A 55,683-nucleotide genomic window follows, 5' to 3' on the forward strand; every position below is an offset into this window, starting at 1 on the left:
TCCATATCAACCCAGATTGGCGAAACTGATAAAAAAAAAAAACCATCACGCCGATCACAACAGAACAGCCATCACAACGCCGATCACATACCAGCAAACCCAAAAAAAAAAAAAAAACCCATCGTCAAACCAAAACCCATCGGAACTGGCAACGCCAATCACAACACCGATCACATACCAGCAAACCCAGAGAAAAAAAAAAAAAACCCATCGTTAAACTAAAACCCATCGGAACCAGCAACGCCGATCACATACCAGCAAACCAAAATCCATCATCAAACCAAAACCCATCAGAACCAAAATCCAAATCAAAATCAAAATCCAAAACCAAAATCCATCATCAAACTGAGCAAAGCCATGGAAACAAATCCCCCAAACGCCAACCCACAACCCAAATCCGACCCAAACGCCACCCAAATCCCACCCAAACGCTGGAAATTCATGAACAAACTCACGATCTCCACGCCTCCACCACAGAAGCTGATCGAGCCTCCACGCCGTTGCCTCCATGCCGTTGAATAAGAGAGAGCAGGAAGAAGAGATATTAGAAAGAAAGAGAGAAAGAGAGAAAGATAGAAATAAAGAAAGAAGAGAGAGCAAGTTCTTGGAAAGAAGACACGGACCGAATAAAAATTTTTTTTTTTTTATACCATTGAGCTATAGTGCGATTCTAAATGTAGAATCGCACTGTAGCTCAATGGTATTTTTTTTACCATTATTGTATTTTACAACTTTCATTGTAGACATTTTTTGGGCCTCAATTGTAAAAAAATTTGGAATTTGGCATGCATTTAGGATTTCCCACATTCAATGCTGATGCTCTTATGCCACTCAATAGGAAATTTCCGCTAACGGCACCAAGCTGAGACACTGGAAAGATGACTCCCTCCACGGGAATCCCAAATAGGTCAGTGATCAGGCTGTACATTAGCTGGACCTTGAAGCCCGATGTAAGAGCATCCACTGATGCTGAAAGGAAAAAAAATATTCTTTGCCCTTCAAAGCGAGGACCAAATATCCGAGTGAACACAGAATCACTTTACTCCTCTCTACTACCCCTCCTTCCCCCTCAATCCAAACGACCAAGTTTTAAGATCTATGGTTTACATTAATTTGTTTAAAGATTTCTGTCTATTTGAGTTTATAAAATAATTTTTTCTATTATATACAACCACTTTTACGAAACACACGCCAAAGCATTTATTATACACCCAATTTTATATAAATAATCATTTTTTATTTATTTTTTTATTATCATTTTTACCTTTATTTATTATTGTATTCTCTATCATCTCTCATCTCTCTTAACCATCACGTTTTCTCTCATTTATTAGCTCTCTTCTCTCCTAACCATGGCAGGACCTCTATGGCCATGGTCGAAGCTAACATGACCACTACAGAGGCGAACCTATGCTTTTTTCTTTTGTTGCTGTCATTGCTTCTTCTTCTCCTCTTTGATGATTCACATGAATTTGTATATGGGTTTGATGATCCATATGGATTTGTAAATGAGTTTGATGAGTTTGAGATATAGATTTAGGAAAACCATATGGGTTTAATGAGTATGAGCTCTAGATTTCGGATGTGTTTGATGAATTTGCATAGTATTTTGTGGAGATTTAAAAGGAGATAGAGAAGGAAGAGAGTTAGGGGAGAAGAGAGGATTTGATGTGAGAAGTGAGAGAAAATGTATTTAAAAAATAATATACAAAGCTACTGTAAAAGCATCCACCTAAGTGTTTGTACAATCTTCTAACTATTTTAGCTTAAGATCCCACTTTTTATATTTTACACAATCACTTCTCAAAAACACTCATATCAAATTATCTATTATATACTCTATTTTATTAAAATAATCATTTTTATACTTTTTTTTTCATTTACTCTCTCTCTCAAATCATAACTCTTGCCTCTCACCTCTCTCTCATCCCCACCTCTCACTTATCATCACTCTCTCAATTGCCACAACCACTGCTGCCGCTCTTCTTCTTCTTCATCCCAATGCTCGCTGGCCTCTCACCTCCCTCTCAGCCATTGCCACTACTCTTCTTCTTCTTAGCAGCATCTTAAACTCGGTCAACCTCATTGCCACCAACATCACACCGCTTCCAACAACCCAAGCAAGCCCTAGTTGTAGTGACCCACCACCAACATCACCGATCCCTTCCTTCTTGATGTCCTATTGCCATGGTCTTAACTTGATTTCATCTGGGTTTTGGTTAATTTTGGGTTTTGATTTCATATGGGTTCTTTCTTGTTCTATAATGAGTTATTGCTAATTTTAGTTTTGGGGAATTTGTATTTGACCAGTGGTTGAGGCTGGGCCAGGTGATGGTTTTATTGTTGGGTTGGACTAGTAGTTTTGTACGAAGACAGGAAGAAGATAAAGGGGAAGAGGAAATTGAGGAAGAAAATGAATATGTTTGTTAAAAAAAGTGTGAAAAAGTATTAAAAATCCATTTACACATGAATTGTGATAGTGAATATATACATAGTTATCGTAGCAGGATTGTTTATTTGCACATCTATACACCTATTGAAGTGGCCAATTTTTGGGCCAAAATGTGTATATTTTACCACTTTCTCTATTTTAGACTCACTAGTGTGAGTGCTCTAATTTGTACATTTACACAATTACTGTGGCCAAATCGGCCATTTACCACTTTTCGCATAAATTATTAGTAACATACTATTGTTTGCAAAATAAGTAGCAATACACCACTTTTTTGAAATTTGAGTTCATGAAACTCAAGTTTGTTGTGCAAGTCGAGAATTAAACGCTTGAGTTTCAATAAAAAAAAACCTTGTGCTGACATGTATTTTTTTATTGAAAAAATGCCACACGGAACTCGAGCTTGGTAAACTCGAGTTCCATACTCAAGCTTACCAAGCTCGAGTTCTTTGTAAATACAAAACTCAAGCTTAAATGCTCTTTTTTTTTTTATCTTTAATGGAACTCGTGCTTACCGAGCTCGAGTTCCTTGTAATATGGAACTCGAGTTTGATAAGCTCAAGTTTCTTATACTTTTTTTTGACAATCGACAAATAAACATAAACATAAAAATAAGTAGTTTTTTTTTTTTTTTCATTTGAACGCACAAACATATGTTTTTATTTATTTAATTAGAAGCATTGTAAAACATATAAATTTGAATTTGAAAATATGAATTTTTAGGCCACTCATACCCCTTGTTCATTCATTTTTGACACATTCATTAATTTCTAACTTCTCAGAAGCGTTATGGTCAAATTGGTTAAAATATTTAGGATTACAATGAGAAATTCAAACAACATTGTGTACAAAGAAAAATTTGCTGTCTACACATCATGTTTTTAAGTATATTCAAATCTGCGTACTGCATTCATAAAATATATTTTCTACATTAATTAAAATTGTTCATTGTTTTCTCATTTAAATTGTTCACTGTTTTCTGCATAAACTATTTCTAGCATTCTGCATAAAATTATTTTCTATTCAGCATTATTTTAAAAATTGTTCACTATTTTTCTCCCTCTTTTTGGGCTAGGAGAGGGGATTCAATTTTGATTTTTCTTATTTTCAGAGTTGGACTTTTTTACTATATTTTTTAGAGATTTATTAGGTATGGCAACAAATTAAAAACTAGCTTTTTGTTTTCATTATTCACTGTTCACATGTCCCACACAACTTTTAATCTTGGCTTTATTTCAAATAATCTTATTTTCAATTTTTTAGAAATAAGCTAACTTTTAACTTTTTTTTCTCACATTATGTGAATTAACTACAAAAAATAAACAATTCTGAAACAGAAACTAGATATTAAAAAAAGCACTCAGGTGTGAAATTTGGTACGTGGAGACCAATGTTTGCTTGTGCACCTGCCCAATCAAGCGTCATAATTTCCAAAAGGGAGATTTGTGAGTAATTTAATGGACATCAGCGCGCAACCAAACATTGGTCTCCACATACCAAATTTCACATTTGAAAGTGCTCTTTTTAATATCTAGTTTTTGTTTGAGAATTGTTTATTTTTGGTAGATAATTCGCTTAATGTGAGAAAAAAAAAAGGTTAAAAGTTAGCTTATTTTTTAAAAACTGAAAGTAAGATTATTTGAAATAAAGCTAAGGTTAAATGTTGTGTGGGACACGTGAACAATGAATAATTAAAACAAAAAGCTAGTTTTTAATCTGTTGCCATTCACATACCTAGTAAATCTCTCTAAAAAATATAGAAAAAAAGTCAAACTCTGAAAATATGAAAAATCAAAATTGAATCCCCTCTCCTAGCCCAAAAATAGGGAGAAAAAATAGTGAACAATTTTTTAAATAATGCTGAACATAAAATAATTTTATGCAGAATGCTAGAAACAATTTATGCAAAAAACAGTGAACAATTTTAATGAGAAAATAGTGAACAAATTTAATTAATGCAGAAAACAAATTTTATGAATGCATTAAGTAGATTTGAATATACTATAAACATGATGTGCAGATAGCAAATTTTTCTTTGCACACAATGTTGTTCGAATTTCTCATTGTAACCCCCAATATTTTAACCAATTTAACCATAATGCTTCTGAGAAGTTAGAAATTGATGAGTGTGTTAAAATTGAATAAGGGGTATGAGTGGCCTAAAAATTCATATTTTGAAATTAAAATTTTTATATTTTACAATGCTTCTAACTAAATAAATAAAAACATATGTTTGTGTGTTCAAATGAAAAAAAAAAACTACTTATTTTTATGTTTATGTTTATTTGTTGATTATTAAAAAAAGAAGTATAAGGAACTCGAGCTTAGCAAACTCGAGTTCTATATTACAAGGAACTCGAGCTTGGTAAGCTCGAGTACCATTAAAGAAAAAAAAGAGTATTTAAGCTCAAGTTTTGTATTTACAAAGAACTCGAGCTTGGTAAGCTCGAGTATGGAACTCGAGTTTACCAAGCTCGAGTTCCATGTGACATTTTCTCAATAAAAAAAAATCCATTTCAGCACAAGTTTTTTTTATGAAACTCGAGTGTTTAATTCTCGATTTACACAACAAACTTGAGTTTCATGAACTCGAGTTTAAAAAAATGGTATATTGCTACTTATTTTGCAAATGGTGGTATGTTGCTAATAATTTATGCAAAAGTGGAAAATGGCCGATTTGGCCCAATTATTGTGGCAAAAATGAAAATCTACAGTGTTTTAGATAGATTTATATGGAGTGTTTTTATTTATTTATTTATTTTTAAAGAAAACTATGTAAATTTGACACATATTTTTATTATGCACCCATTGATGTAAATGCTCTAACTAAACACAAAACTAAAGTACACTTTTTAAGTTCGATTGGTGGGGAAAGATCTTTTATGTCTCGTTTGGTAGGGAATGGAAAAGTGAGAATAGAAAATGTTGGGGATGGAAAAATAGGGGATGAAAAATTTGTAGCTTTTCCTCATATGTGTTTGGTTAGGGTGAAATGGTGAAAAACTCATTTGTTTGGTTAAAAATAAAAATGAGAGGATAAAAAATAGTGTTTGTATAAATTTACTCTTATGCCTCTATTACATAAAAAAAAAGTTTAAAAAGAAAAAAAAAACCCTAGACATTAAGCTAGAAAAAAAAAATCAAAACGTTTAAGGGGGGAGAGAGGTAGATGGGTAATTTCTTATCTTAAGCCCACCTCCCGCCATCCCCCCCAATTTTCTCTCCAATTTGGAGAGGAAATTCCCTCTTGTTTTCACCTCAACCAAACGGACTCTTAATGTTGAAAGAGTTTGAAGTTGTCTTTATTCAGATTCTTGGTGTATTAAAATGTTTATTTTGTCATTTTCACTCTATCTGGAATGAGGAAAATAAATGAATATAAAGAAAATATTCATTTTATTCCTTTGTTTAAGAGTTTTAATGAAGAGAATATAATAACTATTCTATTATTTAGGAGTTTAAGCGTGAGAAGTTTCTAAAAAAAAAAAAAAGTGTGAGAGAATGGTTCCTCCATCTTCCCTTAAAACCTTGAGTTTTCATCCCCAAAATTGGGAGGACTCGAAGAGAATAAACTTAAGTTTAATTAATTTTTCACTAAAACTCTCAAAGCATCCCTAAACATTCGGCATTTTATTTTAAAATACGAGTATGATAGTAATATTGTTATAAAATAATTCCATTATAATCTTTTTATTTTACTCTCTAAGAATATTATTTAAATTTTATTCGTTTATTTTAAAATATCCAAATAAAATTACTTCATTCCATTTCAATTATTTATAAACTCCCAAATGAGGTGTTCATGTTTGACTAGTTGCATCGACAATTTATCTTAGTAATCAAATCGTTGAGTACCCTTCACGTTTTTTCTCAACCAAAATGTCTCTTAACGTTTAAAGAGTTCAATGTTGTTTTCACTCCGATTAAACAGACTTTTAACATTATGTTTGACAACATATATAAGGAAAAAAAAGAAAAAGAAAATGAGAAAGGGGAATGAGAGAAAATAAAAATGGAGAAATATTCTATCATTTGTGTTGTTTGGTTAGTAAGGAAAAGTAGAAGGATATAGTTTCCATTTATTATTGAAAATTAAAAATTAAAAAACTTTTTTTAATTTATTTATTTCAATCTCTTTCAATTTGAAGGAAAGGAAATAGTGGACTCGAAGGAAAACAAAATCCTTCAATTTCCTTTTTCCCTCACCCCTTTTCCCTTCCACCTCTCTTTCCTTGAACCAAACAGATCACCCGTCTTCTCAATGGAAGGCAATGCTTGTTTTCCAACCGTATGATAAGATAACAGCAGCCCATATCATAAACTCTGCCACCTCAACTACACAAGAATCAGATAAACTTACAAGTAAATTCTCTGCAGGAAGATCCTATACTTACAAAAACAACACACCTGATCCAAATCATCATCAACTCACAAGGCACCAACCTTGGAATTTCCTATGGAAACTCAAAATTCCCTTTAAGTTAGTCATTTTCTCTGGAAACTGCTCAGCAACTCCTTTCCAGTAAAGTAAGATTTATTGAATAAGTCCATTAGTGTAGTCTGTAGAACAACTTCTTTGTGCTTTCTGTGCAAAGAAAATAGAAACAACTAAGCTTGTATTCCTCAAATGTGAATTTGCTAGGCTAGCATGCTTTGGATCTCCATTTACTCCAAGAATAGACATATTATAGAGTTTTCAAAGCTTGGATTAATGGATTTGGCAATGGCTACAAAAAAGTCAGTTGCAAGAAAAAGAATGGATGAATCATTTTATCAGGGTGATTTGCTTACTCAAGTCACTATGGACACACAAAAATGAAATACACCCCCAAAACTCATTGACAACATCAATAAAAGGCTAATAACTTGTTTAACTTATGCGTCACAGCCTGGGATAATGTAAAACATGAACTACAGTGGCACCAGAGTCCATCATGGGAGTGGCAAACTCATAATAATGTGAAGTGATCAAGATCAAATAAAGGAAGATGGAGAGGAGGGCGATGTCATGAACTTGTGATAGTGTGGAATTGCTTTTCTCAGTGGATGTCAGAGTTAGTGCACAACAGCAAATACTATTTGACAACTCAAGCAGGGTCATGAATAGATTGATGAGCTTCAGACAATAATGACTTGTGATGACAATTATATCAAGGAATTCTGTTTGTTGGGAAAAAAAAAAAAAAAACCACATTGAAAGAATGAGATGGCCTACAAGAATTTGATGCAACTAATGGAAATACTACATTTAATTATACTTCATACTGAGTTACTTTCAATGGTGTAATGAATATATATTTTTTCTGTATTAAAAAAAAAACAATGCATATATAAATAAAACTCATTTTAATTTAACATAAATTTGAATTTTAAATGTTGAATTGAGTAATGACGAAATTTTAATGTTATATTAATAAATTGTTCCATGAAATCCTAAAACTCCTCATCTTTTTACCTAAAACAAGTAACCAAAAAAAAAAAAAAAATCATTTTCATTTTACCCTTCAAGATTGGAATGAACTTTGTGAGCTAGTATCCTAATCAACCAAAGAACTCAAAGATTAGTGAAGAAATAGAGTTTACTTGAGAGTTTTGAAAAGATAATCATCAGTAATGCACAAATATTTTCTGGAAATCAATTTCAAGAGAAACAAATGTAGCCTAACATTTACAAAATTGTTGAAGGGAGGGATCCTCAAATGTAAACATAGTATTACAAAAGAAAAAAAAGAAAGGAAAATAGGAAGATAATCTAAAATGATGATGTCACTTTTGATAAAATTATTGTGTATGCTAGACTACCTTGTTTTGTTTTTGTTTTTGTTTTTTTAGTTTAAAGAGTACCTTAAAAAAAAAGTTGTGTTTATTAGTTATTACACATTGTTTTACACATGGTTAAAAAAACTGATTCCATGACTAAAAAAAACAAGAGTCGTAGTGATAATTTGTGGCCTGTTTGGTTGTCGTTTAAACAACAGTTTTTGTTGTTTAAATAACACAACACGTATTTTCATAACATTTTTTCACCCACACGTATTTTCACAATACTTAAAGTATTCTCATCAAACGTCAAAAAATATAGCATTTAGCATATCAAAACACTACTTTATTTATTTTAACACTCTACTTTATAATACACCCAACATCAAAGGTTTATTTTTTTTACCACTTCATTCAAATATTATATATTTTAATCAAGTGTAAGAGAGAAAGTAATGGACAGAGGCACATCACAAGAGAAAGTGAGAGAGAGAAAAAGAAAAGAAAAGAAAAACTCTAGTAAATTGCTACAGTGGAATATTGGTGTCAAAGATGACACTCCACTCCACTATAGCAAAGATGTCAAAAATTTTAAGAATAACATGCTTGATGTGGATGATATTTTAAGAAAATGAGAGCTAAAATTAAGATTTAGCATTTTTTATATTTTTGATGTGAATACTCTTAAACAACATTAGTAGAAAAATATTAACAAACGAATGCTAAAACTCCACCAACATAGCTTTTTAAACCATTTACGATAGTTTGAAAATGTTATAAGAATATTGAGAGCCACTATTTATAGTTTATCCCCAAAAAGTTATACACATAAAAAAAGAGAATGAAAAGAAAAAAGAATTATGTAGAAATAGGACGATACAAAAAGAATACAGAAAAGGCCATAAAAAGTCGATTTCAACTTTCTAGAAAAAGTCAATTTTATCCATGAGGACAGGAAGGGCATATTCTGAATATTAATGTTTACGCAAAAGACCATCCATTCGTTACAAAAACACAAAAAAGGAAAAAAACACAAACCAGCCAACCATAAATTGAAGTTGTCTCTTATTCTCAGTCAAACAGTTACAGACACAGAAAAACAAACACACACACACAGAGCACTGAAAATTAGGTCAGAGAATGGGACATGGAAGCTCGAAAGGCATTTCAGAGCAAGACCTTGCGAAAGAAGAAGAGCCGTCGCGTATTACGCGGCTGAAGAATAAGCTTCATCTTCACCGTCATCGTCGTCATGCCAACATTGGCTCCGCTTATAAAGCCCTCATCGATGCTGACGATTTCGCCGGAATCGCTATTCTCACTCTCAAGCGTGTACGTTGTTGTTGTTGTTGTTGTTGTTGTTGTTGTTGTTATATATGTATTTATTGCTTTGCTGTTTCATTGAATTGTGTGTTTGCTTAATTTGTTTGAAATGTTTATTTTTTTTTGGAGTTGGTTTAGGCGGAGATGGAATTCAAGGACAAGTGGATGGCGTGCGTTTCTCTTGGAGAGCAGACCTTTCGTACTGAGATTTCTGATCAGTTAAGCTCTGTCAAAACTCTTCTTTTACTGTTTTTCCTTTTTTTTTATTAAATATTTTGTAATAAAGTATGAAAGGTTAATATTAGGCAGTTATGGTATGCATATAAAAGTGTGTACAGTAGAATTCTCAACACTAGAGGGTGATTTAAAAAAGTTATTGCAAAGATTGATACACAAAAGCGAAGTGAATCTTGGAACTCAGAGAGAGAATTGAGTTGATGGAAGAAAATTATTAAGTATATCTGAAGGACGGTAATATGGTGCTTTCTACTCTTACTTTATGGTGGATTTCATCGTGACTTTAATTAGTGGGGTCCGCCGTGAATGGAAAAGTACGGAGAAACTTGTTTTCATATTTTGGGAGTACCGTTTGTTATAGGTGTTTAAATAACAGTTTTCAGTGATTAAACAACATTTCACACATTTTTACTCACTTTTTTATCTACACATATTTTCGAAAAGTACAAACACCGTTACTATAACAACATTACCAAATGGGCCCTTGATGAGAGGAAAACCCCAAGGATTGACATATCATAGACATAGTTCACATGCTCTCTCTCTCTCTCTCTCTCTCTCAGACACACATAACAAACATGTTGTAAAAATTGCAAAGAGCTTTATGAATTCCTAACATGAAATTAAATTTGTGTCAAGGAGCTCTATCTCAAATGACATTTCCTCCCTTTGTAAAAGAGTAAGTTGGAAGTTGAGGACATGGACTCAAGACTCACTGTGTACGTGCGTAACTTACCAACCTTAAAAAAAGAAAAGAAAAGCTTTGTGATATCATAATGAGCAAGTAATTATGTTATTAAGATTTAAATGAGTGATTGATGGAGGAAAATTATTGGGTATTTCCGAAGGACAAAGGATGGTGACATGGTGCTTTCTTCTCTTACTTTATGGTGGATTTCATCATGACTTTAATTAGTGGGGTCTGCCATGAATGTGAAAGGATGGAACAACTTGTTTCCATATTTCGGGAGTGCTTAATAATTACTTGGGGCCGTTTGTTATAGGTGTTTAAACAACAATTTTCAGTGTTTAATTGGGAAGCACGGGTGTGGTGTTTGGGCCGCCGCACCTGCGTCCGATGTGGCCCGACGTGGGGACGCGTAGGTGACGCCACTGCTTGTGCGTCCGTGCCGCGTCAGGCATTAAAAAAATAATTTTTTCGACGCGGTTCGCGCCGATTCGGACCGACGCGCGCGAAATCGGGCCAATTCGCATCGATTCGGTCCGTATCGGGCGCAAACCGATACCGGCGAAATCGGCTGATACCGGCTGAAATCTGCCGATATCGGCCGAAATCGGCAGATATCGGCCGATACCGGCCGAAAATTCAAAAAAAAAAAAAAAAAAAAAGGGGTGCAAATGCACCGTTTGGAAAAAAAACCAAGACCTAGCCCTCTCCCTCTTCATTTTTCTTGCGCCTCTCTCCCACTCTCTGCCTTCACTCTTCAGCTAGGCTCTCTCCCATTCTCTGTATTCTAGTTATTATTTACTATTGCTCTTAAATTTGGTATATATTTATATAATGTGAAAAAATATGTTTAGCAATATATTAAAAATATAAATAAAAATATTTTTAATAATTTTTTAATTGCCGCACCCCGCCACACCCACACCCTACTTTTTCAAAAATTGCCGAGTCCTGCACCCGCACCCGAATCCCGAAACGCACCCGTGCTTCATAGGTGTTTAAACAACATTACACGTATTTTCACACACTTTTTTCCCTATACATATTTCCAAAAATTACGAACACTATTACTAGAACAACGTTACCAAATGGGCCCTTGATGAAAGTAACTCTCTCTCTCTCAGACACACATAACAAACATGTCGTAAAAACTGCAAAGAGCTTTATGAATTCCTAACATGAAATTAAATTTGTGTCAATGAGGTCTATCTCAAATGGCATTTCCTCCCTTTGTAAAAGAGTAAGTTGTAAGTTGAGGACACGGACTCAAGACTGACTGTGTACGTGTGTAAAAAAAAGAAAAGAAAAGCTTTGTGATATCATAATGAGCAAGTAATTATGTTATTAAGATTTGAATGAGTGATTGTAGGAAATTTCTACAAACTTATTCATTTTCGTTGGGTTGTTGAAGCTTTGTCTATCATCAAACATTGAGTGGAGAGTAGAGACCCTGTATCTACACTTGGTTTTATTTTTTCTGCTTTCTTTGAGAGAATTTCAGTCAAGTTTTGTAAGTTGACTCCAGATCATGACTAGCCTTAGTGGACCAAGATCAACTTGATTTGATGAAATTGGAAGAAACTCTCACTTAGGAATGGTGCTAGCACCATGGTTCATAAAAACATGCTTTCTAGTCAATTACTTACTTTATAGTCTCTGTTCACTTTTCCGGATCAATGGCTAAATACTTGGAGAAGCTTTAGGGGGGGATATTTATGCTTATGGAAAGGTTTGGAAGGAGTTAGTTACTATATTCTTAGGTGAAAGAAAGTGTGGTTACCTCTTTAGTATGGCAGCAAGCCAGCAATGCACTATTGCTATAATACACCTGTTCTATTACTTGGGGTAAGCTAGAGGGAATAAGTGAAACACGGATGCATCTATTAGAATTCATTTTTGTATTTTCACCTTATATAATGCAAGGTTAATTGTTTTGGTATGTGAAATATTCATCTCAATTGGTAATACTCTTTGGATAGCAATGTAATTAGAGAAAATGGTCACCAGTCATATATTTTACTTATTAATTGAAAAAGTGTTCATTATTTACCATCTTTGTAAACTTGTTCAAAATTAATGTGATGTAAAGTTGTATTATCTTTTTGCAGCTTGAGAAACCTTTTACTTTGTTTTTGACTTTTATGTGTGTTGTTTTTGTTGTATTGGTGTTGCAGCACAGACAAGCCCGTTTGGAACTCAGTGAGTATATATCCTAAACAATATCTTTTTGTAGCAATTACCCAAGCATCCCACTTCTTGTCTCCTATTTAATCATGCCATTACCTAGCATATTTTAGTGGAAATTTACTGGGTATGCCATCATGTTACCCGTATAATTTTCCAAAGCAATGTAACATACGTCTTTCGTTGTGGTTGTTTTGACATTTGCAGCTTGATAGCCTTAGATTCTTGTTGCTATATTTTTTCTTTTCTTTCTTTTTTTTCTTTTTCTTTTTTTTGGAATTGGGCTACTTAAGTAATAAAATTACAAAGGTGAGATTTCCTTATTAGAAAAATTGAATGCATCTAGTGTGTAATTTTCTCCTAGTCTCTCAAAAAGTTCACTTTTATATATATTTTTTAATATATTTTTTCTTGTCCAAGTTTAGTAGATGTAAGCCAGCTTTGAAATGTGTCATGTAAAGTGGGTGTGTGGTTTATGACGATATTGCAGTGCTTTTAGAACAATAGTTGTATCAATTCTGGCAACATTTTTATTTAAAATACATTTAATAAGCTATATTCATCTTCTGGTCTAATTTCCTAGCTGTGGGAGAAAGTAAGCAATGTGAGGCTATATCATCAAAGGCTAGGATTCTAATAGTGATCAGATATGGGTGTGTGTAGAGCCTTGCCTGTGTGCTATGCATAGGTAATGCATGCCTTTTTAAGGATTCATCACAAAATTGGTAATTAGGGAAATGGTTTGCCATTCATGGGTTTATGGGTGATTAGGAATGGATACAAGAGTTTGAAGTGATCACACACTAGAAAGCAGTAGGGAGAATCTTTGATTATTTGTGTCCCTTGCTTAATGCTAACATGTTCTGCTTTTAAGTTTTAAAGGGGTATGGTCTAGCGATAACTAATGCTCTTTGATGATATCATCATTGTGAAAGTCTGTTGCAATATTTTGTATGCTCTTCAAAATACTGGAAATTCAATCCATTTTGATTTTTTTTTTTGGATAAATAATTTCCTTTTTATTTTTTTTTTCAATTGTTTCTTAGTATGATCAAGCTGCATTGGAACTTACCCTTTTTTATGACTCTTCTGCAGGAAAAAAAACTTCTTTTGGAGAAAAATGGACCTCATATTGCAAGGATCTCTGTGTTTGAGGTGTGGAATACATTTTTGATCTCACAATATGCCTTGTTGTTGCAATGTTATGCACCTTGAAGTGGGTGAGGTAGTTGGTCTATGAAGAATTTCTGATTATAAAATTTAGTTCAAAAGAAGAACAGAAGTTAATTTATTAATGCAGTTTTTGTAGTAATTACTGTAAGAGGAAGAAGTTCGGTGCCCTGTGAAACAAGAATGGGGACATACTGCACTTTTTTATTTTTTCTTGACATAAATGAATGGAGCCTACAAAGTATTCATAAAATTTGCATGCATACAGTGCCTTACACATAAATAGGGTGTTATTGTATGTCATGGGGGAAACCGGGAATGGCATAAACCAAGTAGTTTTGTTATTACACAGTTTGCTGCAGCTATGGTAAGTGTATGAGCACGTAATATCATCCAAGTTCTCATATTTTTGGGTTGACGTGTTCAAATTCATATATGATGAGGTTAGGTAATTTTTTCTTTAATATAAAATTGACTTCCATCATTATAATTTTGTTTCATTTTCTAGGTCTGGGACAGGGTTAAGCTATTTAAACACTCAGTTTGCTGTCTAAGCGCAATGGGCATTTATAAATAGGAGTTTGTTTTTGAAAAATTACTGCATGTCCCAAAAGCTTAAGTTTGATTGCAAATGATGGATTTAATCAATTTACCATTATTCTAACACTCATCTTGATGTGTGGGCCTAGATTGGCCCTTATAAGTGGGGTCCAACATGTGAGATATTTGTTTATAATGAGAAGTAGAATGTAGACAAGATTTGAAATCAAGATTACTTGCTCTGATATCGTGATAAATTACCACTTGTCCTAAAAGCTGAAGCTAATGGTAAAGAAATAAATTTAATTACTTAACCATTATTCTAACATTTTTGTTGGACTTGTGTTGATCTCTTCTTATGCTTACTATGGGCATGTGACACTTTAGGTGTTCCCATAATTTATGAGTATAATTGTTTGCTGCAGATATAGTTGTTTGATTATTACCGTCCGACTTAAAGTATTGTTTTCTTTTTCTCTTTATTTTGTATATTTTTGATACGTAGATATAACTAAGGCCCCCACAAGGGATAAAACTTGTGAATGTACCTCTCTACCTATAGAGGGGGGGAAGAGATGCTATTTGGTCCAAGGACCATTGACCATTGACCATTTTTTGATAATTAAAGCTTAACTCATAGTTTTCCTTAAGATGATTAACTTTCTTCCATCCCCTCCCTCTCCTATATTAAAATATTAAAAAAATTGATTTAAGTATTGGTATTATGTTTGTATATTGTGATTCATTTCACCATTTTTTCCCCATATTATGCAGACCAATAGATTGTCCAGCAGCAATATTGTAGGATATCGTGAGATTGATCTCCTTGAATTTATAACACGGGTGAGTAACCTTCATCATTAAACTAACTTTCATATTTCATTATCTACAATCATTAATTCCATAAAACTTTGAACCTGAAGTGTGCTGCATCAGTGAAACATCATATTTTGTTTTTGGTGAAAAAGGAAAATTAAATGAAATAAAAATTAAGTACTACAAAGTCTAAGGTAACTAACGCCCAAGCATTTGTCAAATGCTGGCTTACAACAAAAGGAGGTGAGTATGAGCACTATTTTAAAAACCAGGCCAGACTGGCCGGTTCAACCAGTTGAACTAGGACTGGGCACCAATCCGGTCTGGTAAAAAGCTCCAAAATTGGCCAAAACCTGGAAATTGGGGCCAAAACCGGTTCTTTGACTGTACCGGTTTTTAAAACCATGGGTATGAGTACATCACAAAAGCTTCCTTACAGCAATTTCCTTTTGTTTCCCTTACAGAAAAAGTGATTTAATTTAAGTGGAGGGATGCAAAAGTAGAGGAGGCCTAAAATTATTATGTAGAGGTTTACAATTGTGTTTTTCAAATATGGTTTGGGTACGTTGTCTGCTTGATGCTTTTGTTTCACATTCACATGCTTTGTATCAAAACTATTGGTGAGATTTTATCACTAAAATGTGTCATATTGCAGGATTCAGATTCAGACTTCGAGGCGTTTGACCTGTTAGATCCATCGTCATCTGGCAGATCGGTCGGAAGCATTTTTCTTTCATGTTCAGTTGAGGTGTGTAGCATGTAACAATAATTTTAGTGTATTGTAGATTCTTTGATAAAGATTTGTGACATTTTGTTGAATAAATTGACAGGATCCAAGTGAAACAGAGAAAAGACTTGCAAGACGCATCTTATCTATAGTGGTATGCTATATATAATATTCTAGTGTCTATATCATAAGATCTTCATGTAAATTCATTTGTGTTTCTGGGCCTTTAAAGTTGCCGAGAAGTATCTTTTCATTTGTTTTTGTTTTTGATGCAAAAGTCAAATGGCCATTGAAAGAGCAAAATTAAGGTGAAGTTCATGGGATGGTGCTGTGATCTCAAGAATTGGGAAGCTTGGAATTTTTATTGCTAAGATTGACAGCGATGAGGAATACTAGTATGTGGTATAAAATGTTCGGGTGTGAAGAATCAACACATTCATCAAATGAATAGCCAAATGAGAGAGTTAGCTATAGACTCTTTATTTACCTAGCAAAAAAATAAAATAAAATGAGGAAATAAGGAAAGATAAGATAAGGGATAAAGTTATCCATTCAAAGGTATAATGGTATAGGTGGCTTCTATTGAGCCAAAGATGAGGGAGAGTGTAACCTATACCCCAAAGGACTAGTCTAATACAATTGAGGCTTCTTGTAGTTGTTTATAAAACCCTCAAAAAGACTAGTCTAATAACAATTGAGGCTCCATAGTTTTTTTTAAAGTCCATATCAACCTAGTTTATACTTGATGTGAGACGGATAACACACCCATACAACACACACCCAATTGATATCTTATCAATTTAGGACGTCATGAACTCCCCTACTTAAATCCCTAACGTCCTTGTTAGGGCCACTTTGTGGGGTAGTGTGTCTGAGCCATGGGAACTAAGTTGGCTTTGATACCATAACTAATAATGCAAGTAAAAGTGATATCTACATCTGTGCTATATGCCAAAAGGATTAGTCTAGTCACAATCGAGGGTCCTTTTAGTGTTTATAAAGCCCAGATCAACATAGTATAGGCCTTATGTGGGCATCCAAAACCCCCCACACAATACACACTCAATCAATATCCAATTAATTTTGGGTATCACAGAATGTCACTTAAGATGGTTTGGTAATGTGCAATGGAGATCAATTAATGCATTGATAAGAAGAAGTGATTTAATTCAAGTTGTAGGAGTAAAAAGAGGTAGAGGGATGTTATTTTATGGTGATATTTCTACTATAAAAAAGAGGTAAGATAGACTGTTCTATCAAAAAAAGTATGACCTTTACATTTTTATCTGTATATTTATAGAATTCGAGCTTTTCTCTCATTCAATGCTGTTTGATTCTCCAGACAGATTATAGATACCATCTCAATATCCTAGGTATCAAGTCAAAAGTACAGTTAAAATGTTGATTAACATAAAGTTTACACCTAGTCCTGAAACTTAGATGTAAAGATTACAACTTGCTGAACCACGTAGGTATATTTATCAGGCCTGGAAATATAAGAGCAGCTTGCTGGATTCTCCATTAGTTAACATTGCAAATTCTTATCCCTTGTACTCTTTGCAGGACTACAATGAAGATGGGAAGCTCTCATTCTCTGAATTTTCAGACTTAATTAATGCTTTTGGCAATCAACAAGCAGCTACCAAGGTTTGGACATTATTTGATTTTGGAAGCAATTCTTTTCATATGTTTTCCTTATAGTTGTTGTTATAAAGTTCGAGCTTACTATATTTCCTGAGTTTGGATTGTGATTTGGAATCCTGATTTTAAAACAGTACATTTTAATACCTTGTATTGTTTAATTCCTTGAATTAGGGGTAGAAAATGAGCTGTTTGGATTTGTTTTAATCCTAATCCTCATTCTTAAGTGCTTGGTAGATCTTATTGGGAACTCAACTGACCTAGATTGTTGTGTTCTCCAAGTCCTCAAATTCAAATTGCCACCTTATGATATTTGTTTTTTTTTTTTTTTGGTTTGTAAATCTTATTCGTCTTAACAATATTTTCTTGCTTACTAACTTATAATTTTTTTTTCTTACTTACTAGAAAGAGGAGCTCTTTAAAGCGGCTGACAAGAATGGTGATGATGTTGTTAGCATGGATGAGTTGGCTGACCTACTTGCTATTCAACAAGAAAAGTAATTACTCAATTAGGAGGAATGAGTTTGAATCATGAATTTTAGCTCTAATATTTTTCTGTATTTATAGCTTCCATCTCTGTCTATAAGCTGTTTCTTTTACCTCTTATGTGGGATATGCAAGGTAGAATTCATATTTTTAATAATGTAAGTCAATGATCATGATTTTCTTTATTCAATAATCATCATTTCATAAGAGATAATGTGACTATCTTCTCTCTCCCACTCTTCAATCTTTTATATCACGTGGACCGGTTTCCCATCTAGACTATAGGGAGGGCTAGCTTTTCATATCTGTTATTGTTGGTTGTTGACTTGTTGCCACTTGAAGTTGAATTGGTAATCTCTTGTTCCCATAATTATTTTTGTTTTGAGGAATACACATAGTTTTAGAAAAAAGCATTTATTACAACTAATCATTTTGTATGTTTTGTCAAAATACCCCTTATATTATTGATATTTTTATAAATTTTTCTTGTTGACCCCAATCTCCTCTTTGACCTCCACAATATTGGATCTTATAAGGTTTTGATACACCCTCCTGCTGCCCATTTTTACCCATTGCATATGTATGAAACATGCAGTCTTCTTGAACTCTGACACTTAATTAGTAGGTAATTGACTATCCTGTAACTTAGTCATAAATTCTAAATTGCTTGCATTGCAGGGAACCACTAATAAATTGCTGCCCTGTTTGTGGTGAGATCCTGGAAGTTTCTGATACCTTAAACACTATGATTCATTTGACCCTCTGTTTTGATGAGGGAACTGGAAACCAGGTCATGACTGGAGGATTTTTGACTGATAAACAGGCTTCATCTGGGTGAGAACCTTGTTATTTATACTTCATTGTTGACCCTTCTGTAAAATTTGAGTTTTATTTTTTTAGAGAGAGAGAGAGAGAGAGAGAGAGAGAAAGCACTGGGGGGGGGGTGCCAATGTTGGCCTTTTGAATATACAGTCTAATTATGCTTTATTTCAGTATGATGTTCATTATTATAATCCTGTGGCAAGGTTGAAATTGCAAGGCCAAATTATATCTTTGTAGGTGGATGTTTAAACTAAGTGAATGGGCTCATTTTTCGTCATATGACATTGGGTTAAACTCTGGAGCAAGTGCTTCCCATATTGTGGTATGCTTTCTTTCCTGGTTTTTCTTTTTCTTCATACACATTAGGTTGCTCTATTAGAGTAAAATTGGTTAATTATAAAAGTGTTGAGAGATGAAACTCTTTGTGGCGACATCGCCTCATTTTTCTGCCTTGTTTGTGAACCCTTATTGCAACAAGAAAAGATAATCTTAGTGATTAATTTCCTGTCTTAGCAGTTCGCATGGTTACTACATATTCTAAAAGTTCACATATACATTGAACTGCAATGGTTTCTTCCTCATCATAATGTGCTTGGAATATAACTATCTACCTGAAGAGACCAACCTTTGACATGTTAGCTTACATGATTGCTTATGCTTATAGAAGCCACATTTTATACTTGTATCAATGTTGTTACTATTGTTCAAAAATGAAATCTGTCAGACAAGGAACCAAAGAAGCATTCAATGGAGAAATATTCACTCAATGAAGTAGGAAACTGCATTTTGAATTGTGAACAAAGAAAATATGAAAAACTGCTTACATGTAGCTTTGCAAATAATGAGAATCAAACTAGATTGGTGAGAAGCCTCCCAAAACGTTCTGGTGAGAATCTCAACATTCTCCTGGGTGTTTAGGGATATTGCTGGTGATGAGGTGGGAGTTGCATTGTGGTGCAGTCAATGGCTGACACTTGACTTAAACTTTTTATTTTAGCACAAATGCCAGACATGGTACGGTACTTTATATTTTCCATTTACAACATTAGGTTTCTTTGGAAAAAATGTAAGCATTGTAGTCAACAACTTGATTTCTTGTTGATGAAGTATTAGACTTGAAAATTTGTTCAATCTAATTTTACCTGGCAGCTTTGCCACAGATGTTGATCAATCTATTTTATAGGCTAAACTCCCCTCCCCCTCAAAATTTTCATCATCTTTCTTGTCCCCTACACTTTCTTTTTAGTTCTTTCTATTTATTTTAATGCTTGAATTGATTGGCAAGCAGTGGGAACAGTAGGAGAAAAAGCCAAAAGTTCTTGAGAAAAATCCTTGTCAGTTGGACGGATGCACATCATGAAACTTAAAATCAGAAATGTATGGACTCTCAAGCCAGGTATTTTTGCTGCTAGGCTTGGAGAAAGTTTATGAGATGCTTGTTTAAGTTGAAGAATCTATTTGGTGGCAGTTGAAATTTCTATGGCATGATACATCGGTTGCCTGTTATGAGTATATAGGCCTTCTAGGTGCAGCTCATGTCTGAGAGATTATTAGAAATGGAAGGTGGATGTCACCAAGAACCTTATAGCTCAACTGACACTTGTGTTTCAATAGAGACGGCTAGGGTTCAAATCCCCCCTGTCCAATTAGCTATCAAAATATCAAAAAAAGAAATAGAAGGTGGATGTCATATTTGGGGCATATTGGGTGAAGTTCTCAGCTAAGGTTTGACGTGTGGCAATCTAATTTGGAACTTTTATCGGTCATGGAATAACTGTAGATAGTTTTCTGTTGTCCAATTTGATTAATGTATCCCAAGTTATGCTCACTCCTCTCCTTTGGGTCAGGAGTTTCTGAGATTGCATTCTGTCTAGTGCTTTATGTACTGGGTGTAGGAAGTTTAATGGATGGTGATTAAGCAGAAAGCTATGGGTCATATGGTATGAATTGCTGAAAGTAGATTGAATGATAAATGTTTTTTTTTTTTGATAAGTAAGATGTTTATTGATATAAAAAATGTAACACCCTAGTACACAGGGAGTGTACAAGGGTTAAACAGTCAAGAACAAAAATTACAAGAATCTAAGAAATCAAGAAATGATAAAAATGTTTGGTTCTGCAAAGCAGTCAACCAATCTCTAAGGGTTCTAAAGAAAAATAGCTTCAAGTCTGAAATTGATCTCTCCTTATCTTCAAAGCACACCGCTTTATTTCTCTCTCTCCAAAGACACCACAATAAGCAATGTGGAACAATCATCCATATATGCCCATTTCGATGACTACTAAACCCGCCTTGCCAACACGCTAATAGCCCCACTACGTATTGTGGCATCACCCAAGCTAACTCCAAACAATCCAAACACCATTGCCCACATATCCATTGCAACCGGACAATGGAGAAAAAGATGATCAACTGATTCACCATTGCACTTGCACATGTAACACCAATCCAAAATCCAAATCTTCCTTTTTCGTAAATTGTCAATCGTTAAGCACTTCCCCAAAGCCGCGGTGCAAACAAAGAAAGCAACACGAGAAGGAATTTTCTCATTTCCATATACTCTTCCAAGGAAAGCAACAATCATTGGAGCCCACTAAGAGACAATAATAATTTTTAACCATAAAACCCTTCTTTCTATCAAGTTTCCAGACATCTTATCCTCACCAAATCCTTTCGCCGAAGCACCATAAATAGTATCCATAAAACCACCAATGCCTCGATTCCCGAGCATGCACACCCCTAAAGAAACTTACATCCCAAAAGAGAACTCCATTATCAAGCTTCATAAGCTCGCACACTAGCCTCCTTGTCTACTCGCAAAATCTATACAATTCCGGATAACGGACTGCAAGGGAAGTCTCACCACACCAATGGTCTTGCCGAATTTCACTCTTGACCCATCCCCAACATCAAATAGAATATAGCGAGAAAAAGAAGGCCATCCCCGACGAATATTTTTCCATAAACCCACACCATATGGACCATTAACGGGCCTAGTACACCAGCCCACCCCTTCACAAACCATATTTCACCTCTATCACTTGCCTCCAAAAGGCAGTCCTCTCCATCCCAAATCTCCATAGCCACTTTCCAAGCAAAGCTTCATTAAAAAGTCTTATCTTCCTTATCCCAAGGCCCCCTGAAGCAATGGGACTGCATACATTAGCCCATTTAACTAAATGGAATTTTGGTTCATCTCCAATGCCACCCCATAAGAAATTTCTCTGTAGTTTCTCAATTCGGTTAGCCACATCAACAGGAATAGGGAATAGAGATAGGAAATAAGTAGGTAAGTTAGATAGAGTGCTTTTAATTAAAGTGACTCTACCTCCCTTTGATAAGTACGACGTTTCCATCCTGCTAATCTCCGTTCCATCTTTTCCGAATTGGGTTCCAAGATTGCCTTATCCTTACATTTGGCTCCTAAAGGAAGACCCAAATACTTCATTGGAAGAGTACCTTGTTTTACGGCCAAGAACAGCCAACAATAAGTCCAAATTATGCACCATACCAACAGGAACCAATTTGACTTGCCCAAATTTATCCTTAAGCCGAAACCACCTCGAACCAAATGAGGATCATACGGAGAAACAATCGGTCCAAATGCACCACAAAATCAAAGTATCATCTCGCAAAGAGAAGGTGAGACACCACCAAAGATCTTCCTCTACAACCCACCCTAAAGCCTCGACATGTGACCATCATGGGCACTTTCCAACATCCTCCCAAGGGCTTCCATAACCAATACAAATAACAAAGGGGATAATGGATCTCCTTGTCGTAACTCCGGAACTCTCAAAAACCCACAGGGAGAGCCATTTATCGTAATAGAGAAACGAACTCGTAGATATACAAAAGAAAATCCACCGACGCCATTTAGCGAGAGAAACCACCCTTTTCTAACAACTGCATAAGAAATCTCCAGTTTACATGATCAAAGGCCTTCTCAACATCTAATTTGCATTGTCATCCTGGCAAATGAGATTTCAATCTCTATCGTCAAGGCTCTCATTAGCAATAAGTACAGGGTCAAGAATCTGCCTGTTTCTCACAAAAGCATTTTGAGATGCTGAGATTATATCTTCCATGACTGTGCGAAGCCTATTGGCTAAGACCTTAGCAATGATTTTATAAACGCCCCCAACAAGAAATAATCCTTATTTTTAAAATTGCGATCTTTTAAGTCTCCAGTCTTAGTTTGGCATATTCTACAGGTTTAAACTGGTTGAATGATAAATGTTTTAAGAGGGGTCAGTAAGGTATGTGCCCTTAAAAAGCTCTATATTTGCCACTGCTGTGTATTAGCAGTCGCTAGTGTTTTTTTTTTTTTCTTAATAAATATAATTTTCACTTTCTTTTATTTAATTTATTAATGCCTAAGCAAATAGTTATAGGTAAAATGGAAAAGATGAGAATGAGATTCTGTGACAAGACGCAAAAGGAAGATGGCATTGGATTTATGAGTGTATGGAGTCCTGGTGATCACATTGTACATTTACTTTGGTGCGGCTTTAAGAAGTCTTGCAGGTGAGAAAATAAAGAATTGGTGATCAAAGTAATCAGTAGCTCTTCTAGTTTTGTGATCAGCTGTAGATCAAGGGTTTTGAAGGAATTTTTGGAAAGGTAAAAGATAGAGAAAGGTAAAAGATAGAGTTGATTGAGGATTTGGGGGTTAGGAAGTGGAATTTGTTGGAGATGTTGGCCCTTGTTGTGAAGGATGGTGATGGCCTTTTATCTCACGATGAGATTGCTAAATTTCTTCTACATGAGGTGGTCTTTACTTTCACTAAATTAAATTACTTATTAGAAATTTTTTTTTCTAGATGGGAACTTCTTAAATTTGGTTCCGAAGAGATTTTGCATGTAAAAAGAGATATTTGGAAGCATAAATTGAGGGCTATATGACTCAAGTGGTGGCACAGTTGTTGAAAGATCTTCATGTCACAGAGGTCCAGGATGGGAATGCTGGCAAGTTGGTGTGGCTCCCTTCAATAAACAAAGGTTTCCAAATGAAGAGTTATTATCATGTTCTGAGGGTAGACAGGCGGATTTCCCATGGAAGTGTATTTGGAAAGTCCGTGCTCTGCTGACGGTGGCGTTCTTTTCCTGGTGTGTGGCTCCGGGAAGGGTTTTGACAATTAATAACAAAAGGAAGCAGGGTATTATTATTATGAAGTGGCGCTTCATGTGCAAAAGTCATGGGGAGGATGTAATTCATTTAAATTTTACGTTGTTTTGTGGCTTGGGAGATGTGATCTATGATATTTAGGTTTTTTGGTGTTTCTTGGGTAATGCTCGAGTCAATTTGAGATTTAATTGTGTGTTGGAAGGGATGGAATGGGAGAAGAGGCAAGGGGTGTGGCAGTTCGTTCCATTATTTGTCATGTGGTATTTTAAGTTTATGGAGAGAGCGTAATGCTTGGTGCTTTGAGGGCCACAAATTAAGAGAGGTGAAGTTGAAATATCTACCACTGAAGACTTTATTTGATTGGACTTCGCAGTCCATAGCTTTTTTAGTCACGGGTTTCTTGGATTTCATAGGCTCCTTGAGTTCTAATTAGTTTTGTAGATTTTTTTACTTGTTTTTATTCTCTTGTAGTGTTGTACTCTAATTATGCTTCTCGAGTTCTTGGGTAGAACCTTTCTCTTTTTTAATAAACTTATAAAAATAGTTTCCTTTTCTAGCTTTTCATCTTTGTAGTCATGGTTCTATGCTTCAGTTATAGTTGTCATCCTTTTGCATTGTATGATGAATCAGTTTCCTTTGTGTGTGTATGCTTTATCCAAAAATAAAAAATAAAATCCTTTGTGCTTGTATGTGTGTTTAAACTTCAAAAATTTAACATGTATGTGGCAACAATGATTACAGTGACGCTTAATCGATTGCATCGATACAAATTTAACAATATATGTCTTGCACTACACTTACATTGTCATGTTTGTCAGTTTGTCTTCTGAAACATGAAGTTTTAATTACTGATTGTTATTGAAATTTAATTTAAAATCATCCATCTTTAAAAATACCATACAAATAATCCATCAATCTTAAATAGAAAAAATGATAAGAAACACAAATAGAACAGTGTCCAAATCAACAAAGCTGCCCTTGGTCTTACCTGCAGAGTAATGCAGGTTCCTCAAGGTTATTGACAATATTGCTAATATAATCATATGATAGAAAAAAAAATATTAATTTTGGATTTCAAATTCCAAAAAAGAGATCTCAGCTTTCGTAGATGAGTAAAACTCTGATCACCATAAAACAATGTTAGAAAGAAAGACTGGATCAATTACTATTTCAAAATAGTGTAGAATACCCGAACATATCATCTCCTCATCAATTTAAAAAAAAAAAAAAAACTCATTTATCCCTGAGGGGACTTTACAGGAACATGGTTTGCTCCCCAAATAATTAAACCCTTCGTTTTGTTTGGAGTGAGTTGGGTTATGCCATAATCTGTAATGGAGCTTCTAGCATGTTGGCAAGACAGATTTGGTCGTCATCAAAATGGGTATATAGTGTTGATGGTTCCCCATTGCTTATTGTGGTGCCTTTGGAGGGAGAGAAATAGTCGGTGCTTTGAAAATAAGGAGAGATACATATCAGACTTGAAACTATTTTTCTTTAGAACTTTAATGGATTGGTTGGCTATATTGCGGAACCAATCATTTTTATATTTTCTTGATTTCTTAGATTCTTGTACTTTTTGTTCTTGATTGTTTCAACCCTTGTACACTCCCTGTGTACTAGGGTGTTCCCCTTTTTTTGACATCAATAAACTTATTACTTATCAAAAAAAAAAAAACTTTAAAGTTAGATAAAAAATTTGCAGTTATGAAAAAAAAAGGGAGAAAACTGGAGAGGTAAAAAATGATGTTATAGGCTCTCAAGTCATCTCCAAAATAGACCCATTCAACTAGATTCATCAACCACATATATCATATTTTAATATGATACATTATTGTGTACCTCATCACAAGATATAGGAAGTTTTTCTGCGGATATAACCACGATCAAGCTATATTGGTAATATGTGAAAAAGAATGGGTAAGAGTATCAATCATATTGTAATTCTGGAATGCTTTCAGCAATGATGCCATTGGTATCATTTCTTTACATCTCTTTAGTTTCAAAACTTCTAGTTATTCTCATATACTTTATCTGTCAGTTAATAGTGTATTGTTATAGGTGTTTGATCGGAGGACAAAGAGGCTTGTGGAAGAATTAATTAATGGAAAGATTGTCTTGTCAATGAGAGCTATCTATCAGTCAAAATTTGGGCTGGGCCTAATGGACACAGGTATTGTGTGAAAGCTGGAAATGTCAATTCTAAAAACAAGTTTTAGTCTTGTAGAATATGTACATTGTCTGAACCTCTCTCAGGAATTCAATGAATCCTTATCTGGACGGTTAGGGACCTGTTTATATAATTCTGTTAGTTTGCCCAATAAACTCTATGAAATAACTATTGATAGTCTTCCACTTAAGTATTTAACTGAACTCTACTAAGCCTTAGTACTGACTAATTGGGAGTGATAATCTACTATGTCTTCCAAATTTTCAGTCCAAGCACTACCTTCATGTCTTAATTTTGTATTGATTGCTCTCTGATGCAGTTGTTAATCTTTAATTTCACAAAACCCATGAGTGTGGGCTTTTCTCATCCTGTCCTTTTGCTACCTTTAATTTCTCAAAACATATTCTCATTGCCCCCCCCCTCCCAAATCCCAATCATTTGTCTACTATTTCCATGAGTTTCCCTGTTAAAGTCTATTCTAAGTGCCTATACAAATTTTATTCTCTTGGACTAATTTCTTTACCCACACCTATCCATCTAAGTCTAGGAATTTTTTCCCATTTCTCACTAAACCCTGGCGTCGATGTAGTGCATCACTTACAGAAAATGCCCTGGCTAACCTTTACCCATTTTTCACTCCATTAGGGGCTTGATGTTGCTAGTATGGGTTGCTCCGATGTGTATTTGTATGGATCCATTCAAATGAAGTGACTAAATTTGCAGCCCACCTTTGTTTAGGATTGGGAGATAGCCTATGAGCAAAAAATATGACATTAAGCAGTGACATAGGTTAAGTTATTTCTTAAGAATATGACAAAAAGTTCTTTTGAATGCTTTTTGATGCATATACTCAAGAGCAACTATAGAAAACTGCAGTATTTACTTAATCATTGTCTGTAGGGCTTGTATTTTATGCTTGATTGAATTGATCTTGGAGAAAAAAAAACAAGTTGAGCATTTGTTTATTAGCCTAATGTTATTTCTGGGTTTTAAAAATTTTTTTTTAATGACTTTTTCATTTTTTCTAGTGTGATTCTGCTGTATGTAAATTATGTTGCTGCACCATATTGTCACAGGGGCAAAGGAGCTCTTACAGAGCATCTCCGAAAAGCAGGGGAGGCGAATGAGTTCAACTGAATCTACTAAAGATATACCAAAGTTTGTTGAATCTTTTAAGGCATGTAGCATTTATTACTCAATGATATTTTTGATAATTCTTTGTTCTGAATTTGACTTTCTTAAAGTACTTTTAGATTGTGATAATTTGGTTTTGACTGATATGAATTTGAAAGATGATGTAGCTACACTTTTTCAATCACAAATGAGGATCTATTAGGTGAGGCTGCTCTAAGGTTGCTTAAGATTTTAATAATCACAAATTACCTCTATGCTGTTTGGTAACCTAGGGGTGCTTCCACTCTTCGTGGATTTTATAAAGCAGCGTGAGCTTTTTAGGCTGCTCTTAAGAGACAGTCCAATAGTTGCTTTTCCAAGTAGCAGCTTTTAGAAAGCTGAAGCCATCCCTAACTGGCCCTAAATTAACAAAAAATGCATCAATTCACACCCTAGGAACAGCATATGTGATGTAGGACAACCTAGGCTTCCCACCTAGATTAGTCCTACCGTAGACCTTAGGCTTCCCACCCAAGGTGTTTGGATTCACCACCAAACAAACACAATGCAATTTTTGCAAATAATTTCAATAATAATAATAATAATAATCATAGTCTGTGAATACAAAAGAAATCATCCAGAGCTTTATATGTAGCTTCCAGGAATCACAAAGATAAGGATAAACTCTCCTAAACAAATCCTAAACAATTTCAAATATTAATCTGATAATCCTAAACAATTTCAAATATTAATCTGATAATCGTAAACAAAGGATAATGATGAACAACTAATCCTAACCAAACTCAGATACCAATCCAAACTAAACAAATAACTAGGTTAAAATATGAAATTATCCACTGAAAATCTAAAACAAAATATTGAAATAACTTTTGGTTATGCTCCTGCATTTTACTCCCCTGGTTTAAGAAAACTCGACCTCGATTTTTGTAGTGATGAAGAATTAAGACTTTGGTGCTTAATACTTCCTTCAGATTAGAAATCACCCTAGGAACAAGAAATCACCCTTTGGTGCTTCAATTCCATGACACCATAGAACTCCTTTGGAAACAAAAATCAATGTGTGGAACAGGCACAATTTTATCTTGAACCATAGTATTAACCTTTTGGACTTCATCAACCTGTAGATGTTCATCAACCTCATGTATCATGAAGGGCTCAGAAGCACTTTCATCAGAATCAACCTCCACATCAAGTGCACCCTCTAAATCTTTGCTCACTTGTTGAAATTTCTCTTCTTGTGTAGACTCTATAATAGGTTCTTCTTGCTGCATGAATATTGAAACATCATCTATTGGCACTTGTACCTCTATTTCAACATTAGTGTTTGGTGGAACCTGAGCATCCTTTTTTTGAGTAGAAGAGTGTGGCAAAACCTTTATTATTTTTCTTAAGTCTTGAGCTATGGCGGTGAGTTCTTGATGGAAGGATGAGGTGTTTTCTTGCGGAATACTGTCTCTGTGGTGTAGAAAATTCCCATGAGAAGATTGAGGTTGATAATTCTCTTGATAGCATTGGGGAACATATTTCTCTCTAAGTATTTGTTTCATTTCATTCCAATTAGTTATGGCAGGCTTGCTTCTTCCTTTGAGATTATTCTCAATACTATGCTAAAAGTCTCTAGCTCTACTTCTCAATTTCAACCTGGCAAACCTAATCTTATTAGCATCTGGCAGACATACTTGATCAATCTCATCTAACCAATTAATGAAGGTCCATGGATCTGGACGTCCATCAAATATTGGTGCTTCTGAGACTACCATGATTCACTGGAATGGACTTTCAACAATCTGAAATGAGCATGGGCTTGGTAATCTGGGCTTTGGCTGGTGCTCTGTACTGATCATTATGTGGGGCTTGATGAGCGTGGCGTGTAAGTGAACTCTAGTGTTTGCTGGAACTTTTCTGCCTTTGACTTCTTTTTTTTTTTTTTTTTTTTTTGAAATACAATAAAGAAAGAACTACAATATAAAACTAATATCTACCAAATAGTAGCACGTCAAACATTAAAACACCGAAACTAAAGAAAGAAGTTCAAAGTAAACTAAGAAAGAAGAAACTTTAGAGAGTGCAGTCATGAAAGCTTCTCTGGGTCCCTCAAAGCAGAGGCAGCATGAACTCATTGGCAATGGTTAGTGGCGGCACTCAAAGGTGGAGATCGAAACTTGCAAGTCAGATCTCGGTGGCTGGTGGCGGAACTCCGAGCTTCTTGAAGCGGCATGGAGAGATCGGTGATGGCGGATCTTGATGGCGTTGCTCCAATAGTGACATCGGCAGCTGCTTGTTGACTTTCAAACTCTCTTTCTCTTGATCTGACGGGCTGGGGTTGTGGTGGAATTTGGGTTCTTTGTTTCTGAGCAGATAATGGCTTGATTGGTGGTAATTTGCAAAGATCTTGTGAGACATGCTTGGAGTGTTGATGATCGTGGGTTGTACTGCTGGTTGGGCTGTAGAGTTGATCAAAGTGGCTGGATGTTTCCTGTTTGGCTTGAAAGGAGTTCACAGTGATGTTGGATTGACAGTGGTTGAAAGAATGACAAATTTTGGGTTGTTGAAATTTTGATAGATCGAATTGAGCTCGAATACCAAGTTGATGCAGGACAACCTAGGCTTCCCACCTAGATTAGTCCTATCGTAGGCCTTAGGCTTCCCACCTAAGGTGTTTGGATTCACCACCAAACAAACACAATGCAATCTCTGTAAATAATCTCAATTATAATAATAATAATCATAGTCTGTGAATACAAAAGAAATCATCTAGAACTTTATATGTAGCTTCCAGGAATCACAAAGATAAGGATAAACTCTCCTAAACAAATCTTTTTTTTGATAAGTAAAAGTTTATTGATCTCAAAAAGGTGAAACACCCTAGTATACAGGGTGTGTATAAGGGGTCAAACAATCAAGAACAAAAATTACAAGAATCTAAGAAAGGATGAAAAGGATTGGTTCCGCAAGGCAGCCAACCAATCCATTGAAGTTCTAAAGAAAAATAGCTTCAAGTCTGATATGGATCTCTCCTTATCTTCAAAGCACCGACTATTTTTCTCCCTCCATAGGCACCACAATAAGCAATGGGGAACCATAAGCCATATATACCCATTTCGATGGCGGCCAAAACTTCCTTGCCAACATGCTAGAAGCCCCACTACAGATTGCAGCATAACCCAGCTCACTCCAAAAAACCCGAATACCATAGCCCAGATATCCATTGCAACTGAACAATAAAGAAAAAGATGATCAACCGATTCACCATTACACTTGCACGTATAGCACCAGTCCAATACCCAAACCTTCCTTCTTCGTAAATTGTCAATCGTTAAGCATTTTCCTGAAGTAGCAGTCCAAACAAAGAAAGCTACTCTAGAAGGAATCTTTTGTTTCCAAATGCTTTTCCAAGGAAAACAATAGTCATTAGGGCCCACTAAGAGATTGTAATAATCCCTAACCGTGAAACCCTTCTTTCTATCAGATTTCTAGCACAACTTATCCTCACCAAGCCCTCTCACTGACACACCATATATGGTATCCATGAAACCAGCCAATGCCTCTAGTTCCTGAGCATGCACACCCCTAAAGAAACTTACATCCCAAAACAGGATTCCGTTATCAAACTTCATAACATCAGCCAAACTAACCTCTTGATCTCGACAAAATCTAAACAATTTAGGATAGCTGATTGCAAGGGATGTATCACTACACCAATGGTCTTGCCAAAATTTCACACTTGACCCATCCCCAATATTATATAGAATGTGGCGAGAGAAGGAAGGCCATCCCCGACTAATATTTTTCCACAAGCCAACACCATATGAACCATTAATAGGCCTAGTACACCAACTACCCCATTCACAGCCATATTTCACGGCTATCACTTACCTCCAAAAGGCAGCCTTCTCCATCCCAAATCTCCATAGCCACTTTCCAAGCAGAGCTTCATTAAAAAGTCTTACATTTCTTATCCCCAAACCACCTGAATCAATGGGAGTGCAAACAGTAGCCCATTTAACCAAGTGGAATTTTGGTTCATCATCAATGCCACCCCATAAGAACCAAGTGGAATTTTGGGATTTCTCAATTCGGTTAGCCACAGAAGCAGGAATAGGAAATAAAGATAGAAAATAAGTGGGTAAATTAGATAGAGTGCTTTTAATTAAAGTGACTCTATCTCCCTTGGATAAGTACAAACTTTTCCATCGTGCTAATCTCCGTTCTATCTTCTCCAGAATTGGGTTCCAAATTGTCTTATCTTTGCATTTAGCTCCCAAAGGTAAGCTTAAATATTTCATTGGAAGGGTACCTTGTTTACAACCAAGTACATTCAGCAATATGTCAAGATTATGCACCATACCAACAGGAACCAGCTCTGATTTGCCCAAATTTATCTTTAGACCGGAAATCGCCTAAAACCAAGTGAGAATCATACGGAGAAACAAAACCTGATCCAAATCTGCATCGCAAAAAATTAAAGTGTCGACCGCAAAGAGCAGATGTGACACCTCCAAAGATCTTCCCTCCAACCGACCTACACCAAAGCCTGACATGTGACCATCATGGACAGCCTTATCCAACATTCTCCCAAGGGCTTCCATCACCAAGACAAACAACAAAGGGGACAATGGGTCACCTTGTCTCAACCCCCTGAAGCTTTGAAAAAACCCATAAGGAGTGCCATTTATCAAAATAGAGAAGCGAACTGTAGATATACAAAAGAATATCCACTGCCTCCATTTAGCAGAGAACCCCCTCCATTCTAGTAATTGCATAAGAAAACCCCAATTGACATGATCAAAAGCCTTCTCAACATCTAATTTGCAAAGTAACTCTGCCAAACCAGTTTTCACTCTTCTGTCGAGGCATTTATTAGCAATAAGCACAGGGTCAAGAATCTGCCTGTTCCTCACAAAAGCATTTTGTGAAGAAGAAATTATATCTTCCATGACAGTGTGGAGTCTAGTGGCTAAGACCTTAGCAATGATTTTATAAACCCCCCAACAAGACTAATGGGGCGAAAATCCTTAACTTCAATTGCGGGATTTTTTTTAGGGATGAGAGTGATGAAAGTAGCATTCAAGCTTTTCTCAAACTGACCTTTAGCAAAAAAATGGTGAAAAACAGCCATAAGATCAGTTTTAAGAATATCCCAACATGCTTGGAAGAAGGCCATTGGAATCCCATCTGGTCCAGGAGCTGTCACCATTAAAATCTTGTATTACATCAAAAATTTCTGCCTCCTCAAATGGTCTATCTAGCCAATCAGCATTATCACCAGATATCCTAGGAAATACCAAAACTTCTGGCAAAGGTCGAACAACTTGCTGCTCCGAGTATAAATTCATAAAGAATTTCTGCCTCCTCAAAGGGTCTATCTAGCCAATCAGCATTATCACCGGATATCCTAGGAAATACCAAAACTTCTGGAAAAGGTCGAAGAACTTGCTGCTCCGAGTATAAATTCATAAAGGATTGAGTAATACAATCAGCAATCATACCTTGAACAGAAGATAAAATTCCATCAACCATAAGGCTTTCAATACCATTATTTCTTCTATTGGAATTAGCCATTCTATGAAAATTTTTTGTACTTGCGTCCCCCTCCCTCAAGTGTAGCACCCTACTCCAACTAATCTCTTCTAAAAGAGTAAGCTTCTCAATCTCCTAAACAAATCTTAAACAATTTCAAATATTAATCTGATAATTCTAAACAATTTCAAATATTAATCTGATAATCGTAAACAAAGGATAATGATGAACAACTAATCCTAACCAAACTCAGATACCAATCCAAACTAAACAAATAACTAGGTTATAATCTGAAATTATCCACTGAAAATTTAAAATGAAATATTGAAATAACATTTGGTTATGCTCCTGCATTAATATGCCAAATCCTTTCTTTTGCAGTAATATTCTAAATATATTTTATAAAAAGATAGTATTATTACATTTGAGGTGTGTTCTCTGCATGTAGATGATGTTCCAGATTTGAAATTTTAATTTGATTTGCATCTCTATACGTGGGGAGGATTCGAGAATTACAGTTGTCCAAATCAATGCAAGCACTCTGTTGAAGTATTTCTGGCATTGGAAATTATGTCTTTTTGTCTTGTGCAATTCTGAGTTTTCCTAGGTGTTATGCTCTAGCTAGATTTGACTACGCATGTCAGTTTGGGTCCATCCCTTGTGTTACTAGATTCAAGACCAATTCTAATTATTATACTCTTGGTGATATCAGATGTACACATAGTTAAGTCAGTATACCCGAAGACCATTGATTCTTTCCTGAGTAATATGTAACTTCTGAAGATAATATCAATCCTGTTTCTTTTCATGTCTTATTGGATTATACTAATATGTTATAGGTGATAGGAAGATTTATCATTTCTTTCATTCAGCCAAATAAAATAAAAGGAATATATCATTTCTTCATCTATTGATGGTTTCTTTGCATAAAAAAAAGAAATATCAGGTTGTGGATGGAATGCTCTAGATTGTTTATCATGTTGGTCCTTAAACATATTTTAGCTATCTCCTTAAATCGATATTAAAATTATTGTTCTTGACTCCTTTGTATTGTAATGTCTAAAATTTTGAATGAATTAGTGTGCACTTTTCATATGCTGAGATCACATGCATTGAGCTACACCCTCTTATAAATGATATGCTTTAACTATTGTGCTGTAGGATCAAATCAATTTGGCAGAAGTCAAATACCCTCTGGAACATTTCAAGGTAGGTCAGGACTTTTATAACAAACTGAATTTCGTTATATTGTTGCATGCAAATAAAGCCTCTGCTTCTTTCTTGTAATATCTTCCCCTTATTTGCACACTTGGATTTTGTTCTGATCTCTCAGTTACATAAATTTTTGAGACTTTGCATGCAGACTTTCAATGAGTTTTTCATAAGAGAGTTGAAGCCTGGTGCAAGGCCAATTGCCTGTATGGAACGTGATGATGTTGCTGTATGTGCAGCTGATAGCCGTTTAATGGCATTTAAATCTGCTGATGAAAGTCTAAGATTTTGGATTAAGGTACTTCCTGCACTTTCTATTGGAATTTTTCCCATGAAAATTTCCAAAGATCATTTAGTGCTTCTTGTTCTCACATTTGGTAACAGATATTTCAGTTTAAATTTGAAGGTTGACGATTTGGAATGTTGACACACAAAACCCGGTTTAATGAAGTCTACAAGTTAATCAACTGAACTCGCAATGTAGATTATACATTACAATGATGCCAATCTAGCTTGAACCTTCATGACTAAATCTCACATATGATAGATTACAAGTGCTGGTGTTTGCACTATGTATAAGAGTGAAACTTTTCTGTTTCAGCTCTAAAGTCGAGGGTGGAGGGAGGGAGGAGGGGACATTTGGTACCATGTACCACCTACTTATTGTCCACATGAACTAGATTGACCTGATCACTTAATACAAGTAATGTTAGCAGCTTACTTATAAAAGAAAAAAAAAAAAGTAACATTAGCAGAAGAATCATGCTGACTTTATGATGAGAGCATCCCGCCTATTGTAACTGCAATGAAATCTGTCTTCAGCAGATTATTTACTAGGAAAATCACATAATTCCCCTTGTAAGTTTGGGGTTAATTTTAAATTAAACCCTAGATTTTAAATAGTTTCAATTGAAACCTGAATTTTTAAAATTGTTTCAATTCACCCCTTCAAAGAGTAACTATAAATTACGACTAACGAAAAATTGACCAAACAGCATCTAAAACTTATTTGCGCACTAAAATACCCATCACATGTACACCATGTGGTATTTTGGTGATAAAAAACTTACAAAATGATCACTCTTCATTGAATTCTATTTATTTGCTATAAAGCTTTAAAGTAATTTTAAGAGTTATTTGGTACCAAAATATGATGTGATTCACATGAAGTATTTGGTGTCTAGATTGGTTTTAACTACAATTTATGTCAATTTCTGTTCTTCTATGCCATTGGGATTGCTTGGGTTCAGTCAATGCTATGATGGAGTCTTGAAGTGGAATGAAAAGGTGTTGTAGGTAGGAACTGTATGGGGGTAGGGCCAGCCTGTATATGGTGCCTTTGGAGAGAAATAAATCAGCGGACATTTGAGGGGAAGGAGCTGTGTATACTGAAACTCAAGTTTCTTTTCTTGAAAACTCTCTTCAAATGGGCGACGCTCTCATTTACTCTCTCAACCTTTTCTCTGATGGAGTTTTTAGACTAATAGCTAACCCTATAGCTTGCCTTTCTTTCTTTTGTTTCTTTTTGTTTTCTACTCTGTATACTTCATGTATACACTTTTTCAAATTTAATAAATTACAATTACTTTATATATATATATATATATATAGGTCAGGCTCAACTCTCAAGTTACTCTGTGTAACTTTTAACAATGTTGCACCTTAATTTTTTATTTATTTATTGGATGTGTTTTTTGATAAATTCACTGTTAGATTATATTTTCTCCTTATAACTTTTCTTCACTTGTAAAATTTCAAGATGATCAAAAATCAATATCTCTCATCTATAAAGTGTTTAAATCTTAAGGGTTTTTTATTATTTTATTTTTCTAATTATAAAATTTTAGATACATACAAAACATGAGTTTATTGATCAAATAGTAAATAATATTTGATTAACAAAAATTGATGTGTGTGTTAAAAATAATGATAACATATAATCCAACAGTAGGGATTTTGAAATATTAATCCAATAAAAAGTTATTGAGTGGTGTAATATTCATAAAGATTTACACTTAGTGTAACTTGATCCAGTTAATATATGTGTGTGTGCATATATATATATATATATATATATATATATATATATATATATATATTGTGATAGTAGCCTAAAGCACAATAGCCTAAGTACATGTTGAAGACAAGTTTTGCTGTCCCTAATACCCTTTAGGGGTTTCAAAACTACCAATAATTTTTGTAAGAGCTCTTATTTTCTTCCATGGATCAACTCTTTTCTAAATAAGTTTGTGGGAGTCAACTGACTGTCTGATACCATACTACATACATTTCAGCCTTTAACAGGGCCAGTAAGGGGGAAAAAGATGAATATTATAAACAAAAGGCAAAATTACATTGTTGGTTTATAAAGTTTACATGTTGAGCAATTTTAGTCCCTGATGTTTTGAATGAGTTCTTTATTCCCTAAAGTTTAAAAAATGAGCTATTGGTCTCTCCGTCTAGTTCTATTAATTTTCTTGTGTAAGTGGCTAATAGAGCGATGAGGTGGCATTTTTTTAATGACGTGGTAGCTGACATTATATTAAAAAAATTATACAGTGGCCAACCTACTTTTGATATAAATCACCTAGAAACTGGAATGTTGTGTTCTTTAAAATTGCAATATTCCAAGTCCTTATTCTTAATACATTTTCATTTTAAATTCATGTGTTGGTCAATATTGTTCACCCCAGGATTATCATTGGTTACTTATAGGGTCGAAAGTTTTCAATTCAAGGCCTGTTGGGGCAAGATGTAAGTTCCAGTGCTTTTATTGATGGACCATTGGTGATATTTCGTTTGGCACCACAGGTATTCTTCATACTCTTGCCTTAATACATTGTACCATGGATGTTTTAAAACTTAATTTAGTCTAATTTCAAATTTCAAACTTCCTCACCTATCAATTATTTCAGGATTATCATCGTTTCCATTTTCCAGTTTCTGGAACCATTGAGCAGTTCGTAAATATACCTGGATGCTTATATACAGTATGCTGACAAATCTATCTTATAAATCCTTGTTTGAATTGCCATTTGTTTCATGTTCGTCTTCAGATTTTCTTACCCCCTTTTTTTTTTCCTTAGGTCAACCCCATTGCTGTCAATAGCAAGTATTGTAATGTCTTCACTGAGAATAAGCGAGTTGTATCAATTATTTCGACTGCAGATTTTGGAAAGGTTTGTCAGTGCAATCATTTGTCTTATTCAATTTGTCTCTTGATACATGATGATAAAACTAAGTGATTCTTCAGACGTCAGTTCTGGTAATGTTCTATGCAATTCAAGTTATTTTGATATACGTATTATTGCATGAAATATTAAATCATCAGGCATCATCTTCTTCATTGTTTGGCACTAGACAATCATGGTGTTTATGTTTTCTCTCTTTGGAGTAATGTTGGTGATGCCTAATACTGTGGTTGTTCTATTGACTTGCACAAAAGACTTTTGTTATATCTTTGTTTGATTTCTGAGATCTCTTAAATTTTAGAAGTTAGGTTTTTAGTTTACTTTGCATTTCTGGTGTACATCCCATGTACAGGAGTTGTGCCCTTTCTTGTGCTTTTTATAGGATAGGACCAACACTTTATCATTTGCGAATATGGGGGACTACATGAGAACTTTTGAATAAAATTTTAAACAGGTGGCTTTTGTTGCAATTGGAGCAACTATGGTTGGCAGCATCAGCTTTTCAAAGGAAAAGGGTGATCATGTCAGGAAGGGAGATGAGGTTTTTGATTCATAAATTGATGCCTTTTATATATTTATTTTATTATTATTGTTTTTATGACTCATTTTTATTGTTAATGTTGAAGTATGCATTCTTTGCTTCTGATTGGCATTTCATCCTCTAATGTGCAGTTTGGATATTTCTCATTTGGTGGAAGCACAGTTATTTGTGTTTTTGAGAAGGTATTAATTGATTGGATTTTAATATATTACCTCTAAATTTTCTAATTCATTTAATGTTATATCTTTAAAAAGATCAACATTTGGTTTTCTAAGGCATCTGGCATATTTAGCTATCGCAATTCATTTGTTCATTGTTAGAACCATGCTCGTTCTCTAGTCTTACTCTTTGTTTTAAATTTTTATTTAATACACAAATGGGGCAAGAAAATTCTTGCTGAAGCACATGTTCATTTACATAAATAAGCTTGAAATGAGTATTTTCCTTAATTTTCAACTCTTGGAAAATGCAGAATTCTTGTATATGTGGACTGATTTTGCTAGTTTATAGACTGATGTTTATTTTCCATTTTATTTGCACATTTGGTAAATAAATTTCTTCAAAGTTAATGAATTTGCTACAAAGGCCTAGATGGCTTAGTTCCGGGAACATAATTAGGTTGCGTTTGACATTGGCTTAAAAAACCAACTTGTTTTTTTATTATTCAGCTTATTTTTACTATTATTTTTGGGTTCCATTGTACTTTTTGGTACTATTTATAGGTCTTACTGTACTATTTCGGCTATCTTTTAGTTTTATCTATAATACTTTCAGCAAAAAGTTTTCAATTTCAGCTTATTAATGTAGATAAAGCTAAAAAACAGCTGAAATAGTATAGTTAGTAGCAAAAAATAGCTGAACAGTAGTAAAAATAAGCTGTGGTGCAACTTTTAGACAGTAATGTTTTCCTTGCATTTATATTTAGTTTAGAGAGTTATTGATATGCCACGTATTTTGTATGTATAATATTTGCATGTCACTTGTCTAATGTTAGAAATTACTTTTGTAATTAATTTATTTTACTTACCCTCATTTATTTTTGGGTGATTTGCTTGATGCATCAGTATGGAATAACTGACACAGTAATAGATGTCACTATGTCAAGTATAGATCTAAAATGAGAATTAGAATCCTTGTCTACCTGTTAGGACAAGGTTGATTTAAATCTGGTAGATATTTTTGGAAACTTTTATCCTTTTCCTATCTAATTTCCTAATTTAATTAGGGGTCTATAAATTATAGGGAAAAATACACAAAATTCCTTTTCTCTAAAACATGGAACCCCTTTGAGGGTTTTTTTTTGTTGTTGAGGTTTTGAGTGTATCTGTGTAATACTTAACACTTTAACAAAATTTCCCTGGGGTTTTTGATTGTAACATAGGAAAACCTCTTCTATTTGAAGTAAATCCATTTCATGGTTAAGATTAAATTCTACAACGGGTTAGAAAATAAAATCTTAAACAGAGTATTTAAAGAGCAAAATTTTGTGCTATTTGCTCATAAAACCAAACTGCATATGCAGAATTTTTGCTCTTATGAAAGCTCATTCTACCAATGATCAAATTTGGTGGTGCTATATATAATATCAGTAACTTTTGTAAGTATTTAGCTTAACCTATGGATTTTTATGCAGGGTGCGATTGAGATAGACGAGGACCTTCTATCAAATAGCGCCAGATCACTCGAGACATTAGTTTATGTTGGAATGACGTTGGGTGTCTCCACAAAGAAACTATCAGGAAATGGGCTGCCGAATTTGGAAAGTTGTAATTTAGGTGATTGAGACATTATTCTTTGGGATACCAAAGAGGGGTCGTTTCATGTAAATTATATTAAGGGGATAGTTCTTGTATATTATATGACTCACATTAAAGCCATATATTATATAAGTATTTCATGTATATTGTTTGCACTAATTTGTGTGAATTCTAATACAAATAAACCATTTTATATTATCTTATCTGTACTTAGTGTGGGCTCTTTATTGATTATATAGACAAAATTACATAGTTGGTCTCTAAAGTTTACTTATTGAGTGCTTTTGTTTCCTGAAATTTTAAATGAACGCTATTGGTCCCTTGAATTTTAAAAATAAGCTTTATTGGTTCCTCATTTTACTTTTGTTAGTATTTTTTGCTTGTGTCTAACAGAACAGTGACGTGACATTAAAAAATTACACACAAGCAAACTCAACTTTTAAAACTCCAACTCAACAAATCTACCAATATTATAACTTCTGCCCTTGCCCTCCATTACCCCTTCATAGTTCCTATACACCGTCCAAGGCCAGAACGACCAGGTCTGTGATCTTGGATTTCCCCAACACCATTGACCTATTTTAAAGCAAACCCTTTTATTTCTACCCTTCTACGAAACACTCAGCCATAAGTGTGAAGTGTAATGTCAGGTCAATAATTACCTTCTTCTACTCTCTCCTCCTTAAACACTTGGGGAAAAAAATGTCTAGATTATAATATATGACTACTGAGGGGAAAAAATTCCCAAATTAAAATACATGATTCGATTAACTGAGCGCATTGGTCTTTCTCTTATCATAAATGTTGACTAGTGAGAAATGAAAACATAGGTGCATTTAAAAAAAGAAAAGAAAAAAGAAGAAGAGAAGAACATAGGTGCATTATGTATGTTGTAAAATAATTGAAACTCAAATTACTAATATTGATTGTGAATATATTTTGGGCTTAAAAAGGTTCTCCAAACAAATAATAAGAATTAAGAAAATTAAGCATAAAAAAAACCCAAAAACACAAAAAAAAAAAATTACTTGATTTCGCAATGGCCTACATCCACATGCCACCGTAAGAAAATTTCAATATATTAAACTTGGGAGAATATAAGTTTAGCGTAGAGTCACTCTTACAAGCACAAGTCTTAGATACACCCAAATACTTGTCTCTTACAAATAAAAAAGGTTAGGGGATTGCGGCTTGCACAACACCATGCATCAAAGAGATTTCTCTCTAATTAACCAAACCAATGAATCAAAGATTTCACAAAATACCAAATATGAATTGCGCACAAACCAAAGATAGAACTTCCAAACAAGTTTGTGGCACAAACTAATTTAAAGATGCGACTCTTAAACCAAATTGCAGAACTACGAAGAGAGAGTGTATACAGTCTTACCAAAATAAGCTATACAACTTGCAACACACCCAGGCACACCTCTCTAACACAGACAAAGTCGACTAACACTCCTTAGCCACAAAGAAGTCCAAAAAAGAAAAAAGAAAAAAGTTGTAGTAAAAGAGATCAAAACTCAACACAAAAACATTGTGACAAATATTAACTGAAGATAACCAACTCAATTAATGGCTTGAAATTCAAATCTAGCCACATGTCAACACCTTAGGGGATAAAGCATGTTTTGCATGCAAAGTCTCAAAGAAATTCACTACGTAACGTAATAGAGGCGTATACTTTGGTATACGGTTTTTATAATTACTAGCCTCGCGCGTATTCAGAAACTCTTCTATTTTTTGAGTAAGAGTTAATTTAGAGCATTTATTATAATTTGAGATTACTACATTTTCCAATCATAAAAAAAAAATCTTGGGGTGTGATGAGTATTATGCGTTAGTAGGTGAATAATTTTTTATCACACCCCTAGATTTTTTTTTTTGTGATTGAAAAATGTAGTAATCCCAAATTATAATAAATGCTCTAAATTAACCCTTACCCAAAAAATAAAAGAGCCTCTGAGCAGTACATTAATCCTGAATTCGGCCAATTGATGAGACATTCTAGAAAAAATGACTCAAGAAAAAATGTATGAAGTGATGGCATAATGTGATTAGGACCATCAGACACTCTTGAATAATAACAACAACAAAAAAGTTCTGAATTATAATTACTGCAAATTGAAAGGTGCACCGATACCCTTAATAATGCTTCTAGCAAACAAAGTATCATAATCTTCTAAACCCACAGCTGCAATCTATCTATCTCGACCTTCCTATTGAGGACCAACAATGACATCAAAACTGGTATCAGTTTATGAACAGGATTTGAAAAAACTGTGAAGACTTAACAAAGTGAGAGTGAAAGATGGTGGAAGAAGATTGGGTGGATGACGGAAGAAGAAACTGAAGGAGAAGGATAATATTGTGGTGGATGTGAGAACGTGGTTTTTTTTTTTTTTTTTTTTTTTTTGAGAACGAACATGGTTTTAATAGGTGTGGCAATCCGATTTTTACAACTACCTTCAGTTATCTTTCTTTTTGAAACATAAGATATATTTGAAAGTAGGGTTTTTTTTGGATAAATTTGAAAGCAGTTTTTCTTTTTAGGGAAAAGTTTTTTTTTTTTATTTATTATTTTTATTATTTATTTTTTTTTGATAGAAGTTGAACGTGGGTTTGAATGTGGTATTTGTAAGTTTTTGGATTTCTTTTGGATATGATTGATTTTTACTTTTTAGTATATTTTTTTCTTCAAAAAAAAAAAAAGAGATTTAAGGAAAAAAAAAAAACTAAATGTGAGATGAGATTAAGGGAAACCCGGGTATTGAAAAATAAAAAAAAAGTTCAATTTTTTTTTTTTTTTGCAAAGAAAAAAACAGTTAAGTCTTGATAAAGGAAGAAAAAAAAAAAACTGAAGAAAGAAAATTGAAAACGTGGAGTTACACGTGAAATTTATTTATGAATAAGTGGGTTAGTAGGAGAGTAATCCTATAGTAGGGGTATTTTAGACAAAAAAATTTTTTCTTTTACCAACTATCCTTTAGTTTTGTCTCTACTTAAACCTAAGGGTATAAGGGTATTTTGGAAAAAAAAAAATCCACTCCAAACAGGTGCAGTCGCTTAAATAGTAGTATAGATAGATAGATAGATAGATATGGATAAAGTGATCAACATAAAACGAATCATAGTAACCCCCTAGAATTTTGAAACGAATGAAAAAGCTAATGATTTCGTTAAACCTCCCTTAAAATTCGACCTTAGTTGGTTTAAAAAAAAAAAAGCATTGTAAATCAGGACTCTTCCGAAAAACCTAAGGCCTTAACTCCACAAATTTGCAAAGCCACGAGCGACGAGTACTCTACAGTTTGCTTCACAACTCTGCCCGCTCCCTACAGATTTGCAGTACTGGTATCTCTCTCTTACTACACTCTCGCTCTCTCTGTTTGTGTTTTAGATGTAAGTGTGCTATTTTTTTTTGTTGACCGTATAATTATAAATACCTTATGTTGTGGCTTACTTTTTCTTTTGAGAGATAGTTTCAACCTATAAGGTTCGCTTTTGATGATAGGTTTTGTGTTGTGGTTTACTACTTGCACTTTAATTTTATAAATTTTTACTTCATAAGCCAGACAAATTGTTGTATCAAGTGTTGAGACTGCTAAAGGTTGACGTTTACTATATTAGCGGGTAAAATCACTTTACCAATTAAAAGATTACTAACACACACATGGTCCTGTTTGAAATTTGATGCTTGCAGTAATAGCAAACATATGCATCTTTGGAATGGGGTTATTATGAAGATTTTTATTTTTCAATATTTTTCTGAAAGTTACTCGTTCCCAAGTAAGCGGTAGTAATAGTGAAAAAGTAGTATCTATAATGTTGTTCATTGCTTCATAAATATACCTTTGATTTTTTTTTTTTTGGCTTTAACACAATGTTTTCTGTAGTGGAGGCTCATGTTTCTATTGATGGCCCCGCGAAGGAGATAATTATTCTTACACAAAAAAAGGCTTGATATCTAGGAATTTTCTTGCAGATTGTCACTCTTTGTTGGTATCCAAAAACCATTCCCTAAGGTTGGGGCTGGAGATACAAAGATGTACATTAGAGGCAACCTTTGTTTGCACAAATAATAATAGTCTTAAAAAATTTAATTTATGTCTGGGCTGCTTGTTCATTGATATTTATATAAGGGCAAATCACAATAAGTTGCCTACTTGTGGTTTGAAATTTGATACTTTACCCATCTGAGGTTAGCTCAGTTAGATTTCTACAACCCACCTCTATTAAAAACAAAGCTAAATATGTAATTTTGCTCCACTTTTATGTCTCTCCTTCAAAAACACAATAAACATAAAAATACAAGATTAAATAAGATCAAAAACTATCCATTGGAACACTTTCATATGGAATTTCAAATCAAAAGTAGGCAATTTAAATTTTGGTCAAACCTCAAGTAGGTAAAATGTCAAATTTTAAACCACAGGTAGGTAACTTAAATTTTAGCCAAACCACAGGTGGGTAAGTTGTAATTTTCTCTTTATATAAATTATACAAGAGAATGGATAGCAAAAAAACCCTAGGCTCATGTTTTTGTTCAATTGAACTGATGAACACTTCTACACTGAAAATATTCTGATTTGCATGTGGTATTCCTCAAAAAACCATGCTTTAGTACCTTTCGAAGTACTTATTCAAGTATGGAAGTAATGAATTTTTTTTTTTTTTAAATTATATGATTGGGACAGAGTTCTATTGAATGACCATAACCTTAGGCTAGGCAAAACTTAATTATGCAAGAGCAGTGCTACTTTCTTTTATTATAAATAGTGGTGGAGTGGAGTGGAGTGGCTTACGCATTGCAAATTCACAGTAGTTTAGTGCTTCTAAGAAAAAAAAAGTTGTGTTTCTCTTAAGAATTGAATTCAATTGCAATAACATATATACTTGATGCTTTAATTTACTCATCTATATGGATCTCCTGCCAATATTGGAGGCAAGTTGGAACCTTTTCTTAATACAACCATTAGCTGTTGCAGTAATTGTTTGATCATCCACGTTCAGGGAAGTTGAGGAATATGGATATCTGCTTAGGCCGAATTTGTTGTTTAACTGGAGTAACTTACTAGGTGTGGTTTTTCAATAAAACATGTAGAACCATTTGTTGGTTTATGAATCACACTCAATCATTTGGTAGCTTAGATATTATCTTTTTAGTGTTGTCGACATTGTTTCAACCCTTTGCAAGAATCTTTTCCACCAACTCTAATCATTCTAAAGGCTAATTTCTTGTTTTAGAAATGTGGGTTATGATAATGGAGATATATCCAAGATTTTCTCTACATCATGGGATATATGAGTTTGCACAATATGCTCAATTGAAGGGCGGGATGCGGTGGGAAGATTTAAATAATATAATGTTTGTGGGAAGTGAATCTTATACAGTCCCTTAAATTGTTGTGAAATCCATCTTCATCAATGAAGTGACATAACAAAGTTATAAGCATAAATGATTAACATCTAAATTTATCCATTTCCAGAGGGAGAGGGTTAACCAATTGCTCCGTGAATCCAGCACAAGTCATGCCATTGTTTGTGACAACCTCCAAAAGATACACGCAAGAAGAGATGGAAACCTTGAAAAACTTGTTGTGCAAGGAATATATCTTGCTGTGCCTCAAAGGGAATGCTTTGGTATGCTTGGTCTCAATGGTGCAGGCAAAACCCCTTTTATCAATATGGTCAGTATACAAGGTTCTTTGTATGACATATAAAGTTTTGAGAATTTGCATATGAGTCTTTATTTTGGTGGGAGTAGATAGAAAATGCTTTCAAAGGGGCTTCTTTTGAAGCATTTAAGTACCTTTATTGCATCCTACCCAAGAATTATTTAATGTTGTGGATAGATTAAAAATATATAGTTTACCTGGACTAATTAGAAAGTATTGGTAGCCTTTATATAAACTGTAATTTGATTATTGGACACTCTTTGGCATTTACTTTATGTTTGCTTTTCCGTGATATTCTATTGGACTTGATTCCAAGATGTCTCTCTTCATTGGGAAAATGTTTTGGCCTTTTGTCACTTTTGTTAAGGAAGTTAATTCATCTTTTGTGCTTTCTGCAATATTTAGTAGTTAAAACATCTATTGACAGATGATTGGAGTTACAAAGCTAACCTCAGGCATTGCATTTGGATGAAACATGCACTAGCATGGGTGTATACCCACATCATGAGTAAGCTAGATCATCCTCTTGTTCCCTTTGCTTTGAATTTGTAAGTCTGAATATTTTCTTATATATTTTTTGTTCCTTGAATGACAACTTGCTTTGGGAAACACTAACAGGAAGGGAACATTTACTTTTTTATGGAAGACTTAAGAACCTTAAAAGTTTTGCATTAACACAAGTGAGTCAATATTGCTTTCACACTTAGTTTGTTGAATGAAGGTTCATTTGTATTCGAGAGCCATGGGTCCTTGTTGAGGAGGGGGGAGGGGGTGTGCATTGTGATTGGAATTTGAGTGTGGCCTTAGATGTTTTGAGCTACTGTTATTACATTTAAAAGCTCAAAGTAGCTAGGAAAATTGACTTAATATATGATAATTGCTATAAATTTGAAACAAGAATTTTAGAATTATCTAAAAGTTGGAAAGGAAAGTAGGAAAATTGACTTGATACATGATAATTGCTATAAATTTGAAACGGGAATTTCAAAATTATCTAAAGTTGGAAAGGAAAGAAGTGGTTGGGGTGGGGGGATGCCACAGGTGCTAACTCTAGCGTGCTATGCTAAGTATTTATGACATAAGATTAAGATAATTTTGTGGACGGTATATGTGGCTGTGTCTAGTGTTTAAATAGCTTAGTTTTGTGTGTGTGTGAGAGAGAGAGAGAAAGAGAGAGAGAGAGGAGTATTATGATAAAGCTACTATAATGCATTAGTTTGCTGGTCATCTTTAGGATGACATGTATTTTGAGTTTTGTTGTCCATTCCTTTGCTCTATCTTCAAGTAGTAGAATAGTCTCTTAAGAGTCTGAACCTATTTCATGGAGTTGTTGACAAACAAGCTAGATAATATAGTGGGGGTATGAAGAGGATGCTAAGTGTAGCCATTTTGTTTATTGGGGATCTCAAAGTATGTATTAATTTTGTTTCAATTTACTTTGATGCTTGATATTTTTTTGGATATTTATTTATCTTATTTATGGTGTAATCCTTGGGGATTCTGCAAGGTCGTCTACATGGAGGAACCAAGTATTGGATTAGATCTAACTTCAAGGAACAACTTATGGAATGTTGTGAAGAACGCAAAGCAAGATTGGGTAGTTATTTTAACAAGTTCTCTCTCTCCACCAAAATGTTTTTTTTCTTATGTTGGATCATTTAGACAACCTAGAACTGTAGTTTTATATGTTGTAGATGATTAAAAAAAAAAAAATTATTACCCTCCTTGCCCTACTATATGATACCATAACTCCATCATGTCTACACTTGTCTTTTTAGACAACAACATATAGGCTTTATTATTTATTCTAAAAAATAATAAATAAATAAGGGTTTTAATATTTTCCCTCTTATTTTCATTGATGAAGCTTGTATACACGGTTTCAGCTCGAATAATCGAAGAGGTAGAGCTTCTATGTGATTGACTAGGATTTTTTGTTAATGGCAGCTTGCAATGCATAAGAAATCCAAAAGAGGTACCTCAATAATATAATTCATATTCATAAAGATTTTATTTTGGAGGGTGAAGTGACACAGAAATAGAAGACTTTTGCATTATAATTATTGAGTGGTCCTCAATCATAATGCAAGTGTCTTCTATGTGTCACTTCACCCAAAAAAAAATCTCTATGAATATGAATTAGATTATCGAGGTACCTCTTTTGGATTATTTATGCATTGCAAGTTGCCATCAACAAAAAATCCTAGTTGGTCACATAGGAACTCTAACTCTTCCATTATTTGAGCTGAAACCATGTATACAAGCTTCATTAGTGAAAGTATGAGGGAAAATACTAAAGCCTTTATTTATTTATCTATTTATTTTTGAGAATCAATAATAAAGCCTTTATGCTGTTGTCTTGAAAGACAAGTGTAGATATGATGGGGTTATGGAACCATATTGTAGAGCAAGGAGGGCAATCGATCTTTTTTTTAATCATCTACAAGCCTATAAAACTGCAATTCAAGGTTGTTTAAATAATCCAACATCAAAAATATTTTTATTTTGGTAGAGAGAGAGAACTTGTTAAAAATAATTGTCTGGTCTTGCTTTGCGTTCTTCATAACATTCCATAAGTTGTTCCTTGAAGTCCAGTACTCGGTTCCTCCATGTAAACAACCTTGTAGAATTCTCAAGGATTATACCATAAATAAGATAAATATCCAAAAAAGTATCAAGAAACAAAGTAAATTGAAACAAAAATCAAGACATACTTTGGGATTTCCAATTAATGAAATGGCTACACTTAGCATCCTCTTCATACCACCACTATATTCCCTAGTTTGTTTGTTAGCAACTCTTACATGAAATAGGTTCAAACTCTTAAGAGACCCTTCTACTACCTGAAGATAGAGCAAAGGAATGGACTAAAAAACTCAAAATACATGTCATGCTGAAGATGTTCAATGAACTAATGTATTATAGTAGCTTTATCATAATATTCCCCTCTCTCTCTCAACTAAGCTTTCTAAACGCTGGATACAATCATAGTCCACAAAATTACCTTCATCTTATGTCATAAATACTTAACATAGCACACTAGAACTAGTACTTGTGGCATCCCCCCCCCCCCCCCAAATTTTCCTTTCCAACTTTTAGATAATTCTAAAATTCCCATTTCAAATTTATAGAAATTATCATATATGAAGTCAATTTTCCTACTTTGAACTTTTATATATAATAAAAATAGGTCAAAACATCTAAGGCCACACTCAAATTCCAATCACAATGCACCCCTCCTCCCCAACAAGGATCTATGGCTCTCAAATACAAATGAACCTTCATTCAATAAACTGAATGTAAAAGTAACATTGACCCACTTGTGTTAATGCAGAACCTTTAAGGTTCTTAAGTCTTCCATAAAATAGTAAATGTTCCCTTCCTATTAGTGTTTCCCAAAGCAAGTTGCCATTCGAGGGAAAAAAGAAAAAGAAATATATAGACTTACAAATTCAAAGCAAAGGGAATAGGAGGATTATCTAGCTTACTCATGTTGTGGGCATACACTCATGCTAGTGCATATTTCATCCATATGTGTCTTTATATCAAGACCTTGAACAAATGCAGTGCCTGATGTTGGCTTTGTAAGTCCAATCATCTGTCAACAGATGTGTTAACTACTAAATATTGAAGATAGCACAAAAGATGAATTGAATTCTTTAACAAAAGTGACAAAAACCCATAATGTTTTCCTGATGAAGAGAGACATCTTGGAATCAAGTCCATTAGAATATCACAGAAAAACAAACATTAAGTAAATGCTAAAGAGTGTCAAATAATCAAATTACAGTTTAAATAAAGGCTATCACTACTTCCTAATTAGTCAAGGTAAACTATATATTTTTAATCTATCCACAACATTAAATAATTTCTGGGTAGGATGCAATAAAGGTAAATGCTTCAAAAGAAGCCCCTTTGAAAGCATTTTCTGTCCACTCCCACGAACATAAAAACTCATGCAAATTTCCAAAGCTTTATATGTTATTTGAAGAGACAAAGAACCTTGTATACTGACCATATTGATAAAAGAGGTTTTGCTTGCACCTTTGGGACCAAGCATACCAAAGCATTCCTTCCAAGGCACAACAAGATATAGTCCTTGCACGGTAAGTTTTTCAAGGTTTCCATCTCTTCCTGGGTACATCTTTTGGAGATTGTCACAAACAATGGCATGGCTTGTGCTTGATTCACGGAGCAATTGGTTAACCTTCTCCCTCTGGAAATGGATAAATTTAGATGTTAATCATTTATGCTTATAACTTTACTATGCCACTTCATTGATGAAGATGGATTTCACAACAATTTAAGGGACTTTATAAGATTCACTTCCCATAACTTTTGTTACTGTTAGATAATAGTTACGTATTTAATTAACAAAATTTTACTATAACAATAGTTTCTATCAAATGGTTTGAATCTAGGGGAGGCGTGGGGGGGGGGGGGGGGGGGCGTGGGAGGGACTACAATTTAAATGTATAATGTATAATTTAGGAAGGTTTGCAGATGAAACCCTATGGATTCATAAGTTTCATATTAAATCTTATGTTTTAGGGGGGGTTTCAAATTAAACCTGATGGTTTCATATGCCAATTAAACGATAATCTTTAAAAAAAATTTCAATTCAAACCCTCTTCTCTTTCCCTCTCCCTTAAAATGTAATTACCCCCCTTCCCCTTTTTATCTTTCAACAATTTCTTGTTTTTGGGTCAGTGACCTTTACAATAAAAAGGAAGACTTGATAACTTATTTCTTTTTTGATTAAGGCTATAGATCTAGTGTACATTGGTTCTGTTGTTGTTTGATTGTTTTTGTTTTTTTTTTGTTTTTGTTTTTGTTTTGGCTGTAAATTCGGATCTATTAAGGCCAACAAATTTAATGTTAAAGGGGATTGATTTATCATCTAGAATGTTATATCTGTTGTTGAACTAATTAATGTGACATTATTAAATTTTTAAAATTTCTTTTGAATGAGAGGTGCTAGATGTCTTAAATAAATGAATTATTAAGTTCGTTTTATTGTATAAAAATGCTATAAATTGTAATGTCTTAGTTAAAGGCGAATTCTGAATATCATTCATGTTATATTTTTAATTATCAAACCAAAATCTCATTGCTCTACTGTTCAGAGTCTTGATTTGCTATATAATTACAATATGCATATGATTCCATCCTTCCTAAATTTTGTTTTTGGTCACAATGTCCTCTTCCAGATACCATAACCTTTTTTACGTGTATTAATTTCATTCTTTGCACCATTGTCCGTTGTTATACCCCATGCACTGGCCAGATCTACAAGTTGCCAATTATAGCATTAGTTTATACTCTTTTATAATTTTTTTTTTTTTTTAATTCTGTAACTTTTTTCATTACAAAACTTTTGAATACTTTTCCAGTTGCATAGCATATGGAAAGATCCAGCTTTCAGAATTTTAGCCATATATGAATACTATATATGATAAGCTGATTTTTTTTTTTGTCACCACCAAATGACAGCCCTTGCTAAAAACCATGTCGAGTTTGGTGTGTTTGAAATATATGGCGATAGAGCACTCTCTGATGCGCTAGATGTTGCTCTTAAGATGACACTATCAATTCCTCTGGTTGATATATTGGCGTTTCATAAGGTATGTGATCTTCTTTTCTCTACAAGCTTTGCTGGAAACTATGTCAACTTTGCACGTTGAATTGTTCTATGCAATATATATGTTACTTGTTATTGTTTGAAGTAGAGTATTTACCATCATGAACATGATGTTTTCTTTATTCAATAAAACTTTGATTAGCTAATATATATATAGGAGTTAGCACCTAGATTTGCACAAAGTTGGCACCAAGAGAGGAGATAGAAACCTAGGAGTTATCACCTAGGGTTGCCTAGAGTCAACACCACATCATTGGAAAACTCCATTAAAATTGTAATTCCCTTTCTTTTGGTTGTTACTATCCTTTTGTAGATCTAAATTTCCTTCATGCTCGTGTATTTCATTAGTGAGTCTTTTGGGGTCGTGACTTGTCACATGAATCTGAGTTTTATATTTCCTAATGTGAAATGAAGTATAAATATCTTGGACAATCCGGTCCGGTCCTAGTTTCAAAACAATGGTTTTGAGCAATGAATCTCATTTAAGAAAACAAAAAAGTATATTAAATAGAGAATTTAATAATGTTTTATTTGTGCATTTGATTCTTTAACTATTTTTAACAAAACAAAGAGGCGACTGAAAACCGAACTAGAAAACTGGCCTTTGAGCCAGTTCCTAATTAACTTGGCTAGAGAACCAGGTTTGGTCCGTGTTTCAAAACAATGGTTTTGAGCAATGAATCTCATTTAAGTAAACATAAAAGTTAATTAAATAGATAATTCAATAAAGCTTTACCTGTGCTTCTGATTCATTGAAGGCTTCCATCATGTTAATTTTGAGTATTAAAGAGCTTAGAAGTTAATAGTATAAGTGGTGCAGAATTAGATGTCATATAACTCATATACTCAAGTTGGTCATTGTGAGTAGTCAGAATGCTTTCAATCAATGTTATGAATACTGTTTTGGTGCTCATTTTAGTTTGTTTATTGGAATGGAATATTTCGGTATCGGATTGGTACCGGGTTGTTTCGGCATACTGTTTCGGAGTTACATTTTTTATACTTTTTATTTATTTATAATTTTATATACCTATATTTCCTTATTATTGGTCAAAATCCATATAATTTATTGAGTCTTAAAACTATAAGTCCATATTTCAGCTAATATATCAATTTCAAGTCTAAAAATCTACCCAATAATTATAATAATACTATTGATTCTCAAAAAAAAAAAAAAAAAAAACTATTAAAACAATTTTACTATTATTCTAAAAAAAAGTTACTATTAAAAAACCAAAATATAAAAGCTCAAGTTAAATATTAAAATAGTTTTATTATTTATATATTACTTGTGGACTCACATAAACAAAGCCTAAAACTTTTTGCCAAGTCTCTTTGTCATTTCCAACACCTAGTCACGTGCTAGGTTCACAAAACAAGGCAATGAAAATTCAAATTAGAATTGAAGAAGGACTAGGGGATGAAAAGAAAGAAAAAGAAGAAGAAAAAGAAGAAAGAAGAAAAAGAAGATGAAGCAGCAGTAGTAGTAGCTGCCTCTACCATGGCCTGGGTTCATTCTAGCAACCATCGACGTGGTGGAAACTGGTTGTAAAGGGATGAGTACGTGAGTCATTCAACTTGTAAAGGACTGAAAGTAAGGTAAACATTATATTATATCAGTACCGGCTGAAATTAATGTTTCGGCCGAAATTCACTGAAACAGGCCAGCATGACCAGAACAGATCGAAATGAAGTGGAATTTAGCCCGAGGTGGAACAAGAGGGTGATTCGTACCGGTCAAGTGACTGGTACGGAAGTTTTTGGCCATTTCGGCCGAAACAGAATGGAATTCATAACAATGCTTTCAATAATGTAGGCTAAGATGCTGTTTGTGAACAATCCCAATCAGTCCATTGAGGATACATAGGACCATAGGATTAAGGCTTTGTTATTCTTATTCTATGGTTTAGCTTGGACCACATTTATTTTAATTCTTAGGTTACACGTGCCAGTTGTATTTATTATTTCCATTAAGATTCTTTTAAATTGTATGCTAGGAATAGTCTAATGTGGTAAGTTAAATGTTTCTTCTTTTCTGTTGCAGGGCTTCCTACCATTGTGGTGAGAAACACACTTATTGATTTGAAGCATGAATTAGTAGCCCTTTCTTTGTGTCATAGGGTCAAATTTTCACTCAAATTTTCGGCTTGTGAAAGCTCCTAACTTAGTCTTAGACAACACACACACACACACACACACACACACACACACACACACAGAGTAGGATCACTTAGAATAGTTTGTTAGGGTCACAACAGCACACATTATGTTTACAGGGAACCACCCCAGCCTTTATTACTCAATTAAGTACAAAGAAAATCCTAACAAAGACTAGAGAAATACACAGAATTCTCTCTAAGGCAATTGCACATTATGCTGTTGACACTCCCAACAACATAATGGTCATATACACAGAAATAACTGCTATGATAGTTACTGCCAAATAGCTGCTATGACAGTTACTGCCAAGTAATTGCTGCCAAGTAATTGCTCGGGTCTTGGACAATTTGGCACTTGGGTTTGACTTAGGACACCATCAACTACTTGGTAATTGCCACTAAACATAAGCACATGTCACAACCCATGTCTTAGCAGATCATGACGCTTTATCCCATCACTCAGCAACTCACATATCATGTCCATACATGTTTTGGGAGGCTTGGTCCATGCCTAAGTCCTCCTCATCAGCCACACAGCCCACACAGCATACCCACATGTAACACACACACAAGGTAACTGCCTGTCAGCCCACTAGCATATGTTCATGCACTAGGCTAGCACCCACCAGCCCATGCCTTGCACACAACATTTGATTGCACATTATCATGGCAGCCTAGCCCTGCCTTGCACTTAAGCCGCACTCAAGCCACATAAGCCACACACAAGCAACCAACCATTAAGCCACCAATGCCATGCACTACCACATAGGGTGGACACCACCTGCTGCCACCCATCATGAAACCAACTTTGCCCACCATGGCCTTAGGGCATTATGTGGGTCAAGATGCCTCCACATGCTACCCCTGTACATTGCTTATCGATCAAACTCGAGTTGGGGGACTAGGCATGTTCCCCTTAAAGAGCACTTAGGAGCATAGCGAATTTGGCATGAGAAGACATTGGTGTGTTGAAGAGACATAAAACCATGTGACTAGCCTAATGCTGCCCAAGCACCATCCTTCCACATGCCATCGTCATCAAGAAGTAAAGCTCCTAACACTTTCGTAGCTAGGAATGTACAAAAAGCATATGCTGCTTTAAATGCTTTTAATTCTGAAGATGTTGATTTTCTTATATATGATATTGTTGGAGAGAAACATGTTGATGAGACAGTGAAGCCTGTATTTGAGAATGTGAAGATACTAATTTTTGTCGTATTTGCTTTATGTGGAGAGGACACATTATTTATTGAGGCATCAAATTTACTCAAATTGGGTGCTAGTGGCTTGGTGATTTCTTTAAAAGTTTTGGAGTTGTTTGGTGATGTTATTGTGATGTGATTGCTTAACACTATAAACATGAACAAAAGAACACTGGACAAAGTTGACAGCTCTATTAATCACAAGTTATTGAATTTAAATAATAGTGTTTATGGGAAAAGAAGGGGTTGCTAGCTTTATTAAAGTGGAAGATAAAGAAAAAGAGTTCATGGAAGCAGAGAGAACAGTATTGCTTGAAGCAATAAATGTTATCCGAAAAATTGTTCCACTTGTGATCATTGGTCCATTTGGATTGAGGGGAGGGAGGAGAGTTGAGTAGAGTTGACTGAAAATTAGCCTAATTTTTGGCAAACTCTACTCTACTCTCCTTTGCGCCCTCCCCCCCCCCCCTCTCAATCCAAACAGGTCATTAATTAAAAAATTTCGTAGTTGAGTTATTCTTCAGATCATTCAACATTTCATCAATGTTTTATGGTTTACTCTATTTTGAGATTGAGAATTTTGGTTTTAAATTAAAGATGGAGGAGATTTCGTTTCTCATTGATGGTAGTCTTACAAGTTGATGAGCCATTTTTATTGGTTATAATATAGGGATATCAAATCATTTACTAAAGGCAACTTAAGTTAAAGACAAATCATAATATAGGGATATCAAATCATTTGATAACAAGTTTGCTTTCTACATTGTAACTAAAGACTAGTTTTTTTTTTAGCTAAATGAAAATTAAAAATTATATGCTGCAATGAATCCATCCTAATAGATATCTTTGATTATAGCAACCAAGATGGAAAGTCAGTCTTATTTACCATAGCTTCTGAACTTCTGCACATTAAAAACAAATAAATAAAGCTTGGTACAGATAAGATTAAAAGCAAAATACAAAACAAATCTAGCAACGAAAAGATCTCATAGGAAAAAAAATCAATATAACCAATATTGACAAAGTGGCATTAAAATTAGTATCATATATTTTGAATTTAATTTTAGAATAGAATATTATGGCTGTCAAGGTGTCAAACATAGATATATAGTATTTATACAAAACTGAATTTTTGAGAACAATATAATGGTTGCAAATGAAAAGTTGAAGAAAGAAGTTGATGACTTTGAGTCACATTCTAGCATGAGCAGCGGCAGTACAATTTGTTAGTCCAAGACTACACACAGGAACATCCAACAAATATATGCAAAATGAACAAATACTAAAAAAAAAATTAAGCTAATCACACTACATCAAAATAAGTCTATTATAGCAAATGCTAATATAACAATATCAGTACAGTGGTATTAGACACAATATTGTATCTACAAGTTAAAAATTGTTGCAATAATAACTTAAAAGTGGTAAATTATCTCATTTACAATAATTAGTTGCAATAACTTATAATTATCGATACTACTTAGGAAAATTTGTGAAATAACT

General features: G+C 34.2%; 1 protein-coding gene and 1 long non-coding RNA gene across 2 annotated transcripts; both read left to right on the top strand.

Moving 5' to 3' along the window:
* The first annotated feature begins 9,240 nt into the window (after positions 1-9,240).
* On the top strand, positions 9,241-39,698 carry LOC142618800 (phosphatidylserine decarboxylase proenzyme 2-like). Its single transcript, XM_075791829.1, has 21 exons — positions 9,241-9,544; positions 9,674-9,753; positions 12,635-12,659; positions 13,740-13,799; positions 15,129-15,197; positions 15,826-15,918; positions 16,001-16,051; positions 17,461-17,544; positions 17,944-18,035; positions 18,703-18,858; positions 19,084-19,168; positions 26,037-26,148; positions 27,222-27,322; positions 33,961-34,008; positions 34,163-34,309; positions 36,727-36,822; positions 36,927-37,001; positions 37,098-37,190; positions 37,657-37,743; positions 37,875-37,925; positions 39,377-39,698. The coding sequence occupies exons 1-21, from the start codon at positions 9,353-9,355 to the stop codon at positions 39,524-39,526; spliced, it is 1,947 nt and encodes a 648-aa protein (XP_075647944.1). The 5' UTR covers positions 9,241-9,352; the 3' UTR covers positions 39,527-39,698.
* A 2,941-nt stretch (positions 39,699-42,639) lies between these two features.
* On the top strand, positions 42,640-53,291 carry LOC142609996 (uncharacterized). The gene is made up of 3 exons (XR_012839735.1): positions 42,640-42,854; positions 50,672-50,802; positions 52,864-53,291. It is a non-coding gene; the product is annotated as an uncharacterized LOC142609996 (long non-coding RNA).
* Positions 53,292-55,683: the final 2,392 nt, after the last annotated feature.

The sequence above is a fragment of the Castanea sativa genome, chromosome 1 (assembly GCF_040712315.1).
Source record: "Castanea sativa cultivar Marrone di Chiusa Pesio chromosome 1, ASM4071231v1".
Lineage (NCBI taxonomy): Eukaryota > Viridiplantae > Streptophyta > Magnoliopsida > Fagales > Fagaceae > Castanea > Castanea sativa.

What these genes read in the sequence shown, in the direction of transcription:
- LOC142618800 (XM_075791829.1), top strand. Translation starts at nt 9,353, where the DNA reads ATGGGACATGGAAGCTCGAAAGGCATTTCAGAGCAAGACCTTGCGAAA. An exon ending in CAAGTGCTTCCCATATTGTG is followed by an intron (nt 19,169 to 26,036) that starts GTATGCTTTCTT and finishes GTATTGTTATAG; the next exon opens with GTGTTTGATCGGAGGACAAA. An exon ending in AGTTTGTTGAATCTTTTAAG is followed by an intron (nt 27,323 to 33,960) that starts GCATGTAGCATT and finishes ATTGTGCTGTAG; the next exon opens with GATCAAATCAATTTGGCAGA.